Raw genomic sequence first — 72,089 nt, 5'->3', positions numbered from 1 at the left:
CTGATTTCTGACGAGTGAACCCCATCCATCGCCTTTGGTTTAGTTTCTTTGGTTGTTATTTTTGTTGTTGTACCTACCTCCAGTTATATTAAATTACTTAAATTTGTTTTCAAAAGGGGTATCCTCCTATTGTTTGTCATGGCCTTTCAGCCAGGTTATGACAAAGTTAATCTGGGAGATTTTTCTCCATTTTTGTTTGCGCGAGATACATTTTCTTTTTTTCTTTTCATTTTCAAGTACCAATTACTTGTAACATTTGGGTCATTCGGAGCTCGATTAGTTTGATTAGTGCGCATAGCATATGTTAGGAGTTCCCGCTTTTGCTTCGTGTTGTTTTGTTTGTTGTTCATATCCAGTGGCATGGAACATCGGCAGTGGTATTACTGGTGTACCAGGAGGAACAGGTAACATATTAGCCATCATCTTATGCTTTCAATTTATAGCAATGTGGAGTTTTTCCTGGTAGGTTGTGGCAGCGTTCCCTTTTGGGTTTGTTGCGTGGGGCATGATATTGTTGTGACGCGAGCGGTTGAAGCTTTACTTTGGGGCATGTCTGTGGTTTCGGAAGGGTGGCTAGCATGCTAGTCTCTCAACTGGACCAGCGGTCAATAGTGCATAAATACCCTCCGCTAGTTGTTGCATGAAGACTAGGGTGGAGTTACATAGTAGGATTCCTTTTTTTTCCCATGAGAATAGTGGGAGAACTCCATATTGGATCGGGGCGATCCTCCGACACGTTTGGTGGCCAGGTGTTGCCTGACTGCCTGACAAGCCCTGCTCACGGGTAAAATAGTTTTTGCTGTCTTTGGATTGCATAAGGTGTTAATATGACAGAAGTTGAGTCATTTATTGCTGTCCCATCTGAGGAGAACTTGGAAAGGTGTACGAAAGACCAGTTGGTGAGGCTTGCTGGGCATTATAGTATTGGTTTGGGCGATGAACAGTTAAAAGAACATGTTAAAATGATGCTAAAAAAGAATTTGGCGGAGATTGGTGTTTTGGTCGTGGGTCAGGAAGAGTCCCGTCTCGTCTTTTTCTGTGCAGACACAGGTTTTAACGTCTGAGCAACAAAAAGAGCTTCTCCACTTACAGGTACGGCACGACCAGTTAAATCACAAATTACAAATCAAGAAGCGGATTGAAATAGAGCGAATTCGACAGGAGAAAGACACAGAGAGTTATGTTGGAATTCGAGCTGGGTCTCGGAATACAAAAACGAGTGAGCAACACGGTGACGAGCAGAATCAGAGTCATCATTTTGATATAAATGCGTCTATTGCCACAATTGCCACAAAAAAATGCCACAATTTAATGACAGAGACCTGGATTCATTTTTTATCTTGTTTTACCAGGTGGCGAATACAGGAGGTTGGTATGAGTCAGAGTATGCGCTGATGTTGCATGCGTCCTGACAGGCAAGGCTCAGGAAGCATATTCCTCATAGAGTGTTGAGGATAGCTGTAGTTATGAGAAGGTTAAGGCCGCCGTCCTGAAAGCATATGAACCATATGGAGGAGGGAAAAACGGTGGGGGAGACTGTTTTTCAGTTGATGGTTCCAGCTAAGTACCGTCCCATGGTGCTGAAGGTGGCTCATGATGATGGTGGGTACTTCAGTGTCAGGAAAACACATTTGCACCTTTTGAAGCATATTTTTCTGGCCACATATGAACAAAGACGTGTCTGTGAATATAAAAACCTGTCATGTGTGTAATTTAACAGGGAAGCCGAACCAGTCTGTGGAGCCTGCTGCAGCGTTTTTTGGGGTTGGTGGGGTATTATAGTAGTTTTTGTAAGAATTTTTCATCCGTTGTTTTTCCACTGACCGAGCTGCTGAAGGCGAAGGCAACATTTATTTGGTCTTCAGCCTGTCAGCATGCTTTTGAGTATGTGAAGCGCCTGCTGTGTTCATCTCCTGTTTTAGCAGCTCCCTCTTTTGACCGGCCATTTATGCTGCTGGTGGATGCCAGTTAGGTGCGAGCAGGAGCAGTTCACTCTGCAGGGGGATGGCCATGGGGTGGTGAGACCAGTTAGCTTCCTTTCTAAAAAAAAATTCAATCGTTATCAGAGGAGTTATTCTGTGATTGTGAAGGAAGCGCTGGTCTTGATTTGGGCATTAGAGCATTTTGATGTTTACATCAGTTGGGCACCCCTGCTGGTACACACCGATCATAACCCCCTTACATTTTTTAGATATTTTAGGTCGCTCAATCAGAGATTGGTTTGGTGGTCTTTATTTTTGCAGGGCCAAGTCCTTACCATTTTGCACATTAAAGGGAATGTTATGGCTGATGCTTTGTGACATACACCAGTGACCTCGCCTATGCAATGACCTCTGACCGTCACAGTTTCCTTTGTTTTATTGGTGCTTTGTATGGGTGTGTAGTTGATGTTCTCTCTTCTCAATCTGCTTCTCAGGTACCGGGGTTGCAGGGAGTGGGTGGGGATGGCTGCACAGCTCATGGGTGCGCCAGTCTGAATAATGGACCTAATGGGATTTGGATGGGTGGTATTTGATTATTTATTTTTGTTTGTTTGTTTTGATTGTGATTTGGGTAGTTGCTCCTTGGAGCCCTGTCTTTTAGGGATGTGTGTGTGTTGGGGGGTGGAGTACGCCCGAATGGAGAGTAACATCCGGGCTCTGGCTGCTGATAATCAGTTTTTTTCTGAGGTGCTGTGTCATCAGGGACAATCAGGGAAATGCAGAACACCTGGATGATGACTTCACTCCACTCCTATACTGTATATTCCTGCCTTCAGTGACCTGTGGGGGCTCTGCTCCTGGCTTCTTACAAGTGAACCCCATCCGTCGTCTTTTGTTAAGTTTCTTTGGTTGTTATTTTCTGTTGTACCTGTCTTCAGTTATATTATTATATTGTATTATGTTTCAGGATATCTTATTTGGCACATGACCATGAGCAAATAACCTCCAATAAATACCTCCATCTCAATCTGGCACCTCGCCAGATTGAGATGGAGTTAGCGGCCCAACACAATCAATGATTAGATGTTCGAAAGTGTGCTTATTGCCAGGAGCGGACAAAGAGGTGCAGGCTTAATTGACTGATTAGGTTTGAAAGTCAACATGACAAGATTTAATGTACTTTGACACATCACATTTCAGTCTGGGCCCCCAAAAAATATGCAGTACTCGTTTACCTCATTCCTAAATGATCACAGTCATCACAGGCTATTTTCAGCACCGCAACACGGAACTTTTCAGGCACAACGACTTAAAGTTTAGCCTCACCAACAAAGCCACTTTCACACGGCACCCATTGTCTCACCAAAAGCCCGGTTTGGAGAAACTATCCATGTGCTGCACTTTGGGCTTCCTCTCCTGGAAAACATTTGTAAATGGGTTATAAATACAGGGGTCCACTTTTTCGCAGTGAACTCACTCCCCCAAAGATGCTGATATGGGGAGGTAAGGTAACGCAACGGACACACCTTTACTGCCTCAGGAAGAATAGCACACTTCTGCTGAGCATGAGCCATTGTGCACAAAAAGCGTAAATAGGCAGACTGACTGACTGCTTACAAGTTTGAAGATGCCTGTCATGCTAATTAGAGGACACACCTTGGTTGAACATGTCCCTATGGTCAAATTATTTTCAATCTTTTCTAGGAGTACCATCATTTTTGTCCATGCCTGTTCCGAGATTGCTTTTTTAGAATAATTCTGTTGAACTAAAATTCAAAAGCAATGTCTGATTTTCATTGGTTAATTTTCATTAAATTATCAATATTACCGGTATTTTCTTTCATTAACAGGGGTACCAACAATTTTTCCACATGTATTTGCAATGATTGTCAAACAATAATTTATAAAAAAAAAAAAAAAAACTACCTTGGGTCCATTTCACAAAGCAGGTTTTGTGAAAACTCAGAGTCTGCTATCCCTGAAATGAGGGAAACTCTGACTTTTCTGTTTCCAAAAGGGAGATAAGTCAAACCAGAGAAAGAGGGGTAACTCTAGTCGGTTTCAGAGGGAGAGGTAACTTAAGCTCTCGGTCAGTTACCGCAGTAACACATTCTCTGAACCTAACCTGGTCGGGAGCAGCTTTATCTCACTGAAACTTGAGTTTCTCTGAGTCTCCGCCCTCTTTCAGAGCCACATACTCCATTTCATTTTCTCATTCCTTCAGTTCGCGCAGGCGAGTTTTGGCGTAGCTTAGTTCTGCCGTCTGTCATTAAAAAAATCTGAGTCAGTATATGGCAAGTCCATTAGGCACAGTATCAATGAAAAAAGTTTCTGTTGAATTTACTCAATTGTATTTCTTCAAGTGGTTGCGCGAAATATAATCATCTGGATTAAGGTACAATTTTTAAGTAGACTATACATCTACTAAATAAATGCATCTGGAGCCAGATCATTTATTTTGTGCAACCACTTGTTGAAATAAAAGTAAAGTCAACACACCATTTTTTTCAGTGCAGGTGGAGATAAACGTGACATGTCCTTTTGATAATGATCCCGCAGATGAAGGTGCAGCATTATAAGCAGAGGATTAAATATCCATTGGGAGAGCAGACCCAGTGATGTTTTAGCATTTCCAGATAATTATCTTTTTGAGCGGATAGGGGTTAGGGTCAGAACTGAAAAAAGTTTCTGCTGAATTTACTCAATTTAATTTCTTCAATGTATTTGGTTGCACAAAATTTAATCAGCTGGATCCAGATAATTTTTTTAAGTAGACTATACATCTACTTTAAAAATGTATCTGCCTCCAGATTATTTTATTTTGTGCAACCATTTGATGAAATATTAAGTAAATTCAACCATCATTTTTTTCAGTGTACCCCTTAAGATTTTGCAGAGATCTTAACTGTTTGAACAATGTTTTTATATTTCATTAGTGCACTTCTCCCCCGCGAGATTGCACCTAAATGAAATAAATTAATAGGATGAACAAGCAGTTTTACTCTGTTGTATTATTGTGATTGCAAAAGACTTGCATATATTGACCTGTGCAGAAGTGGCATAGCTGGGCTGTATTCCACATGGATTTTGAGGTCAAAGGGGCCCGACATTGCACACGTGAATAGAAGATGGAAAACCCCCAAAAATAAGGAATATGTAAACCAGGAATAGACCATAGTAGTGATTACAATTGCAATTGCAATAGCTGCCTTTCCCCATTTTTCCAAAACAGGAAAAATAAATAAAATACATAAATGACCACCATAACAACACATAAATAACACTTTCCCAACACAATCCCTATACAAATAAATATACAAAATAAAATTATAATAAAATAATTTAAGGTGGCATTACACTCCAATGACGGGCATATCAAAACTTCCCCAATACAATACACACAATAAAACTTGGCTCCAATAAAAAAAACTCAAGGTGCCGTTGCACCAGCACGCATAGAAATCCAAGAATAACTTCAGTAAAAATTGGTTACCATAAAAGTGCAGCTGCATGACAGCAAAAAGGGCAATTGAAAAAATACCAAATAAATGAGTTCAGAACTTTGGAGTTCTGCCACGATTTGATTTAGCCTACAACTTATCATACCGCCACCTCTTTGGGTCTAATGACCCCCTTAACATACTTCAAAAGTCACCAACTTTTGCACGCACATCAGGAATGGGTGAAATTGCGATACCATTAAAAAACGAACCCCCATAACCCAAAAAGCACCCCTAAAAAAAAACGGACAAAACTGCCTATAACGCCCAGTAGGAATGTCATAGACACATGAAATAAATACCTAAACGTAGGTCTAGATAAGACCTGCATTTCATACTTCGCGCTAAATTCAACAGGAAATTTGCAATCCCCCCTTCAAAGTAAAAGTTCAGTCAAAAAAGACATCCTGTTTTCAATCCCCAATATAGATAGATAGATAGATAGATAGATAGATAGATAGATAGATAGATAGATAGATAGATAGATAGATAGATAGATAGATAGATCGATCGTCGGGCGTTTCGGGTGGGACTTGGCGCGGGTCGGAGCGCAGTGAAAAACCTAGCAAAAGATTAAGAAACATGAAGATGTTCACGAGTTGCAGAGAGGCCAAAAAGCAGAGATTGCAAAGAGAGAGCCTTTTTTGTTGTTGTTGAAAAACGCGGTGGAGGAGAGACAGAGATGTTTCAGTTGTGGAGCGGGTGAAGAGAGAGCTCGAAGCGGACAAAAGGCGAGACTTTAATCTACTCAAGGCAGGCAGATGTGCTAAGTATCCGCCCATCAGCTCGAGTTTCAGGTGAGACTCAATTCATGACATTAAAGTTAGATTGAGCCTGTTGAATTGTCCATTTTAAAACCTTTGTGCATTTCACAATTTCTAGCTTGCATCAGTTTTCATGCTTCGGCTGGAAATATCTCATTTTGAAGGTGTCCAAAATTCCGGCGACAAGGATATTAGTTTGAACCATATATTTACTGTTATGTCATAAACATAACCAGGAAAATGATTATTACCATAGAGAAGTGGAATCATCAATGCAAAGTTAGCAGGATAAGCACAGTGAACAATGCACAAACCAACATTCAAATGAAATATGTTTCATATCCAGGTAATTTTGATTGACCTAAATGGATAGAGTTTAAAGTTTAAAGTTGCATTTCCCATGTCGACCTCAAGGGGCCAGTCTTTGTCCAGCACTGCCAAGTTGGTTGAAGTTCGGAATGAGGATTCCTCAGACAGCTGGGAAGACCCCAGCATGTCTGGTCCAAGGCTGTTCGAAGACACTTCTGTAGAAGTCCTCCAGGTGACGAAGAGTGCCTCCTTATCAGGGGTTTGTTTCTTTCTGAATCCTAGCATGTCTTTGTCAAATCAAATTGCAGGGATTCCCTGGTGATTCGCTTGCTTTGAAGTGAGACTGGAGCAGACTTGTGACAGTCCTGGCTGTATCTTGTATCCAAGGCAAGGAGACATGGTCCATATGTGGCATATTTGTTACACATGCAAACAAATCCTGCACATTTTCCAAAGTGAATCAGCAAGGTTTTTTTCTGTGGCATTTTGTAATGTGGCATGTCTGTAAAATGTGTACTGTACGTATTTCGAAATAAAGAGAGCTGAGAACATTGCAGTAGATTGGCACTTGGAGGCAGCATTCTAAAACCCAAACCAAGCATTTAAAAAAAGCTCATCTCTATGCCCATATGAATAAGCCATATATATATATATATATATATATATATATATATATATATATATATATATATATATATATATATGTATAGAGTCTATATATAATCTAGCTGGACACGAAAATAGGACCCCTCAAATTTGGTTTTGGTCAGTGTCTCTTCCTGCTTGTCTCTGCATAGCCTTTGTGGTGCATTGGCACTTCTTGAGTAAAAATTCTACTGAACTGACAGATGCTCCTTTTAGGTGAGTGGCTTGGAAGGCAAGTAAGCAGTTGCAAAAACAGAGGAAACAGTCCTGGGGGCACATCCAGGTTTACTCCACGTTTACATATAATCCTTCTCATAAAATACGTGAGGAAGCAGCAGCAAAAATATTGTGCCTTCCGCTGCTAAAAATTAAAGAAATAGGGTATGTGTTTGTTTACCAGCTTTCATTTTTTCCATTGCTGAGTGACAGAGTTGCTCAGTTCAGCGCAAACCCAGAAGCTTAATAAGAGAATGAAGTACTCGCTTTAAAAAAAGACACAGCAGCACAAAAATCAGAAAGGCTAGTTCTAAGCAAAGGATCAGTTCTTTTATGTGAGGTCTTCTTTTATCCTGAGAGTGACAGATGCATGTGCAAACACCTTGGGTAAGCAAATGATTTTAATGTAAAGCTTGAAAGTGTGAGTGAAACATGAAAGCAGCAGCATTCTTTTCACCTGTTCCAAGTAAGTGATAAAAGTAAATAGTCCCACCTGTAATGGCAAATGTATGCATGATGTAAAGGTGAGCTGCTGCACGGATGCCTCATACAGTATATCAACATTGTCAAACAACTGTAAAATTAAGGTAACATTATCAATGGTGGTGACCACAGCTGGGATGGTTAATTTAAAAATGTATTCTGTTAATTGTCACCAGTTAAAAAAAAAAGTTAGAAACATAATACAGTACCATAATACTAAAGGGACACTTGATTGGGCTGAACATCAACACTTATATAATAGGTCTGTATGAAAAAATTATGTCAGTACTAAAATTCACCCCCCTAAAAGAATCTATAGTGATTTATGGGCTTTTTAGTGATGACTAAAGCAGCAAATTAGCACGCCCACCTTAGGTTTTTTGGTTTTTTTTTTTTTTTGTTCTTCATTTCAGGCTGTGAATGTCATCGCATTGAGGCTTGATCCGTGTTGCTCCTTGTTTTGGTTTGTCACATTCCTTTGTCACCTAGTGTCTGAAAGTGATTAAAAATTAATTTGTCCATTTCAAACTGTGAAAATATAAAAGCGGTACAATATTTAGTTTTTATTTGCATCAAATGTGAGCTCCTATGAGGAAAACCACTATCATCTCCATACATATTGTGCTGATCGTTTTTTTTTCTATCTTCTCAGGATGCACTCACGACAGGGCTCATGTTGGACGTCCAAAGAAGCTGAGTGAACGTGCACAGCGTCACATCCAAATGCTATCTAAGAAAGATAGGCGCAGGAGTGCTGTCAGCATTGCTGCTGAGATTGAAGAGGTTGGGGGTCAGCCTGTAAGTACTCAGACCATACGCCGCACATTTCATCAAATTGGTCTGTATGGCTGTCGCCCTAGAAAGAAGCCTCTTCTGAAGGCTGTCCACAAGAAAGCCCACCAAAAGTTTGCTGAAGATATGTCCAACAAAGGCCATGGCTGACTGGAAAAATATCCTCTGGTCTGATGAGACAAAGATTAATTCATTTGGCTCAGATGGTGTGAAGCATGTGTGGCGGCAACCAGGTGAGGAGTACAAAGATGTGTGTGTCGTGCCTACAGTCAAGCGTGGTGGTGGGAATGGCATGGTTTGGGGCTGCATGAGTGCAGCTGGAGTTTGGGAGGTGCAGTTCATTGTGGGAAACATGAACTTAAGCATGTACTGTGAAATACTGGAGCAGAGAATGATCCCCTCCCTCCAGAAACTGGGTCGGAGGGCAGTGTTCCAGCATGACAATGAGCCCAAACGCACCTCTAAGATGACCACGGCCTTTCTAAAGGGGCTAAAGGTAAAGGTGATGGACTGGCCAAGCATGTCTCCAGATCTAAACCCAATAGAACATCTTTGGGGCATCCTCAAGCGGAAGGTGGAGAAGCACAAGATCTCAAATATCCCCCAGCTCCGTCATGTTATCATGGAGGAGTGGACGAGCATTCCAGTGGCAACCTGTGAGGCTGTGAAACCATGCCTAGGAGGATTAAGGCGGTTCTGCAAAATCATGGTGGCCACACAAAATATTGACACTTCAGGAACTTTCGTTTTAGGGTGTACTCACTTTTGTTACCTGGGGTTTAGCTACTAATGGCTATATTTTGAGTTTTTTGAGGGGAAAAATACATTTATACTGCTCTATGAGCTTTACGCAGACTACCTTTCATTGTGTCAAAGCGATGTTTCTTCAGTGTTGTTCTATTAAACATTCTAATGAAATCTCTGCAGAAATGTGAGGGTTGTACTCACTTTTGTGACATACTGTAAGTTGAGACCCTCTCAACATCTGTTCCCTGGATATTCACTAGTGCAGGTGCAGTAAGTTCTCTGTACTCCCAATCATCTCCGCCTGTGATGAGGTCGACAATCGCAGAGTCGTCAGAGAACTTCTGCAGGTGACAGGTAGGGGTGCTGTAGTTGAAGTCCGAGGTGTAGAGGGTGAACAGGAAGGGAGCCAAGACAGTTCCCTGCGGGGCCCCGTGCTGCAGAGGAGCACGTCAGACACACAGTCCTGTGTCCTCACATACTGTGGCCGGTTTGTGAGGTAGTCCTGGATCCATGTGGTGAGGTGGTGGGCCACCCCCGCCCACTCCAGCTTGTCTCCCAATAGGATGGGCTGAATGCTGTTGAAAGCACTGGAGAAATCAAAAAACATGATCCTCACAGTGCTCCCCGCCTTCTCCAGGTGGGAGAGTGAAGTGTGGAGGAGGTAGATGATGGCATCATCCACTCTGATGCCAGGCTGGTATGCGAACTGGAGTGGGTCCATTGAGGAGCTCAACGGGGGGCGCAGGTGGGCAAGGACCAGTCTCTCCAGGGTCTTCATCAGGTGAGACGTCAGCGCCACTGGTCTGAAGCTGTTGAGCTTCTTCGGGTGGGGGGTCTTTGGCACAGGGACCAGGCAGGATGTTTTCCACAGCTGGGGGACTCTGCCCAGCTTCAGGCTCTGGTTGAACATATGCTGGACAATTCCACACAGCTGGTCTGCGCAGGATTTGAGGAGCTAGGTCCTGATGCCATCTGGACCCGCTGCCTTCCTCGCCTTCATCTTCCTACAGCCGGACTGCCGGGTGTTCAATTACCGTCCCTCCCCCACTCGGCTGGTGGTAGAGAATGCCTTTGGCATCCTTTCTGCCCATTGGAGGATGTACAGGTGTGCAATGGAGGTGCATGTAGATATTGCAGAGAAGTGTGTGAAGGCTACCTGTGTCTCCACAACATCCTGCAGAAAACCCAGGCATCTGCAGGAAGCATCTAGCTTGAAGAGGTGGAACCACTGACAGATCTGGGAAGAGTTGCTTCCAACAACCCAACCAGACAATCTATATCAGGGTATCAGGGTCAGGGAGAGCAAAGTTCTGCAATAATCCTCTTTCAACACCAGAATTATTGTTTAGCTGTTTGTGTACACGTCAATTACTACGCAACATCACAAAGAATTTTTTATATATATATATATATATATATATATATATATATATATATATATATATATATATATATATATATATATATAAAGCTGATTTATTTTCTACCAGGTGTGTTAAATATAAAAAAAGAACACTGTCCCTATGAACATTGTGCAAGAAATTATAAAATAAAATAAAGAGAATATGTTGAATGAACAAGATTAATAAATAAAACATAAAAGAGTATGGAAGCCTGATTCCTGCCCTGAAAAGATTGTCACCCAGACACTAATTATTGAAATACATCTTCTACCTTTGATGTTACAGTTTTTGCAGCCAATAGAATTTTGTGGAATTGAAATTTCACTAAATCTTTCTGGTCGCGTGGCAATCTTTTTAAGGCAGGAACCAGGCTTCTCATGAACAATTCATCCTCATCCTCGCATGGGGGTGGAGGTGGGGCTGGAGGAGAGTTGATGCGGTGCCTTATGTATTGGAGCATGCCGTCTTGTATCTCCTTCTCCTTCCCTCCAGCGCACCGCTTAAACCTCCTTTTTCCTGTATGAAATCTGAACACCATATTTGTCACAAAGCAGATTGTAAAGTTTATATTTATTGCAATATTGATATCACAAAAGGAATCACAAAAGTACTAAATTCAGTAGTAGTCAGGGTGAAAAGCATACCATAATTGCATATAGTGTATGTGTAAAAAGTTCATTATATGTTTTATAGTTTGGCTTCACTTATTGAGATGTATATGTGTTACATGTGATTAAAATTCATCAAACAAACATTTACAACATATTTTGAGGAAAACAGTAGAAAAATATGCCCATTTCACACGTTTGCATCTTTGCGCAATGTAAAATTAACTTCCAAGTGTTCTTTATGTACATACCACCGGGCAGTGTTTCTGGGGCAGCGGCACAGGCAGCAGCTCCAGCCTCCTGTTCCCCCAGAGTGTCACTTCCCCCGGATGTGATTCATCTGTAACACTTTTCTTGGTGTTCCCTTCTTTTTTCCTTCATATATGTGTCCCTCAGTCCCTTCCACTTTCACCGGCAATAATCCTCCGACAGAAAAAATAAAGTTTCAACATAGCAACCAAGTGGCCGACAGTGTGCCAACTTTGGATAATTTAATGCTAGAGTTTGACAGCTGTAAAATAACAGAAAATATGACTGTGATTACAATAAAATACATACCAGGTATGCTAAACTCCTCGCTCACAAATCGCCAAGGCAGCTCACGTTTACTCTTGTCACGGTATTACATAGAATATAGATAGCTGGCCATATTGTAGAGTTTGGGGTGTCCGCAAATCGAAACGGTAAGTTTTTCCTCCATCTTGTCCTCTCAAATCTGGTCAGTGGTCACAAAACCCGCCTACTTTGTGTGTGACGTAGTATGCGCGATGCTGATTGGCTGCCCCAAGACGAAATGGCAAAAAAGTTAATTTGTTTTAGACGCGCCGAATGGGGCGAATGGGTGGATTGTCGATGCTTCGCTCGGTGTCCCACCGCTCCAAACGCAACATTCTCGCCACCACACACGCAACCGCACCCGCCCCAGCGAACTACATTGACTCCAATTCAAACGCGCCACCAGAAATGCTCCCGCGCCTCGACCCCGGATAAGCGGATAATGGATGCATGGTACAGTATTGTTGTGTTAATAATGAAATATTTCAAAATGAGGAGACTTTTTATTGGTGCATAATTCAGGCTCATTGATTATTAATTCTAGTGGCCAGGGACTGACTGCACTCCAAAAGGTTATATTTTTAAAGACTCCTGTAAAAGTAAGCCAGAAAGATGGTGACTATATAAATTGAATAAATCCACAACTTTTTATAGTGGATCTATTTCTTTTAAGTTATGAAGGACAATAACCTGGCTAATTTTTATTGTATAAAAATAGTGATGATTTCTATTCTATTAACTGAGGCAGTAAAAACAACAAACTTGGTTTCACATGAACTGAGAGGCTGCAGAAAAGAGGTTATTCAAACAAACCGACACAAACAGGATGAAACTGTCAAACTAGAGTACAACGCTATTAATCAATGAACAGGTAACAGAAAGAAGACCATAAATGCAGGCAAATACTTCTCTATTTAGAGGAAAAGAGAACAGGGCAAAGCAAAATGATTAACTAGCCACAGGTAAAACAAATAAGAAGGGTGTAAAACAGGATGTCACATGAGAAAAATGCTTCTACTTTGTGAACTAAAGATGTCTACCAGAAGCTAAAGTTCCTCTTGCTATATCATCATTACTTAGATGATGATTATAAATTATCAAAAGGCAGATAACCATTTATTCATATATGCAGCAATTTTGAACTATAACTATAAACTTTGAATATACAGTATGCATTTCTATCATGTGTGTGTTATGTATCTGGTGTCCCAAAAGTTTTCAATTTTGTTTCAGTTATCATTTAGACATAACAGCCTTTGACAACTTTTAGGCTTTGCAGTTTTTGTAAGCATATCATTCCCCATGGATTGGCAAATGACATTGGAGCTGCTTTGAAAATGATACCTGGCAAGAAATTTTCCCTGACTGCAGTTCAGCAGCAGTTTGAGAAGCTTTAATACAATACAATAATTGACAACTTTATTTATATAGTGTATTTCACAACAGCTGCAGCTGTAACAAAGCACTTTATATATAACATAGTATAACAATAATATAACAACAAAGACAGTGAAAACAGTAAATTAAAACACAAATTAATGATACTAACACATACAGTAGACACCAGAAAACAATAGAGCTTTGTCAGTCTCAATGTTGGGTCAAAAGTCCACCCATCCATCCATTATCTATACTGCTTATCCTCACAAGGGTCGCGGGCCTGCTGGAGCCTATCCCAGCAGTCTTTGGGCAGCAGGCGGGGGACACCCTGAATCGGTTGCCAGCGAATCGCAGGGCACACAGAGACAAACATCCGCACTCACAATCACACCTAGGGGCAATTTAGAGTGTCCACTCAACTTACCATGCATGTTTTTGGAATGTGGGAGGAAACCGGAGTACCCGGAGAAAACCCACTCAGGCACGGGGAGAACATGCAAACTCCACACAGGGAGGCCGGAGCCAGGATCGAACCCACGACCTCTGAACTGTGAGGCGGACGTGCTAACCAGTCGACCAGGGTCAAAAGTCAAAGAATAAAAATGTGTCTTCAAACGAGTTTTCAAAATGGACAGAGTGGGGGCTTGCCTAACATTTAACGGAAGGTCTTCCCAGAGGTTAGGACTGGCAAATGAAAAGGCTCGATTTGGTCTGCAGACAGGTGCATCGGGGTGGAGGACCTCAGAGAGGTAATATGGGGTGAGGCCATTTAAAGATTTGAAAACAAATAGAAGTATCTTAAAATGAACTCTAAAATGTACTGGGGGCCAGTGAAGGGAGGCCAGAATTGGGGTTATGTGCTCCCTCTTATGAGCTCCAGTTAGGAGGTGAGCAAGAAGCATTTTGGACCAACAGGAGAAGCTTGAGGAAGGACTGGCTGACTCCAAAATAAAGTGCATTACAGTAATTGAGTCGAGATGTAATGAAGGCAAGGATTGCTGTTTCTAAATCCTGTAGAAAAAGGAAAGGTGTAGTGGCTTTTGGGACACGCTACATTTCATTCTAGTGGATTCACGGAACTGTTCTGTCAAGGCTGGGGGAATCACGGAATACATATTACATATTCAGGATACAAAAAAAATTTAACTGTATTGCGTTACAGTTACAAGAAACCACATAATCAGATTAGAGGTACATTTGTCAAAAATGTGGATTATTTCGCAATATTACATTTTTAATACAGGGAGACAGATGACACATTCCAGTCCTCACCTGCTCTCAAACTTGTTGGCCAAACAAGATTTCCCGGAGTTAAGTGGATAACTGATTACAATATAGCTCAATGAGCAGCCGTTGGTGCTCCCACATATAGGTTTTTGTTGGCCAGCAATTAAATGAGACAGGTCACTGAGTAAGTAATTCAAGTAATTCAAAGTGAATGGATGGTGACTGTTTTGGATCATATTCACGGGAGGATTCATTTTAAATAACATTTACGAAGAAACATGGCTGTCAAATTTATCTGGACTGCTGGTAACCATATGGAGTTAGCAGGCTAGCCCCACAGCCGCAACTTGTTCGAAAATAAGTGACTAATAACCCATTACGAATCACCCACAGCTTTAAGAATGTCATCTGCTAAATTTATCACTGGGAATAACAAAATACAAACATTTTTTTCAAGAGTTAACGACACGTATCATCGTATAAACATTACAAACGTGTGCGTGCACTTGTGTGTATGAGACAGCGGGATTGAAGCTAACCCTTTTTCATCTATCATTTGTCTTACCAAACACTGGTCAAGTAGAAAGGTTTGAAAATTTTTATGGAGCTAGCAAAACTAATTTCCTTAATTTCAAAATGGGATGAAGTTTATCCCTATCTTCCTCCAGCATTCCAAAACCATGCATATTAAACATCCTTAAAGGGGAAGTCAACCCAAACAATTTTTGGGGAATATGCAGGCCCACAAGTTGAAACTTGTGAAATTGATTAATATGAAATCTGAATATGAAATCTGAGGTAAGCAGCAAAATCCACCTGTTTTTAGCCTTCTCAGGGCTATCACTTTTTTCGACTGAAAATGATATCACACACCCTCAGTACTCAGATAACAACCAATCACGGCTCACCTGTTTTCGGAAACTTAGCTATGATGGCCAGAGATGGCTAAAAAGGGGTGGATTTTGTTGGTTAACTCATTAGCGCCTAAACTGCCTGGCTAAACAGCTCCCCAAAACCTAAGGTCGTGTTTGGAATTACCCTTGAAAACCTGAAGTTTTCCCAGAAATTCAACACCTACAAAATAATTAATATCTCAGCCCCTGTAGCAGACAGAAACATAATTCCAAAAGATTTTGAGACCTTAAACACGTGGCTTGCACACAGGCCTGAGTTTATTCATCTTTACTGTTTCAATCGAAGATGTAAAAATTAAGTGTCAGTGTAAGAGAAGCAGTATTTTTAATTTAAAAAATCAAGTGGTAATTACTATCCTCTATTTTGTTACAAAGATGTCGATATTGTCACTGTCTACAAACATATATCTTCACCATATATCACATTCAACTGGTTCTACTGGTTCAAATTCTACAAGCGCATTGTCTATATCACTGCCATTACTCATTTCAGATCTCCTGCGATTGATGGCGTCCGCTATTATGACTTGAAAGAATTCCGGAACATCCTCTGTGGGCTCACGATACCGTCACGTGTATGTTCTGATGCATTTCATTGGTTAAGAGACCAAAAATTGGATACAAAAAAGAAAATGATGTATATGCTCTCCAGGCCTTAAGGGTAAAAAGAGGGTTATGCACTTCCATCCTTAATGGGTTAACTCATATTCCACAAACGCAATATTAATCAGAATGCTGTGTTTCAACTAATGGGCCTGCATAGAACATATTCTTAAAAAATGTTTGTGTTGACTTCCACTTTAAGACAGAAAAGACATAGTGTAGTGGTACACACGCCTGAGTTGTGTGCGGGCAGCGTGGGCAAAACACAAATGTCATCACAACACAGACAACCCAATTCGTTACACCATATTTAAATATTTGAAAGAGTAGACAATTCCGTCAGTAATCCTTTTGTTATTTTTATTCATGTGCAATCGTCCGAATGAAGTAAATCCAAAGGCTGCTGCCGGATTGGAACCCACGGACTCTGCACTTGTGAGGCAGACGTACCAACCAGAATATCACCATTCCGCATACTCGGGTTTAAATAGTTAAAAATGGTTTAACAAAAAAAAAAAAAAGTAAGAAGGCAGTCATGTCGGTCGTCTCGCTGCCAATGAGGTGTCCCTTATTTTTTTTTCAGGGCGTTGGCAACCCTATTGACCCTTATATCCATGGATGGATGGATGGAAGGCAGAATCCCCATTGACTGTTAGAATTCAATACATACCTGCAGAATTGCAAAGCCGATGCCCTGCTCTTAAATTTTTCTCCTTTTATTACGAGACTACTGGACACTACTGGACCAGAACGGGCAGTATGATGAGTTTAACTTTGTGCTTGCTCATCAACATTTTGTAATTTGACACAGATCTGCTCTGGCAAATATTCAAAGTATTTTTCATCATTGTTTAATCCAGTCATTTATTATCAGTGTTGTTTTTCATCAACAAGACAGAAGGAATTTTCCCTCATTGACTTTGAGAACGAGTGTACAACTTGTGCACAACAGTAATCAAATAATTGCAGGGCTCACAAATTACACTTAGGCAACCCATGTTAAAAAAATGCTTGTTTGGTTTAGGTATGTTTAAAAAGGCAAACCAAAAGATACCACAAACCCAGGATGTGAGTTTTTCTTTCAAAACTGCATCAGTTTACTTTTGCATTTTTGTTGCCTTTTCCTCTGTGTTTTGTACTTCTTCAGTTAAGCCTTTTATTGACAATCACCACCTCAACATTTATTATTCATTTAGTGTATTGACTGAAGTTGCTCTATTAATCAGATGAACAACAATTGGCTCGCATATTGTTTACTTCATGTTAGTCCTCAGAGCAAAGTAAATTACCGTTAGGCATTGTGCTCTGGTGTGACAGCACATGGTTTGATGGACTCATCTGGAAGGCAATTCAAAAAGCACAAGTAACACATCATAAAATATTTTCTTTTATAATCCATACATTGTTTATAGTAAATAAGTAAAGGTGGACATTTTATTTTTATGTTTAAAAAAAAAAAGAGAAATTGCCTAAGAATATGTGGTCAGGGGAGGTAGAACTGGTGAACTACAAACAAAAGTGTCGTTGGCTCCATTGTTTTAACACTGTAACCTGTGTTTCAGGTAAACATACACTATATATGTTACTTGGTGCTGCATTCAGTTACTATCTTTATAGTAACTGTAACAAATTAATTGAACTCTCACAACCTGAGAAAACTAGTCTGTAGAACATAGACTGAAAGGATTTCAAACATTTTCTTCATTTAAAAATAACCTGTAGTGCTTTTAAACACTGAACTTCATCTCCTCAATATTCATTTACCCATCAATATATTCCATATCATGGGAGGAGATTGACAAAGTAGCAAGGTAGGCAGACGTACAAATGTTTTGGGGTAATAAGACAATCACTTCTCGATGTCGTCAGGTTATGGATACGTCGAGTAAAGGTGACATCATGTTATTTACGTGTGTCACAAATGTCTGTATGTCAGAGGTTTTGCCACACCACACATGTCCACTTTATGCTTTATGTTTCAAGTGGGGTTGAATTATAGTTGAATATCCACAACGTTACACTTCAAAACTTTGCAGATGCAATGCAACGTAGTAGCCGTAAACTCAGAAATTAATTGTAACACATTCCATTTAACGCACAATAACAATAACGGTTAGTTTATTTAGTTAGATTACTCTTAATGGAAAACAAAAAACAAAAACGGAGGACCGAGGAGGTTCCAAATAAAGAAATGAGATTTGGCCAGATATTATTAAGCTTTGCATTCCTGAAGGATGTCACGCATGTCCTCCTTATCTGAAACAGTTTTAGCTTGAGAGGTTTCAGGGGAACGTGAAATACCCACACAAACAGATTGATGTTGCTAGCACTCCAGCTCAGCGGCCTTTTTATCTATGCTTGAATGCCATCTTCTTTTGTACAGCAGTGTCAAAGGATTGTTTGTTGTTGCATGTGCGGGAGCAGGAGAATGCAAGAGAGATAAAGAGGGGGAGGAAAGGGTGGTTAGCCTCATCGCTAAGAAAATGATTCGTATCCATTTCAAATTGGATTCAAGATGTATTTGTCTCCTCTGACATTTAGAGAAAATCATCAGCAACACCCTTGATAGTGGTTTTGAGCTAACTCGTTATATATCCTTATCCGGAGATAGTTTCTTCAGTCATTTGCAAATAGTGGGTGAAAGTAAAGGGCATAATGAATGTACAGTAGATACAGCATTTTACAGGAGGAGTTATATGATATCCTGTCAGTATGTCTGCCCTCAATTACTGCATATCTCGAATATTTGTTGTCTTTAGCCGTTGCTCTCCTATTCCCCGGCATCATAGCCGTTATCCCAGGAATGACAGTTACACCAAGGGCAGCTGAGATCTTCTTAGAGCTCCTATTCAGCTGTAATATCATGCGTCTGTGTGGCCGCGACACTATTTTTTAATTAAAGTTGGGTTGGGCCAGGGGTGGGCAATTCCGGCTCTCAAGGGCCAGTATCTTTCCTGTTTTCCATCTCTCCCTGCTGGAACCCACCTGATTCAAATGCAGGGTCTGCAGAAGCTAAATAACGATCCTGATCATTTGAATCAGGTGGTTTGCACCAGGGTGACATTGAAAACATGCCCCCGAGGGCCGGAATTGCCCACCCCTGACCAGGGCGGTTTCAGGGGTCATTGTAACACTTATTTATTTATTTATTTTTTGTCATCATTTAGGCTTACTGAGCTATTGTATTTTAATGTTTGTCATCATGGTGGTGTAACGAGTGGTAATGAGCTGAGGAAATACTTAGTCATGGACGGGTGTTGTTGGATAGCCGAAGGAGCAAAGACCTCTTGATATTCCACAAGCCGTTGTTTAATTTTCCAATAAAACAATACTTTCCCAGCATACCACGCGTTACTAACATAGCGGTCGGGTACACCTGACCGAGTCCATGGCAAAAGGTGCACTGAAGTTCAGGGAAAAAGAAGTGACGAACTGACATAATAAACCAAAGAGGCGCCATCGTGTGGCGAGACACCATACCACAAGAAGTGACTGTTACAGTGGTACTGTACTTGGAGTGCTAAATATTTTTTGGGTGGTAGTGGGTGTAAAAAGTTTAGAGAACCGCTATTTTAGCATGTTGCTCCAATGAAAACGGACTCATCTGTACAATTATCTTATTATCTTCCTTGTTAATGCTCTCACTTTCAACTCTTTCACGGTTGTTAAAAAACCCCGGCTACGTGTAGACAAGGCCTCAGAGAGTAGCAGGAGGTGCTGGGCGAGTGAGGGTGGGGGGGAGAAGCGCCGCTTTGAGTGATGTATCGATCTCAGGACTATGGTATCGATCCAAACCACGTACTTGCTTAGTATTGATAATATCGATATGTGTATCGATCCGCCCACCCCTACTGGACAGCAGCAAAAGGCTTGTGAGAGGTACCGAGTAGCTGTCCGTATGCTTATTATCCCCGGCTTGGCACCGGTATGTTGGGGTCCATCCCCAGTGGATGAGAGGGTAACCTCCCTCCACCTTTGGGTGGGGGAAATTTAAAAAAAAATGGCTGGACTAAGCATGGCCGGAAGTGGATTTTAGTCCGGCCCACTAATCGGCCCTCATGCGTTTGACGTGGTCACGAGGCGGCAACGCATTGTGCTGTTGGCGACATGTCTACGACACATGCCACGCACATGCCACGCACACTTTATCTGGCGTCTCCCCTACTTCCGGAAATACGCTGTAGCAAACCGGCTGTGTATAGTGGTTTGCTGTTATGATTTTATTTTGAAGGCCGTCAACGAAGGGAAGTGTGCAAAATAAATAAGTAACTTGTATACAATACGACAAAACCAACTCCGGGGCTCGCAATGGAAGTAAGCACACGCACGTTGGCTAAGTAGTAAAGTACTAGTGGTGCATTTTGAAGCGTGTCCACAGCGGGTTTGAATAGTAAATTAGCCAGCTAATGATCCTTAAAAAGCCTCTGCCGTTAGCATCTCTCCCGTGGCGGCGTCAATGACGGACACTTTTTTTTTTTTGGGCCGGGGGGCGGAACGGGGCGGGGGGTGATAATTTTTATGAATAAGGGCGCGGGGTCGCGGCCGGAAGGGTACCCAGGTCAAGGGTGGAGGGGCGCGACCGGACCGGCAAAAAAGGGTCAAGTGCCCAGCTCTACTTTTTAATGCTAGGATTGCTGTATGGAGTAACGAGAGCCTCGCAAAGAACGAACTCCACTGTTCACTCGACCATTCAGAGTATATTATCTCAGTATTGTGAATCGAAAGTTCACATTTCAAAGTGATTTTTATCACCTGGTGAGGTATCCTGGGCATGTCCCACTTTTATCCATCCATCCATCCATCCATCCATTATCCTCACAAGGGTCGTGGGCGTGCCGGAGCCTATCCCAGCTGTCATTGGGCAGTAGGTGGGTTACACCCTGAACTGGTTGCCAGTCAATCGCAGGGCACACACAGACAAACAAACATACACGCTCACAATCACACCTAGGGGCAATTTAGAGTGTTCAATTAACCTACCATGCATGTTCTTGGTATGTGGGAGGAAACTGGGAGTACCTGGAGAAAACCCACGCAGGCACGGGGAAAACGTGCAAACTCAACACGGGAAGGCTGGGGCTGGAATCGGACCCACCACCTCTGAACTATGAGGCGGACATGCTAACCAGTCGACCACCGTGTGTCCCACTCTTAACTTTGCAATATTCTTAATATTCAATAATATAAAAAACACAACGAAATGCAAATTCCAAAATCATTTAAAAATAATTTACAAAAAATTTTTAAGTATAGATTTTTTCATGAATCTCACTGGGTGGGCAGTCTGTCAATCTGGGCTCCGCCCCTGGTGTGTGTATATATGCATACATGTACATATAGAGTAATATACAGTAATCCCTCGTTTATGGTGGACCAGAACGCCCCCACGAAAGGTGAAAAAAAGCAATGTAGAGGTTGACTTTTTTTTTGCAAATTATTATTTTATATTTTATATTTTGGGGGGATTTCCGCCTCTATAGTTGTTGCGAACCCCCTGCCATGGTTCCCACCCTTGTAAATGCTTGTTCCACAACACATTTCACTTTCAAAATGAAAAATGCAGACTAAACAGCAAGTTGCAGGCTGAGAGGAACATGCTCTACAAGGCCGGCCAGCAGCGGACGATTACATCAGAACGTTTGATAATAGCTACATTAACGTTTTCATTTGGATCCTAAAATTGGCAGAATCTGGCAGCGCAATTTAGCTAAAGGTCCAATCCTGGTGGATGAATGCATTTTGAAACCTTTGTTGTTGTTTTTATTGTGCAAAGCAAAAGCTGCTGTCATGACTTGTGCTCTGATTGCTGGCTTAGTGGCCATCTCTGGAATTAGCGTCCATCAGTCCACCAGGAGGCGAGGCCTATTAGCAAGTTTATGAATATCATGTCAAATACTCCTATGAGTGATGTTATTTATTTATTTGTCCTGACTTTTCATTTTGACTTGGAGGTCTGCACAATAATTGTTCTCAAAATTACGTTACAGTAGATCTTTTTTTTTTCTTTTAATCAATTTTGCTTTGTTTCTAAACATGAAAATACATAATTCAAATTCGTTTGCTACATTGTCTTATTTTTACTGTTTAATAAATCCCTTGTTCAGGACCCTAGGTTTGACCTGCAAAAAAAAAAAAAAAGCTACACAAAATGAGAAATGAGCTCCTTAAATGAAGTCATTGATTTGCAAAACTGCTTCACAAAGATTGAATTGAGCCTTGAGTGAATCCCTATCAATCAATCAAACATTCAGCTTTGGATGGACAAGTGTTTCCATCTGCTTTTGAGACGATGAATCCCGATTGTTTCATGTGAGCAAAAGTATTGGCACACGCCAGGGCCCTCCATGTTGATTGTCCAACACGCAACGGAATTGCTCGTCAGGAAAGTGAGCAAGACAAAAGCAGAGAGTAACATATAATAAATGTATTATCGCCATATATGGCCACATATACACTACAATTTGATGGATAACTAGTAGGGATGTAACGATTCGATCTTCGCTTTTTCAGTTCGCGATTTTGATTAGATTTTTTTTAAAATCTTTTTTTCTAACAAAATGAATGACTCATTTTAAGACCAAAAGATATTTTTATTTTAACCTTTTAACCTCTGAACTTTGTCCTTGTTACAAACAGTAACTTTTAGTGACTAGAAAAAAATGAATAAATAATTTTGACTGTACAACTTCATATGGTCTTATCAGTGTTTTGTTAGTGCCAGAACTAAACATTAAAATAGATAAATTTACAATAGATTTGACTGATATCATTACAAATCCTTTTTCGATACATTCATGCACATTTTAGGCTCTTTAAATCGATTTTAAATCGATTTTCGATGAATCGTTACATCCCTGATAGCTAGTTTTGAAATCAGAAGTCAGTAAATAATTATATTTTTCGCTTAATTTTAAAGCAGGGATTGGTTGAAAAAAATACTTGCAGTGTTGTTAAAAGTGACGGCAATTTGCAAGAGTTATGAAGTCGACGCACGTTATTTGCCTTTATGGGCCACATCAAATGATGTCGCAGGCCGAACCTGGCTGCCAGACCTTGAGTTTGACACCCGTGGTCTCGAAAATCAGGCAGTTTTGTTCCGATTTTTCTCTTCCCAATCACATCAAATGCCCAACTGTGTTGTGAGATTGTCCTTCTGCCAGAGATGTGCTCTGAGCGGATTCGGCCCAACCGTCGGCTCTGAAATGGCTCCAGCAGACCATTTGAAGTATTAAACGTGTTCAATATTTGCAAGCAAAAATCATTCTGCATGTCGGGAAATCCGAGCGCCATCTCTGCAAGGAGCCACGTGAAAGGGAATGCAGTGTGACTTCCTTGTCAAGTTTATTTTCGTCTTTTTTGTATCTGTGCATTTCATGCAGATAGAAGAGTTTTTAGCTCACTTTTCAGAAGTATTTGAGTACTTCAAGGAGTATTAAGGTCACTTTTCAGGAGGGAGCCGTTAATTTGGTCAATCTAATCAATATTTCAGTGTATTTTTTAGTTGCGATAGACCGTTATGTTTTTTCCGGGCCGACCGGTTATTAGTAGTCAAGGCGACCGATAACCGATATTTGGAGCCGATAATAGAGATAGATGATATGGGTTTTTTTCAGGGCCAATACCGATACCGATTATAGTAGTCAAGGTGACCGAGAACTGACGATATTCATTTTCCGTAAAAAAAATAGGCATAAAAAAAAAAAAAATCTTAACTTTGTTGAAACGTCTTTAAGCATTTGTTTATTGAACAATTTTTCAGATTTGCATAATGTTGATTTTTTTTGTATTATTATTATTACAAGACATTTTTTTATAGTATACATTTTTGTTCTCAAACTCTAACAAAAAATTCAGGGAACACCCAGGGCTGTCAGCAATTATCGGCACCGTTAATCGGCGTATCTCTAGTATTTAGTATTTGTATAACTGGTGAGACTTCCTCACTTGATTTATGTAACTTTTAGCAAGAGATTTACAGAGTATATGTTGGTATGGAACTTTTAGTTTTGGCTTAAAACTAAAAGTTTTGGCTAGTTTTGATTTAAAACGTCGTCAGAAAAAGAAAAGTATCCACAAACAGTACAGAAACAAAGTATTTGTACTGTCCATCACTGGTCATGAGGAACTAGACATCATGTCTAATTGTCTTGTTGCCAGCTGCTGATCAAGCGAGGAATGCTTTCTTCCCGCTCGCACGCGCATGCGTGCACACACACACACACACACCCTTACACGCACACACACACACCCACACCCACACACAGCCCTTCCTCCTCCTGCCTCAAAATTCCCAAGAAGAAGAAAGGCCTCCAAAGTCACGGCAGCGAGCAGTGGCCATGAGGTTTGAGGAAATCCTGGACGATGTCGGCGGCTTCTCCTGCTTCCAGTTCTTGGTTCTGAGCATCCTGTGCCTCCCGCGGGCCATCCTGCCGCTCCATTTCTTGCTGCACAACTTTGTGTCGGCGACACCAGCGCACCGCTGTGCCCCCGGGCCGCCGACCCCAGACTTGACCCCGCCGGAGGCTGGCAGTAAGAGCTCATGCAGCATCCACGACGGTCTAACGGGCGGCAACCTGACCCGGGAGAAGAACTGGACCGGCCTTTGTCCTCACGGCTATGTCTACGACCGATCTGAGTTCAGCTCAACCACCGCCACCGAGGTGAGCCAAAGTCCAACTCTGCCGCTTTGAACCTACTTGATCAAATCTTGACCAAGTTTTGATCAGGCTGTAATTAAGGCTTGCCCCAGCATATACAAGGTCTTGAACAAGTAGTGAGTGCAGCTTGACTGGGTCCGGATCAATTCTTCTATTCTGTCTGTGTGCGTGCAGTGGGACCTGGTGTGCGAGGACCGTGGACTAAATCAAGTGCTGGCGACATATTTCTTCCTGGGTGTGACCTTTGGCGCCATCCTGTTTGGACATCTCTCTGACAAGTAAGTTAGCAGATGGGAAAGTCACAACAAAGCGGCAAGTCTTCTCCCTTGTCGTGTGTGACTCTTGTAAATAAGCATGAAAATGAGGAAGCAGGCAAGAAATCCTTTAGCTTCGCCCATTTTCCCATGCACCATCATGCCTGCCTTCTCGGAATCCCTCAAGGTGGGTGCTGGCCACCAGACTAGCGGCCCAGTGGGGAATGGCAGTTGCTTGTGCTCCGTCCTGGGGCAGGACCGCGCTGGATGACTGCCGTCCACGCGTGCGGCCGGCCAAGGGTCACGAACACTGGCAGTTATTTGTCAATTTTACTCAAGTGTTCCCCAAGGGCCTGGAGGCAGAAGCCAAGTCGTCAAGAAAAGGCTGGCTTTGGAAAATTCATGTTGCCATCTGGGGAACCCACTTTGTTTTTTTGTTGTTGTTTTATTTACCAACACTTCCGTCTTTGTTAGTCAGGGCGCTTCTTTGTTTGGCTATGGTTCCATCACATGATAGTCAGGGCTGTAGTCAAGTCCATCTTTATCGAGTCCAAGTCAAGTCCGAGTCACAAAGTCCATATGAGATCAAGAGTAAACCTTAAGACAGAAAAATATTCTTTTCATGACCTGTAAATGAGAGAAATGTCATTGTGCTCAACTCTCTTCTTAGATGGCATGGACGCCATTGCTTGATTATAGGTGTGTGCAGATAAACAGCAACCATTTCAAAAACAATGTTGCTTTATTAAAGCGTAAATCAACACATTTTTTTAAGAATATGTTCTATGCAGGCCCACTAGTTGAAACACAGCATTCTGATTAATATTGAAAATCCACCCGTTTTTAGCCACTTCTGTCGACTGAAAAGGACATAACTCACCCTCAGGGCTCAGATAATGACCACTCATAGGTCAGCTTCAGAAAACAGGTGAGCCGTATATTAATGATAATATAACAGTCCCTCCAGGATTTAGCGGGCATTTTATGTGATTGTTGTAATCTAAAAATGCCTGATTTCGTGGGCAATTTTCCTAAAAGTTTTGTTCTCAAAACCTCTTTGTTTACAATCAAGCAAAGTTTTTATACAAGGGGATTTTAACAAAAAGATGTTTGAAAAAGCAACAGATATTTACAAATGTGTATATTCTTTCTTGAAAAAAGATATTTAGCACACAGCAGCCGGTGTTTAATTAAATATGACGGCAACAGTATTTTTCTCAATGTGGCACCTTGGTGCTTCTTCTTCTTTCTGGTAGATTGCAGCTAAATATTTTTTTTTAAATTGACGATAACCCAGATTGGGTCCTCTATTGATAATTGACGACTTTCTCTCTCAGGGATCGTCTCATAGCTGGGTGCTCACAAACAGACAGTGGGATGGTGATAGCTTCACAGATCTGACAAGTAAGCGGAAACCTTTAGCGCTCTTAAGACTTGTTCCCCAACTGCGTGCCTTGATAAAAAGTAATATCACCTGTACCGTGAAATAACTACAGGTGGGCAAGATATCAAATGTTCAAAACAATTTGTGAATGTTGTTAGGAGCATGTGAAAACATGTAATAGTACATTTACAATCACTTTTAGTGTGATTGTCAGACAGTACCATATTGTAACATTTTGTACACAAGGAAGTTAGTGATGCTTCTTCAGCTGATCATTTTCCACATATTTTAAATTTGTTTGATGAAGACAGATTTAATGATTGATTTACGTCAGCATATTGCCCAACTCTAGCCTTAATCACACTTTATTCGCATACACATTTAAATAACTTTTTCTTAATTCGGTCTGTGCTCTCTTCAATCGCCTCTGTGAGGATTTGTAGAGACTAGCGTGTGATGTTTCTTTCAAAATTTTTCACGTGTAATTGGAACAATACAGTTGTGAAGTGTTTATCGATGGATGACTTTCTTTTATAATTTATCATTACACTGCATTCAGAACAAAATAGTTTACCCTTGCTTTTGTGCAGGAGGTCCGGATATTGGTTTGCATGGTCCTATGCCGTGTTTTTAGTTGGTAAATGCTTAGTGTTTTCTCCGCTCCACGTGCCCCATCGTCTGAAACAGCATGTAGGGATTTTCCTCTTCGTGAATTTAGCTCCCCCTCTATTTCCAGTAGGGCGCCGCGGAGCCATTTCAGACAAAATAACCCCCAACCTTACATGAAATATTCATTTTTAAAACGTAGTTGTTGCAGGAAAGTTGCAGTGTTTAAACAAAGTTGAGGGACGTTAATAGTTGCGATCGCAACTTCGCAAAATCCCGGAGGGACTGATGCAATCATATTATTACAATATTAATCATATTGCCTTGTTTCAACTAGTGAGCCTGCAAAGAACATATTCTTGAAATAAATATGTTTGGGTTGACTTCCCATTTAAGGGCGGTCGACCTCGGAGGGGAGACAAGTAGGAGATTAGGCACCGGGGAACGGCAAACTGCACCGAGCCGTAAAAGGCGGCTACAAAACGGCACCAAACTCAAAGCGTGAATGAAATGAACATGAACGCATCACTGCAGCAGGCTATTGCTTCTCCGATTCCTTCGCCGCCAGGTTAACCAATCAGTTTGCTATTTTGATCATCTGAAAAACATTATTTCACATTTCTTTTGAAGGAGGACATTCATTTTCAGGAATAAAAACATTGTTCGACTTGGTTGAGTCGCTAAAAATATTGTCCAATGGTAAATCCATTGGCCGAGTCCGAGACAAGTCTATGTCAAATACCAAGGAGTCCGAGTCGAGTCTGAGATGACAAAAAAACGTGTTGAGTCCTCAAACTGGAGTCCGGACTCGACACGGTTTTACTACAGTTTTGGTCACTGTTCAGAGTCAAATGACATGAGAGCGGTTGCCTTTCCCCGCACATCAAGATTTTTGCCAGGTAAATATTGAAGCACTAAAGGTGGTCGGCTTGCCCTGTTTTGGACCTAATTATTGGGACAAATCCACTCTTAACACACCTCAGACATATGGATCATCTTATAGGACAATCTTTGAACATAGTCGTCCGTTTGAGAACATCTCGATTGTCTTGATGTGTGTACCTGATCTTAGAGTCGACATGCAATTTAGCGTTCGCTAAATCTTTGGGCTCTCACTAAATCAGACCCATTGTCGTCTGTCCTTTTCAAAATGTCGGCAGATGAAATGGTCATCTTCATGTCTGCAGGTTTGGCCGAAAGATGATGTTGGTAGCGGCGTTGGCGGGCACCGCAATGTTGGGCACCACCTCGGCTTTCTCCAGTTCTTACGCCATGTTCGCCGTATCGCGTGCGCTGAGCGGCATGACATTGAGCGGCATGTCCATCATCGGCACGGTTCTGGGTGAGCAACACTGGCTTTGCACTCCTTGTCCCGAGTGTTCACCGCTCGTGTCTCTCAGGCATCGAGTGGACGGATGTGAAGCATCGCACCTTGACGGGCACACTCATCAGTTTGTCGTGGACTGCGGGCAATATGCTGCTGGCCCTGCTGGCCTACGCCATCCGAGACTGGCGCCATTTGATGCTGGCGGTGACGGCACCGTGCATTCTGGCTTTGCTCAGCTGCTGGTAAGTCAGAAGCGCATCCACGGGGCCCAGATCAAGCCACCCTTAAACACGCTCCGTCGCCCTCTAGGTGGCTACCAGAGTCGGCCCGCTGGCTTCTGGCCAACGGCAGGACCGCCGAGGCCCGTGAGTGCCTGCTTCGCTGCGCCAAGATGAACCAGAAGAATGCCAGCAGACTGAAGCCGGAAGTAGGTGTCACCACGCGTGTACCTTCCTGCGGTAGTTTCACATGAAAAGCCCCCTCTTGTCGCAGATCTTGGAGGAGGCGGCATCCAACGTGGCCATTGAGTCTCATTCCTACCTGGACCTACTCAAAACGCCAGAGCTGAGGAAGATCACGCTGGTCTCCGGAGTCTTCGGGTTTTCCGCGGCCTTGCTGTACTACGGTATCAGCTTCAGGATCTCGGGCTTCGGCGTCAGCATCTACCTCACGCAGTTAATCTACGGTGCTGTCGAAGCGCCAGCCAAAATCCTGGCCTACTTTGTTCTGGACTGGATTGGGCGACGCAACGGTCAGGCGGGATTTCTGATCGTGACGGGAGCGCTCGTAGCCATCAACGCGGCCATTCCGCTTGGTGAGGGCGAGCAGCAGACTAAGCAGAATGAAGCTGGTTCTCGAGCACGGATTTTCCATTTGTTTTTTAGACTTGGCCGTGCTTCGGACCTGCGTGGTCGTGGTGGCGAAGGGCTTCTCTGAGGCGGCGTTTACCACGGTTTTCCTCTACTCGGCCGAGCTTTTCCCCACCGTCCTTCGGTAAGACTGCCGAGCCTAACTCCTTGAGTCGGCTTGGTCGCCTTCACATCAACCTACAGCTAGCTTCTGGGACACAGAAGCTCGGTTGTTGTTATCCTTTCGGCTTTTCCCCCTAGGGGTCGCCACAGCGAATCAAGTGCACGCACGTATTGGGTAAAAAAAACAAAAAACGCTTTCTTTGTTATGTTAGCCTTGACATAGCTTCTCCAATCGAGGTCCAGAAAGTCAAAACCCTAGCCACAGTTTGGCTTTAGCTACAAGTGCGTGTTTGTTTGTTTGTTTGTTTATTGAACATATAAACAGACAACAGAAAGACAATCAAAATACAAGATTAAAAAAAACATAATAAAGTAAGTAAATAATAATAATAATAAGAAGAAGAAGAAGTAGAGATGACATAACTGTTCATCATTAAACACAGTTGTATGTTCAAGAGGGAGTAGGAAGAAGTAAAGAACTTATCAATTCCTACCCCTTGGTCTGTGTATTTTGACTTCCAATTTCAAATGAATATAATAATTGTCCATTTAGATAGTGTGTCACAACAAGAAAAGGGGAAAAAGTCATATATAAACCTACTCATACATGCAACTACACTTACACTGGGGAAAAATGCCTACATACATACAGTATAGAAGCACACACTGACATTTATATATCAATGTACTCTCGTACTCATAATCAATTTATCATTACATTATACTCAATCTAACACGTTTCCAAAAATGACGGCATTTGGGCAATTTACCGATTTATATCTGATTTATATAATTTTTTTTTGTACTTTACTTTTGAACTTGTTTTTGAACACACAAAGTGATTCACACCTTTTCAGGTCAATTTCTAAATTATTCCACAAATTAACATCTCTTACAGAAACACGTTTGCTTGCTTGTTTGTTCTTGTCTTAGATTTTTTTGTAGAGACATGTTTCCTTAAATTATAGCAGCTTTCTCTAATTTCAAACAGCTTCTGAGTATTGTGGCAGAGCAGGTTATTGTGAACTTTGTGCATGATTTGTGCTGTTTTAACCTTGACCAGATCATAAATTTCCGTGTTTAATTTGATAAATAGTGGATTTGTTGGTTCGGTATACTTTGATTGATTTATAATTCTAATTGCTATTTTTGTAGTTTGAAAAGAGGGAGGGTATTTGTTTTTTAGGCATTTTCCCATATTTCCACACAATAGGTCAGGTATAGTAGTAATAATGAGCAATATAATGTGTATAATGACTTCTTATTCAGGACATCCTTGGTTTTGTACAGAATCCTAATGATTTTTTACATTTTACTTTTGACATTATGTATATGTGACTTCCAACATAATTTTGCATCAATTACTACTCCAAGGAATTTATTTGTATCCACTCTTTCTATTTCAATTGAATTTACCTTAATTTTGACTTGATGTTTTGTTGGTCTAGTGCCAAAACCAATTAACTTTGTTTTGTTTAAATTTAGTGATAAATGATTTATGTCAAACCAATGTTTTAATATGTTCAATTCATTTTCCACACTAGTCAGAAGCTGGTTTAAATTTTCTCCAGAGCATTAGAGAGTTGTAATCAGTAAGCAATCGCAATCAGTAGAATTTATTTTTTATGTTCTTACAATATTTAATACCTCTCTATCATTTACAGCTCTAAGGAACAGCGGAGGAGGTTTTTTATGTAATTATCTATTTCAAATGTGTTTCTTGGCTCAGAAATTTCTTTTGCTAGATTTCTACTAATATTGACAAAATATTGATTAAATTCATTAGCTATTGCAGCAATTTTATCAATAACAGTATTTGTATCTTTTATCAAATATTCTGGATAATCTATTTGTCACGTGAGGATCAGGATTTGGACCCATACGCAGGTATGACATGGAAGTTGAAGAGTAAAAAGTCTTTATCAACAAAAATACAAAGTAACAACAGAGATTAAGACTGGAAGAGAGTTTGCATCCTCACTGAGAAACCCACACCCATACCCACATAGTTTTATAACACAGAATGCCTATTGTCATGTACTGTCGGGCAATTGTAAAACTCTGTGATACGATGAGAAATCCTATTTCTTTTGTCAATATTCCAGTAGGTTTGTGCCAAACATTCCCAAGAGACTCAATGATTTTGCCCTAAACAAACAACAAAAATAGTCACTGCCATTTTTGAGTTTAGTTTTTAGTTAGAAAAAAAATGATGAAAATATTTAACATTTTCATTATGGTTTTATTATTTATTTATTTTAAAGTGTTTTATTGGTTAACAAAATAGAATACAAAAATACATATAAAGATAGCTGGAGTATGTAAAAGTGTGGTATAATATATATATATATATATATATATATATATATATATATATATATATATATATATATATATATATATATACATACATATATATTATATAGGTATAGTGCTGTCAAGCCATTAAAATATTTAATCGTAGTTAACTATTAGTTAATCGAATATTTCATTTATTGTAAAAAAAAATTTCTGTGACATTATTTTCTTGAATTTTAATACCCTTGACACGAATAAGAGGATTGATTTTCTTATGCAAATACTTTATTAAAGCGAAGTCAACCCAAACATTATTCTTTAAGAATATGCTCCATGCAAGCCCAATAGTTGAAACACGGCATTCTGTTAAATATTGCGTTTGTGGAATAAGAGTTAATCCACCTGTTTTTAGTCATCACCGGGGGCGGCCATTTTGTCACGTCTTTCGACTGAAAATGATATCACAGTTGCTCAGGACTCACGTAACGACCAATCACAGCTCACCTGTTTTCTGAAACTGAGCAATGATTGGTCATTATTTGAGCCCTCAGCGCATCTGTGATGTAATTCTCAGATGTCAGAAGTGATAAAATGGCCGACCCTGAGATGGTCAAAAATAGATGGATTTTACAACTTAAAACTCAAATTCCACAAACAAAATACGAATCAGAATGCCTTGTTTTAACTAGGGGGCCTGCATAGAACATATTCTGGAAAAAAATATATTTGGGTTAACTTCCACTTCAATTGAAAAAACAAGCATTGGATTCAACTCACGCAAACAGACCCCCAGCCCTTTAAAACGCACACACGTGCACGCGCAGACACAATCGGGCGACTTGTTGCACGAGAGAGAGAGAGAGAGAGCGAGAGAGAGATAGAGATAGGTGAATTAGACGCAACATAACACTGTCCTGCCATGTCGGTTCCCTTTGGCAAGGAAGACGCCAGAAGAAATACATAAAGTCAAATCTATATTGTAACCCGCCATACCACGGCCTCCGAAGATAAGAAAAAACAACATTTGAGCGTTACACTTCCAACAATGTACGTCACGACTATCATCGCGGGGCAGGCCGAGCAATTCATCCTCATTGTCAATATTTTGAAGCAGATGTAATGCCTCCTCTACTCTAAAGCTTTTTTTTTAAATATACATGTATAGATCGTGGTGACCAGCAGCTGCTGGTTAATATGGAAACCTTAATCACGCGCTAAAAAAATTGACGGCGTCAAAAGGGGGTTGGATTAACATAGAGAATAGCACGCTAAATTGACAGCCCTAATATAATATATATATATATATATATATATATATATATATATATATATATATATATATATATATAGAGAGAGAGAGAGAGAGAGAGAGAGAGAGAGAGAGAGAGAGAGAGAGAGAGAGATAGATAGATACACACTGTATGTACTGCACCTCCCAAAGAGCAGAATTCTGTTTCAAAATTACAGTACACATCCATAAACAGATTTTTAAACCTGAATGTATTGGGTATTTTTCTTCTCTATCACTATATTCACAAATACCAGTAAGAAATAAAAAACAAACTGTTTTAACTTCTCTCAGAGAAGGGAGGGGAAAAAACTAATGTTCCCCTGTGATCAGAACAGTGAAAATATAATTACGAATCGTAGCCTGTGGAACACAAAATAGTGTGGTACTTTAGTTTAGACTAGTTCTAAAATGCTGCCTCTTTCTCATTTCACCCATAGCAATATCGGTTCCCATCCCCAGTAGCACAGAGTAATTGCCACATTTACAGAAGAATGGTTTCAACCTCTTGGCTTGCCTTTTGGTCATGGGAATTAGAACATGCAAATTGCTGGGCTGGGCTATTCACACCTGCCAAAGGATGTGAATTCAAAACTAATCCAGCCGCTTGGTTTACCTTCAGACTCAAAAGATAGTAAAGCCAAATGGCTGGGCTTTAGACTTTCTAGTGTTAGGCCTTTGTACTTTCTGGTGACTTTGGTTAATGGAAAATGTTTGTCATACAAGGAGATTATGGCGGACTGTAATGCATCCTATGCCAAATTTGGGTCTTGGTTTGACTAGACCTCGGACCAGTTTTGATTTTTAAGGTCCAACTTAAAAGCTGCAATGGAACATTGAGTTTTTTTGTCTTATTAGCTTGATGATAGCCATGACCTAAACCAAGCTGGTTTGATTGGACAGGCAGTGTGGAATGGGTTACACTTCCTGCCTGTGTCGCATCGGGAGCTCGGTGGCCCCGATGATCATGCTGCTGGAGGACGCTTGGTGGTTCCTGCCGCCGCTCATCTTTTCCACCACGGGAATAATCAGCGGCGCGCTGGTCTTCTTGCTGCCCGAGACCCTCAACGTGCGCCTGCCTGAGAACATTCTGGACATAGAGGAGGGAAGGTAGGGTTTCCCTCGCATTGCTACAGTCCAAAGACAGCAGCACACATTGAAACAAGTCCTTTTCTTGGTCTTCAGACACAGGAATTCAGAGCCTGACCACCAGTCTCTTAGTCTGGAGATGGAGGCGCCGGCGCACGATTAGCCTGCTGGCATTCCGAGACCAATCCAAGTGGCGGAGGATCGACACTTTTGATTGGCTGACACTCATTCCCGTTTGATTTGGAACATGTTTGACTCTTTAAAATAAAAACACAACCTGAAAACAGCAGCAAAATCCCTCTCGCATGAAAATAAATAATCTAATTCCTCTTCCCGTCACGACATGTATGCACGAGATTGAAAGCAACTCCTTCTTCCACGCACACATGCATGTCACGTTTCATCAAATATGCAATTTGAATGAGTACAGGCAACACAGCACTTTGTTACTGTTGTTATTCTGCACACTGACATACTCACTTGACGTTGTTGCAACTTGATTGTGTCATGCTGAGCAGTTAACAGTTGAACCGAGATTATTTTGCACTAAAAGTCAGGGAGTTGTCCATTTTAGTTGACACTTTGGTTTCATTTAGCATAAATGCATCCGAAATCAGAGTGAGTTGTTCGTAGTTTATCCATTATCCAAAGCACTCATCCTCACGAGGGTCACGGGAGTGCTGCCCAGCTGTCTTCGGGCGGTAGGCGGGGGACACCCAGAATTAATTGTTTGCCAGCCAATTGTTTAGGTTCTTTTTAAACTTCAATTCTCCATTGCAGACCCTAACCCAAATAAACAAAAGCTCTTTTATCAAAGTTATACATCATTGGCTCAATGGAAATGTTATGTATCAAAAGTGGCATTGATTGCTTGCTATCGGAGATGCTCGTACTGTTATCAGACTAAAAAAAAGTGGTGTTGAACATCTTTACCGATAATAATATGTAAGACTTTCCATCTGGGAAACACTCTGAGCTTGATGAAGGTGGGTGAAGGTCATGCGCCAACTTGTTAGCTTGTTTGTTACCTTGTTTGGTGGCGCTCGGCCACCGGCGCACTGATAAGCCCCTCGCTCGGCAGCCATCTTTAGAACTTTATCTCCTCACTTAAGTGCCCTTATCACGGCCCCCGACCAGACCCCGTCCCCGTTGCATCCTCGTCGCCGTCCATTCCGAATGGCAGCGCAAACATGTGAGCGTTGTGTTCACTGAGGTTCTTTGCGGTACTTGTCTTTTTGCGCAATTATGAATGCTCTTGTTTTGTTTTCAAGCTTTCCATAATGAGAGGAGATTTTTTGAATTGTGATTCTATCTTCTGGAAGTGACAAACGTGGGCGGGAATTCTCCTTTGGCTCCGCCTAAAGACATCACCCGCGTGTGGGGTCAGTCGGCTGTTTCAGTCTCCGTCAGCTTCTCGTCGACTTCACATCCTCTCTTCTTTATCGACTCTGTTCGTGTTTTTGTGAAAAAAGCATTTTGCCTTTTTCAACATTTTCATCCAAAACCCTGAAAGGTTTGGAAGGTAAGTTTGCCCGAAGTAATCATTACAAAGATCAAATCAACTTTTAATCAAAACTCGGAGATAACTTGTCAGTAAAGGGCAATTAAAGCCAAGAGGCAAAACTTCCTGTTCTATTTGAAATGTGCATCTCTTCTCTATCAGATGCTGTTCACTTCAACCTAAGAAGTATTTCTTTGAAAAAATACATTCCAAAGCAAGCATCTACTGGCTTCTTTTCCCTGTGGCAAGAGTGCGAATTTGCGGTCATGTGATGTATGTTCCGCTTTATATATGAAGAAAAGCGTCCAGTTTGTAAGTATTGAGCAACGACGAGCTATGTATTCCATTTCATGACATGGACGGTACGAATGCGACAAAAAAAAAAGCAAAAAGGAAACGTCATCAAGTCCACTACATGTACTGGATTTCTTTTTGCAGAACTTGAAGTGCGACATTTTTGGTCTTTGCTACATTTTCTCTGATGGCCGCCGCATGCTTTCAGTCTCGGGATCGAATGAGTAAATCCCTCGCTCTTTCTCAAACTCTGTCAGCCGACAATTCGTACAACGGAGTTGCCCTTTGATGCCATTTCCTGTCTGCAGTGGAGGACCATTTCGCCTGACATGGCGCCCTCCCTCCTATTTGATGATACTCGGTTGAATTATCAATTATTCATAATATTATTCACGTTCATATAATTATTCATAAAGTCTAAAGTGTAATCAATATTTTCGTAGTCATAAGTGTGTCTTCGTAGTTGGAACCACATAACTGCTTTATTTTTTTTGGTCATATGCATTAATGTGTCTTTGCATCTGGCAGGCTAGCGGAGGAGCGCTAACATCTCGCAATGCATCAAGCCACGACGTGGTCATTGTCACTTGTTCTGTTGGCCCCGGTCTTGGCTGAAGCGGGGAGCTCCGCCGCCACCGGCCTGAACACCACGCTGCACAATGACACCAAATGCAGCGGTGGCACCAGGTGCAAGGATGGCGTCATCTTGTCGCCGTGGCGACCGGAGGACCCCGGCCTCCCAGACCGCATAGCCAGGGCCACCATTTATTTTGTGGGCTTAGCGTACATGTTCCTGGGCGTGTCCATCATCGCTGACCGCTTTATGGCATCCATCGAGGTCATCACGTCTCAAGAGCGACAGATCACCGTAAAAAAATCCAACGGGGAAAAGTTCACGACCACCGTGCGTATCTGGAACGAGACTGTGTCCAACCTGACTCTCATGGCGCTGGGTTCATCCGCTCCGGAAATCCTGCTCTCCGTTGTGGAGGTTTGCGGTCACAACTTTGACGCCGGCGAGCTGGGGCCCAACACCATCGTGGGAAGCGCCGCCTTCAACATGTTTGTTATCATCGGTCTTTGCGTTTACGTCATCCCCGACGGAGAGACCCGCAGGGTCAAGCACCTACGAGTGTTTTTCGTCACAGCCACCTGGAGCGTCTTCGCCTACACGTGGCTCTACCTCATCCTGGCCTACTTCTCTCCGGGCATCGTGGAGATTTGGGAAGGGCTTCTGACACTCTTCTTCTTTCCTGTTTGCGTCAGCTTTGCATACGTGGCCGACCGCCGCCTCCTGTTTTACAAGTATGTGTACAAGCGCTACCGAGCCGGGAAGCGCAGGGGGGTGATCATCGAGACCGAGGGTGAGCCGGAGCCTCCCTCCAAAGCCCACGTGGAAAACACATCCTGCGATCGGAACCCGTTTCATGCTGAGCTTGGCTTTGAGGTGTCGGTGGAAGACAGCCAAGCAGGGATGCTGAAGCATTTGAAACTGAAACATCCGGTCGAGGAGACGGAGCAGATAATGGATCAAGCCTTCTGCTGTGATTCAACACAGCAGGAGAAGAGTCATATGTTCTACCACTGCAATGCCTCGCAGACAGTGACAGGGACCGGCATTATCCCGAAGAACGAGTTGGCCGCCGACCCACACCAGGTTGTCCCTCATTGCGACTTCACGCCCCAAATGTCCGGAAGTGATGGGTCTGCTAAGGTGTTCTTCCACCCGGCGACGTACCAGTGCTTGGAGAACTGCGGCAGCGTTGCACTGAACGTGCGTCGAGCTGGAGATCTGAGTTCAACTGTCACTGTCGACTTTCAGACGCAAGATGGCACTGCCAAAGCCGGCTCGGATTTCTGCTTCACAAAGGGAACGTTGGTGTTCCGAGCCGGCGAGACACAGAAGGAAATCCGTATTGACATTGTTGACGATGATATCTTTGAGGAAGAGGAGCACTTCCTGGTCCACTTAAGTGGCGTGAGGGTGGTTTCAGCTGGCGGCATAGAGGCGATGGACGGGGATAGCTCGATGGGTCTGGCTTTACCCTGCACAGCCACGGTCACTATCTTTGACGATGACCACGCAGGCGTCTTCACCTTTGAGGAGCCCACAGTGACCGTGAGCGAGAGCGTTGGTGTGATGGAGATTAGGGTGGTCCGGACCTCTGGGGCTCGTGGAGCGGTCGCCGTGCCATACAGAACCATCGAAGGGACCGCCAAAGGCGGCGGGGAAGACTTTGAGGACACTCACGGCGTCCTGGAGTTTGACAACGATGAGATCTGGTGAGTGCAAATTGCGTGAGAATCTGGAATGTGAATCCGGGTAACGAGACCAGACAACATGTTACTGCTAGTGTGTCCCTTTTGAGCCCGAATTGGCCACCCAATCAGCCGGCGAGTTTCTTCTTATAGTGGCAGCTTCATCATCACCATCGTCATGATCGTTCCTCTTCCTCTTTGTGTTTCAGTAAAACGCTTCGTATCAACATCATCGACGATGAAGCATACGAGAAGAACAAAAATTTTTGGGTGGAGATGGACGAGCCACGACTGCTGGAGATGAGCCGCAGGAAAGGTGGGGGTGCGGCCTTTCTTGCCTCTCACCTTACCCCTTATCCACTAAGCGCCTTTGCAAACCGCACAGCTCTGCTCCCGAGCAGGCAAATATCATGCGAACAAACGGCAACTCACTGACACTGGACTTAAGGAGAATAAGTCTATTGAAAAGCCTTGTTGCATGAACCGATGACGCCTGCTCAGATGAGAGGCCAATACGGCTTCCAAAACAAACAGAGCAGTCCAGTTGCCATCCATTCAATGCCCCGAGAATGAAATGACAACATCCGTAAGGATGTCAGTTGGAAAGCTGCTTGTGGCCCTGGTCTGGGCTTTTGTCAAATTTGAAGGATTGATTCCCTCTTCTGTCAATCAGTGATTGGCATGACAGTTCTTTTCAGTGAACCGAATCATTAGAATCATCCATCCATCCATTATCTGTACCGCTTCTCCTCACAAGGGTCGCGGGGCGTGCTGGAGCCTATCCCAGCTGTCTTCGGGCAGTAGGCGGGGGACACCCTGAACTGGTTGCCAGCCAATCGCAGGGCACACAGAGACAAACATCCGCACTCACAATCACACCTAGGGCCAATTTAGAGTATCCACTCAACTTACCATGCATGTTTTTGGAATGTGGGAGGAAACCGGAGTGCCCGGAGAAAACCCACGCAGGCACGGGGAGAACATGCAAACTCCACACAGGGAGGCCGGAGCCGGGATCGAACCCACGACCTCTGAACTGTGAGGCGGACGTGCTAACCAGTCGACCACCGTGCTGCCTCATTAGAATCATTCATTCATTCATTCATTATCCATACCGCTTATCCTCACAAGGGTCGCGGGCGTGCTGGAGCCTATCCCAGCTGTCTTTGGGCAGTAGGCGGGGGACACCCTGAATTGGTTGCCAGCCAATCGCAGGGCACACAGAGACAAACATCCGCACTCACAATCACACCTAGGGGCAATTTAGACAGTCCAATCAACTTACCATGCATGTTTTTGGAATGTGGGAGGAAACCGGAGTACCCGGAGAAAACCCACGCAGGCACGGGGAGAACATGCAAACTCCACACAGGGAGCCCGGAGCCGGGATCGAACCCACGACCTCTGAACTGTGAGGCGGACGTGCTAACCAGTCGACCACCGTGCCGCCCTCATTAGAATCAGTTTATCAAAAATAACCGTTCAAAAGACTCCTTAAACGAATTGTTCACCCCCAGCACACAGACACCCTCCCCACACATACACACACAGCCCACCCACACACGAACACGCCACCTCTCCCCTGGTGCGGACGGAGTGAGTTTAAAGAGACACTTGATTTGGCTGAATATCAACACTTATATAATAGGTCTGCTTGAAAAAAATATGTCAGCACCAAAATTCACCACCTAAAAAAATCTGTAGTGATTTATGGGCTTTTTTGTGATGACGAAAGCAAGCGGGCGTGTGTTTTTTTTTTGTTCTCCACCTCAGGCTGTCAACGTCATCGCAGGGAGGCTTGATCTGTGTTGTTCCTTGTTTTGGTTTGTCATGTTCTGTTGTCACCTAGTGTCTGAGAGTGATTAATTGCCACTAAAATTCATTTGGACATTCCTACTCTTGTCCAATTCAAACTGTGAAAATAAAGCGGGCGGCACAATATTTAGTTTTTATTCACATCAAATGTGAGCTCCTATGAGGAAAAAACACTATCACCTCCACAAAGTCAAACATATTGTGCTGATCTTTTTTTTTTTTAATTACTGTAGGCTATAGAGTGGACAATACCAGTAATGTGTATATGAATTTTAGTGACGATCGTAGTTTTTGGACATTTAGCAAACGCTTTGTTATTTTCCCATAGCAGCCAAGCAGCCATGGCTGTTGGCTCCCGCTAGCTCCCGCGGCTAGGCGAGGCAGGATTAGCTCTCGATTGCTAACCATCCGAGTTAGCAGGAGATCAACTACTTACCGTCCATACATGAGGGCTCTTGTCTCGGACGAGCTGCCCGCTCATGCACTCGAGTAGGAGTTAGATCCACACCGCCACCGGTCAGCCAGTAGCCACTCACTATCACCGGCGCGGCGTGTGATCACTAATAAGTGAACGAGAATAGCAGTACAGTACGTTCACTCGCTGAATCGTTGGCGAACGGGAAATGGCAGCACGTTCACTCACTGACTCGTTCGTGAACGGGAAATGCAGTACGTTCACTCACTAACTCGTTCATGAACGGGAAGTTACGTCTCTGATTCATTCGTAAACGGGAAGTTACCTTACTGATTTCTTTGTGAACGCCAGTAGTGTGGCAGTATGTTCATAAAATCCCTCCATCTGACGCTGGCTGCCGATTGGTTGTTATCCATTACTTTTAAGGTTTGATTATACAGGAAACAAATGGATTTGGTGGCATTGGACATAATTGTTTTTCACAGGACAGTGACTATATGTTTATTGAACAATTTCAGATTTGCTTAATGATGATTATTATTACTATTAATGCTTGCCAATATACATCTTTGTTGTAAAATTCTAACAAAGTTCAGGGCGCTCCCATGGTCATCAGCATGTGTTCAAAAGTTAAATGAAAATGTAAACATTAGCGCCATATCGTTCTCCACAGTAACTAAAGTCCTCCAAAATTTCAAAATGACAGAAACGTTCGAACTTCACTTCTCATTGTTTTGATTTCAAACAAAAACAAAATGTGCAGAGTGTTCCCAGGGTCAGTAGAATCTCTTATAAAATTAACTGAAAGTTTTAATCAATAGTCACAGTTTTAAATTGATTTATTATCGGCCATTAGATTTTTGAAAAAGGCTGATGCAGATATTTATCAAAACACTGGATATCAGAGCCGATCTATCAGTGTATCCCTAGTATGAAGCTAAATATTGGCTCGGAGCATTTAGGTAGCTTTTAATGTAGTTTGGCCAATTAAAATAACATTTTCGTATACAGTATTTCATATATTAATTTTACTTATGAGACCGCATTAGCTAATTCACTGAGTATGTACATGACTTTTAGGTAGAGTAACCAGATCCAAACTCACCAGATATGGGACAGGGAGTATGCTTGTGGGGGACGGTGTGGGACGCAGCTGAAACTAGCAACGGACACCAAAAATGCATTCAACACAGCTTTTCAACTGTTCAGTCCCATATAATATAATAAACTGTAACAAAATAACAATTAGAGATCTACAAATAAAAACATAGAACACAGAATTGCAGTTGAAATTATCTGCAGTTACAAAAATACAACACAAACTGCTAGTAAAAAGGTAAATTTCTGAGACATTAATATCAATAGGACAGGGGCGGAGCCAGAATGTGGCTAATGGGTGGGCCTGGAAAAATCAGGGTGGGCCTGAATATTTCTCTCAGTGAGCGCAATCCTCTTATCCCGACACATCGTATATTCAAATAAAATGACAAACTGAATAATATGAAGTTCAGATCCTCCTTAGACAACCACAATTATGACATTCTTAATATTCAATACAATAAAAAAGAAAAAAACACAACGAAACACAAATTCAAAAATAATTTCATAATAATTTACAAAAAATGTAAAAAGTATAGTTTTTTTCATGAATCTCACTGGGTGGGCCTGTGTTCACCCAGGCCCACCCATAGCCCCACCCTTGCAATAGGAGCTCACAATAAAGACTGCCATTAGTCAGTCTTATCATATCTTGAGGTAGATGCACTTTAACAATAGTCACACACAATAAAACCTTGTCAAATCTCAAGTCAACAGAACATGACGTGTAGTAACAATTTACTGCAGTAACAAGGACAATCTTAACTAAGACACGCTACTACAACTACTGCAATTCAAATTATTTTCAAATGAAACAGCCACAGCATAAAATGAAAATAAAACAAGAAGTATATAAAAAATAATCAGGAGATAACAATACTGCAACTACAATAAATTCAGTTGTAAACAAACGTGTCCACCATAGCAGCATTTCCAGAAGCAAGGAAAGAACTGATGAAACACTTTAGGTTATGTCCATCACAACTCAAGTCTTTCAGTTTTCTCCAGAACAGCAACAGCAGCCACAAAGTTCACATATGAAGCTTTATCTGACTCGTCTTTCACTGGCTTCACCTACGGACATGTTCCCAGACCTTGTTGTAACTGCATTTCATTCTCTTTGTAGTCTTCTTACTTTCCTTAAGAGTCCTCCATTTTCATTAATTCATCACAAATTTCTGGAACGCGTCGCTAAAAAGCTTGTTTTTGGTAGGCGTACCTTTAAAAACAACCGCGGTATTGCCTGCATGTGCGCAGTTTGATTGACAGCATACCCCTGCCTCTCACAGGGGTTCACGCCCACCCGAACACCATACCCCCCTCCCCCCACACACACACACAGGCCAAGACCCGCACCCATAATAGCCTCCACTATGTGTTGTCTGCGCTCCTCACACAGGCGTTTAATAAAAAAACAAGATTTTAGACGCACGTTTGAAAATTGGTGCCTGCCGATCAGACATGCGGGACAGTGAGTCAATTTGCTAGATGCATCAAAAATCATTCAAATGCCGGACAGTCCCGCGCAAATCGGGACATATGGTCACCCTACTTTTAGGGAGTATTTTGGTAGTCAGAGGAGTATTTAGTGTTTGGTTCCTTAAGGAGGCTAAGACATGGGGCCATAGAATTTGGTATTGATATCGATCATTCGTGGGTAAATCAGAGTGGACTCCAAAGTTTTTACGAGAATGATTCGGTCCTAGATGTTATCGAATATTTGGAGAGAAAAACGAAACCCCAAAACACCCACGTTTGGTCTTTTGCCAGCCATCTTTTGCTCGGTTTGTGTGTCCAAATGAAAAGACTCAGCCCTTTACGTTTCCATCTGTTTTCTTTCCTGTTTTGTGGTCCACGTCCTCAGCCGTTCTGCTTCAAGAAGTCGGTAAGACACCTTTCATCTTACGTTCCCTTTTTTAAATATATTTTGGATATTTTTGAGTTTTGTTCTTTTTGTTTTAATGGATTTTTTTTGTCAAGCTCTCTGAGAAAATGAAGCTAAAGTGTGCTTTTTATCTCTTTCTTTTTCTTAGGTGGATTTTTTCTAGCAGGTGGGTCAAAGAATAAATATAGGAAGTATATCCTGTTCGCTAATGAGTAATGGCATGTTTTGTTTTGGTAGACACGCCACTATTGGGTAAGAGCACTTTTCATCACTGACGGGTTGGTCGTGGCCACCGGTCAAGCCAGATCTTGGTGCTTCTGTAGCACCAACTGGTCAGGTGTACCATGTGTCTTTTTCCCTTAACCTTTTCTTACCTCCTTTTTGTCACTACTCTCTCACCTTCTTCTCACTTCCTCATCACCATCTGACAGGCAAAGACCCGGTCTACAGAAAGCTCCAACAACAAGAAAAAACGAATCCCTCTTCCGTTATTACCATCTCAGGTACAGATTGTCCAGCGGTATGAACGTCCATCCGGGGGTCTTTCAGTGCAAGTGTATGTCTCTCAGAGGAAGCCGAGGACTCCGGGACAAAAGAGGAAGACGAGCGGCGTATCGCACAGACGGGTCGACCCATGTTGGGTGAATACGTCAAACTGGAAGTGGTCATTGAGGAGTCGTACGAGTTTAAGGTGTCACCTTCATAAAATCTTCTCGTCTGTATTGTCCAAACACATAAACAACTCGGCCTAGTCTTCCTGTTCGAGATTTCAATCATGCCAGACAATTGTTTGCATGTCTTGACATGACTGTGGCGGCGACGTGTGTGTGTCAGAGCTCAGTGGACAAGATTCTGAAGACCACCAGACTGGCCGTGCTGGTAGGAACGACGTCGTGGAGAGAGCAATTTGTGGAGGCCATCACAATCAGCGCAGGTAAACAATTCGATGAAGACCCTGCTAGAAAAAAAAAAAGCAGCATTGACCGGCATGGTTTTGGTGCTCGTGTCACCGGCAACACCAGCAGCAAAAGCAAAATAGTACAGCCAAGATTCGCACAGCCAAACCTTTGATCACAGGGGCAAGCCGCTCTATCAACTGAGCCACAGCAGGACCAGCGTGTTGCTGGCACACATGCTGGTGATCTCTGGTGTCTATCTGGTGTCGCCAGCTCCCAGCAGGGCAACAACAGCATGTTGCTCTTGCTATGTGGCCGCAGCTCACTTGGTAGAGTGGGTTGCCCCGTGACCCAAGGTTCGGCACTTTGGATCTTGGCTGCTTTTCTTTTGCTTTTGTGCTAGTCTTGCTAGTGACACCAGTAAGACCAGAAGCAAAAGCACAACAAAACTATGCTGGTCTATGCTGTTCTTTTTTTTTTAGCAAGAAATGAAGAAGTCCAGTCCGAAAATCGGACATGTCTTTGTTGTGTCTAGGCGATGATGAAGGTGACAGCAAGAAGCCGCCCTCTGCTCTGGACTACATTCTGCATTTCCTGACCGTCTTCTGGAAGCTTCTATTTGTGCTGGTCCCGCCCACCGACTACTGGAACGGCTGGGCATGCTTCACGGTCTCCATCGCTGTCATCGGCATCCTGACGGCAGTCATCGGGGACCTGGCATCGCACTTCGGCTGCACGGTGGGTCTGAAGGACTCGGTCACGGCCGTGGTGTTCGTAGCGTTGGGCACGTCAGTGCCAGGTAGGTGGTCACCCGCCCGAGGATCCACACTGCGTGAGGCCTTCACCAAATCCTGCGTCTTCCTCAGACACCTTCGCCAGTAAGGTCGCAGCCACCCAAGACCAATACGCCGACGCCTCCATCGGCAACGTGACAGGAAGTAACGCCGTCAACGTGTTCCTGGGTATCGGCGTGGCCTGGTCCATCGCTGCCATTTACCACTACTCCCAAAACCAGGTGTTCAAGGTGGATCCGGGAACGCTGGCTTTCTCCGTCACCCTCTTCACCATCTTCGCCTTCATCTGCATCGCCGTCCTCATCTATCGGCGCCGACCCGAAATCGGCGGAGAACTTGGTGGACCGCCGCTGGCTAAGACGGCCACCACTGGCTTGTTCTTCAGCCTGTGGTTGATGTACATCGTCCTGTCGTCGCTCGAGGCCTACTGCCACATCCAAGGCTTCTGACGCCGCCGCCTTCTCCTTCTCGAACAACTCTGGGAAAATGTGGATGGATGGAAGGAAGGACAGATGGAAGATGGACGGACAGATGATAGATGGATGGTTGGACGGACGACGATAGCATGATTGATGTGGAATTAAAGAAAATTTCCCAAAAACTTGATGATGAAACCCTAATCGTCATTATCATGTGATGCATGTTGAATATCAGTCCACAACAGAAATGAATAAAAACCTAAAGGTCATTCATTGGAGAAATGTTTTAATTTAATTTATTTTTTAAGGCAAGCAACAATCCATGTCAAAGTGATCAACACAATGGGCTACGAATGGCTTGAATGGTCAGTCCATCAGTTAGATGAATGAAGGGCCGGCCGGCACCACTGCCTTAGTCACGATAACGGGGCGGTACGGCTCGGTGCTAGAGTGGTGTTCTCCCAACCCAGAGGTTGTGGGTTCGATCCCCAGCCCTTGCCTCCATTTCCAAGTCTCCTTAAGCAAGATACAGAACCCTCAGTTGCTCCTGATGCTGCACCATCAGTAGGGCAATGTGAACTCAGGCTTAGTGCCTTAATAGGTGGAAAAGTGCTGTCCAAGCGAAAGACCATTTACCAAAACAGCGACCAACAAAGTTGTCGTATGGATGTGCCTTGGAGTCAAAAAAGAAATCGTGTTCCAGCCCAACTCTCTCGTTTGTGTTTGCGTGTTCCATGTTGCGTGTGTGCTGGTGCTTCGCTGAGAATCCCCAACTGCTCTTCCCAGACTGCTGGCCCTGCCCCGAGTGGACCCATCAATTAGGTAAAAGGGCCTGATGGCCCATTGGATCTCCACCAGCAGCACTCGTTATGGCCACCGGCTTTGAAAGGATTCTTTTGCTCTTTGAGCTGGTTGTCACTCAGTCAGTCTGGCTCTTGTCGGTTTTGTAGCGCTGTCAGGGGCTTAGCACCAAATTTGGGACCCCCTTACATCATGCACGTGAAGTTCAACACCATGACCTGACCGCTAAAGGCCTAGATAGACCAAACCAACGTCGGAGGTCGTGAAGCGTCGTGGCGTCTGAATGCGCCACAACGCTTGGTGTAGTGACGCCGTCGTAGTGTCGTAACTTGTCAGTAAGCGTCTTGGGGGCGTTTACGCATGTTGAATCGCCAGTCGTGACATTTGGTCACTCTGATTGGCTGTTAGCTAGCAAAGCAGCGCTCGGATGCGCACCAACAGGAAGTGACAAATGCGGATGAACAGTGAGCACGCCTTCGCTACCTTAATCTTCTTACAAGTACTAGAACGAGGGTTGACAATTTAAGTATTTCACAATACCGTGTCAAGAACGTGATGGTTTACTTCGCGTGGGAGTTCATCGTGAGCGAAGAATATAGCTGAATGCATTGTTTACGTTTTTATAATGCGCCCTCGGCCAGCAGCTTTCCGGCTGGATTTTTCTAACAATGAGAAATAGTGATTACCGCTGTCGTTGTTATGGAAGGGTACTACATTTCACGCATGCACAGAAGGTACTTTCATGGTCAGTGTCGCTGTGATGTATTTTTCCAGCGTGACATGCCGACAGCAGGCTCAACGCCACAGGGGGTAAGCGTCTGTCACTGTTGGCCAACATTGGATTGGTCTATCTAGGCCTTAAGACTTGCTAACTACAATGGAAATGTATTTTTGTAGCACGTGCCACAGATGGGATTTGCATTTGGAGTGTTTGTCCTTGTTTGAGGCCTAATTGCGGTGCTGTGCCCTTGTTCCTAATAGTGTGGCCACTTTCTGGCAATTCTATCTAGGCCCCATTCACATTGATTTTATATTATTTTACTCAATTTTGCCAGTCCCTCATTTTTCATCCATGAGTGACCAGGGTACCTGTCTGTTATTCGTCACTCTGTCATTTTTCAAGCCCAACTGAATTGTAATCGTCAGTTGGTCAGTCAGCTAGTCTGTCAGAAGTCCGTCAGTTCGTCCCCTAGCAGTGGCAGAGCCAGAATGTGACTAATGAGGAGGCCTGGAAAATATCAGGGTGGGCCTGAATGTTTCTCTCACTGAGCACAATCCTCCTGTCCCAACACATTGTATATTCAAATAAATGTAGGTCAGATCTTCCTTAGACAACCACAATTATGCAATTCTTAATATTCAATAAAATAAAATAAAAAAACAAAACAAAATGAAAATTAAAAAATAATTTCATAATTTAAAAATATCGATTTTTTTTTCATGAATGTCACTGGGTGGTCAGTATGTCAAAGATGGGTAGGCCTGGGTGTGCACAGACCTCGGTCCGTCACTGATGGACTCCCATTTCTCTGACAACTGACGGAAACACACACCGCGTCTCACTGTGTTTGGGCTTCAGACAGAAAAAAAAAAAAGTTTGAACATCACCAGTCAATCTGGTGACCTACCATTTGTTTGCTAACTAAATCTTGACAGTTCCCATTATCTAAGACTGCTCTTTTTATAGATTGTCCCGGTGTTACGATTCAACGGGCTTCCAGATGAACTGGCTCCGATTCCAGCTGTGGCCAGTAGGGCAAGGTCAGTCCAGTAATTTGGGGTGTCCTGTCTGCAGATTTGTCTCAAGCTACATTGAAATTGTTCAACTGCATAACTGTTTAATTCTTCAATAAACATGTTAAACAAAATGTCTCATTTACACCTCCGGCTACAAGAAATTATAAACATAGTAAAAATAAAAAAATAACTAAAATGTACAGGGCAGTACTTAAACCCATGATGTAAAGGAATAAAGCAACAACTCCGGTAAGACAGCTCTATCCTCCACGCCAGTGGACCCCAACCTCCCACCCCTCCGATTACCTTCCTAATGGTAATCAATATGAATCGGGCTGGATGATTTTATGATTGAGAATCAGCCAATCAGAGTCCAGCTTTTCCTTTTAACTTTGTTTTGCAGGTTTAGGTAAACAGAATCCACCAATAAATGAAAGAAGAAGCAGTAAACAGAAAGTAATAGGAACAAAATGACTGAACATGCAGCTGATGAGCAGCCATTTGACTTCTGAAGATGAAGCTATTTTGAAAGAGAAGTTCCTACCCATTGCTTTTTTGGCTGGATCTCCGAGTAACATGGAGGAGGAAGCTGTTGTGCAAGGTATGTTGTTAAAAACAAAGCAATACAACAAACCTGGCGAATCATTGGAGCAAATGGCACCCAAGTGTAAAGCATGAAGAATGCAAGCAGAGTTTGCACAGCCTGCCCACGTAAACATAAGTACTTCAGCCGCTAATAACTAGCCGGCAGCCACTGGATGAAAGCCGCAATCAATCGTCTCATCTTTTTATCATGCACATTTGCATGTAACAATGATGCTAATGCTGTATGCAGGATCATAGCTTAAAAATTATGTTTACATTTTAAGGCCTATTAATTATTCCTGAGGGGTCCATTTTTAGTAGTTCATTGAGCTATTTTATATTCTACATTTGTTGCACTGTTAAATAAATACATATGAAATAAAAAAATATGTTCATAAAATGTTTTCATTACTTTATAATTATCTTTGTTGTCAGTACCAATGATTTTAAGATGGAAATTTGAAAGCGATGAAAAAAAAAAAATTTTAAAGCACCGCCCCCATACCCATAAAGGGACATTATGTCCTATTTCTGCACCATACAGACAAATTACATTGCGGCATACGGAGGCAGTTGACTGTGTTGAGAGCTAAAGAGAAGCAAGTTGAATGTGCCACAGAGAGACCCTGAGTAGTTGGGAGACACTGATTTTCAGAAAGAGGATACAGAGCAGAAAAGAGCGATCAAGACCATTTGATGTTGGGAAAAAATGGACTGCATAATTAATAGGTGTGTGTATGTGTGTGTGTGTGCGTGTATGTGTGCTATAGCAATGCCAGTGTAAATGCAGTTTATATCCTGTGTCCATGCAGAATACATTTTATTTTCTTGTATTTGTCTTTACCCACAGACATCCACAAATGTAAAAAATAAAAAAAAATAAAAAGATCAATGCAGCACGACTTAAAGGCCTTTCCAAGGAACTTGATAAGGGACAGGAGGAGCTTCAAGGAAAACCTGGTACCACATCCACCCCTGGCTAGAGAATTTAAAACAGTTGGACTCTGCATATTATTATGTTAGCAGGCATGTTGTGCCCCAGGTTGAATGTGCTCCTCTGACAAACCCCTTGGCTCCAGCCAAGTGAAAGCCAATCCACAGTTAAAATGCTCAAGAACAGCCGCTGAATTTCTGTGTAAAAACTAGGAGTATTGACAGCAGGATATGACAATATTGGAAGTACAAGGACACTTTAGTAAAATGTCATTTACAATTTACTAAAGCACATCCCGGAAATGAAGAATTAATAATCCCAGCACAGAATCAGGTCTCTAACATTCTAACATGGAAGCATCCATCCATCCATTATCTACAGTTTATCCAGAGTCGGGTCGCGGAGGCAGCAGCTTCAGCAGGGAAGCCCAGACTTCCCTCTCCCCAGCAATGTCTTCCATCTCGTCCGGAGGGATCCCACGGCGTTCCCATGCCATCCGGGACTCATTGTCTCTCCAGCGTGTCCTAGGTCGTCTCCTGCCGTTGGAACATGCCCGCAACGCCTCACCAGGCAGGCATCCAGGAGGCATCCTAATCAGATGCCCAAGCCACCTCATCTGTCTCCTCTCAATGCGGAGGAGGAGCGGCTCAACTTTGAGCCCCTCCTGGATAACCAAGCTTCTCACCCTATCTCAAAGGGAGAGCCCAGACACTCTGCAGAGTAAACTCATTTCGGCCACTTGTGTCAGGGCCGCTGCCTCAGCGTCCTGAGGTGTGTGTGAGTGCGCGTGTGCGTGCGCGAACAAACTTGAGAGCAGGTGCATTGGGATTGGGAGCAGCAGATGAGACGCATCTCACCTAATGAAGGCGGCTCCTATATAAGAGGTTCTGGGATGCAGACCACTTGCCAGATCGTCTACGCTCCAAGTCGTGTTTGTACCTTCTAGCTCCGTCCTTGTTGTATTTAACAAATTACAGTGCTGACCGTGTTTCTAGGTCAGTGTTTTTCAAACCTTTTTGAGTCAAGGCACATTTATTTCATTGAAAAAATCCCGCAGCACACCAGCAGTTGAAATCGTGAGAAAAAGCTTATTTTAACAATATAAGTGTTATATTGTTTATATAAACATTTTTTAACAACAACAGAATGATGTTATATTATAACGTCTTGAATAGGAATTAAATAAACACAAAGAAAAAGTATTTTATAATGTTTCATATTGATACTTGCGTCACTAATTCGCTTGTCACTAATTCGCTTGTCTCTAAACAAGACAATTAGTTAGCTGCTGCTGCTGCTACTTGCTGGTATGGAAGAGTACTACAATACAGTAACTACATGATTACGCTGCCAGTCACTAGACTGCACAGGCACACAAATTAAATCATTTCCCACGGCACACCTGACAATATCTCACGGCACACCAGTGTGCCGCGGCACACAGTTTGAAAAACATTACTCTAGGTCACCCTTCGCTGTACCTCAACCCACTCTGCTCGCCCGCCTCCCAGCCTGCATCGCCACCACCAGCCTCTACACTAAGCCCCCACCATCAAGAGCTCTACAATAAGCATTTGCTCACGCCACCGCCTCTCCTCCATTTCTGCACTTGGGTCCTCTCCCCAACTTGCAAAACCGTGACCGTTGTATCCAGGATCTTGTTCTTTTGGTCAGGACGAAGATAGGAACATAGATTGATCGGTAAATCGAGAGCTTCGCCTTTCAGCTCAACTCTCTCTTGACCATGACGGACCGATACAGAGTTTGCATCACTGCAGATGCTGCACCGATCCGCTTGTCGATCTCACACTCCATCCTACCCTCACTCGTGAACAAGACCCCGAGATACTTGAACTCCTCCACTTGGGGCAGGATCTCATCCCCGATCTGGACAGTGCACTCCACCCTTTTCTGACTGAGGACAATGGTCTCAGGTTTAGAGCTGCTGATTTTCATCCCTATCACTTCACTCTTGGCTGAGAACCAATCCAGTGAGAGTTGGAGATCATGACTTGAAGAAGCCAACAGTACCACATCATCTGCAAAAAACAGAGGTGCCATACTAAGGCCGCCAAACCGGACCTCTTCAACGGCTTGGCTGTGCCCAGAAATTCTGTCCATAAAGGTTATGAACAGAATTGATGACAAAGAGCAGCCTTGGCGGAGTCCAACCCTCACTGGAAACGAATCTGACTTACTGCTGGCAATGCGGTCAAAACTCTGACATCAGTGGAACAGGTACCGAACAGCCTGTTTTAGGGGACTCTGTACCCCATACTCCTTAAGCACCCCCTAAGGGACACAATCAAATGCCTTCTCCAAGACCACAAAACACACGAAGACTGGTTGGGCAAAATCCCATGCACCTTCCATGGCCCTGCCGAGGGTGTAGAGCTGCTCCACTGTTTCACAGCCAGGGCGAAAGCCACATTGCTCCTCCTAAATCCGAGATTTGACCTCCCGACGGGCCATCCTCTTCAGCACCCCTGAATAGACTTTTCCAGGGAGGCTGAGGCGTGTGAGTTCTCTGTAATTCGAACACACCCTCCGGTCCCCTTTTTAAAAAGGGGGCCACCACCCCGGTCTGCCAATCCAGAGGGATTGGTCCACATCTGGTAAACACAATGTGGGCCACATAAGGCCCATGTATCAGCCAAATTGTATAACCATAGCTGGCACTACGATGATCCAGAACTTGTTCCTGATATCTGCCTTAGTTCAACCTTAACTAAAACACTCCGTTCATGAGCCATATTTGAGCCAGATTTTTTGAAAAAGCCTCAACAACAACAGTGTTAAAAAAATCTTTATTATCAGAATTTGAGAAGTCATAGGTTTGATTCGCATCTTTGATTTGGCAAAAGTTTTACGCCGGATGCCCTTCCTGACGCAACCCTCTGTATTTATCCGGGCTTGGGACCGGCACAATAAGACACTGGCTTGTGTCCTCTTGTGGCTACATTCTGGAGGTGGCAGAGATGAAGATGCTGAGGTTCTCTCTGGGAGTGACCAGGGAGGATAGGATCAGGAAAGAGTACATCAGAGGGACAGCACATGTTAGAGGTTTTGGAGATAAGGTCAGAGAGGCCAGACTGAGATGGTTTGGACATGTCCAGAGAGAGATAGTGAATATATTGGTAGAAGGATGCTGAGTTTCGAATTGCCAGGCATAAGGCCTAGGGGAAGACCAAGGAGGAGGTTTATGGATGTAATGAGGGAGGACATGAAGGTAGTTGGTGTGAGAAAAGAAGATGCAGAGCACAGGGTTAGATGGAGGCAATTGATTCGCTGTGGCGACCCCTGAAGGGAAAAGCAGAAAGGAAAAGAAGAATCGGAACTTGAGAACCACCGCACATAAACTGGAAAACTGCGGGGGGTTTTTTTAAACACTGAACACGGAATCTAAACTGCGATGCTCTTGAACAGCATTTATCCATCCATCAAATTGTTGTGCTCCCCGTGCCCTCTTTTATTCTCATCCTCTCCTTCCTGCCATCATCCCTATAAGGAGCCAGATGTAGCCATTTTTGGATTGTGGCATCGATTTCCTGGTCTTTCACCCCAGATGTTTGGCCCAGAAACATGCAAACTGAATCTGAATAACACACAAAAGGGAAACGTTATCCTAAACATAAAATACATGCATTTACTCACCATGTCTTTGCTCGATGTCTCACTGGCGTGTGCATGGCAGAGATGGGAAATCTGGGTCCGGAAGGTAAAAACCCTGCCAGTTTGGCTTGAGCCACATGTGCTTCTACTCAACCGGCAGGTAAACTAGCTCAGTTGTTTTGAAGCACATGTGGCTCAAGACAAACTGTGGCAGGGTGTTTACTTTCTGGACCTGAATTTCCCATCTCCGGCGCATGGGCAAAGACCGTCGAGGTTATCCACCGGGGGAATTCTGGAATCTTCTTGCTAGTTCTTCTTTTTCTTTTTTGGTGGATGCCAGCTGACATTTGAGGTGCATTACCGCCACCTACTGTGTTGGAGTAGTACATGACTATTGCACGGTACCAGGAGAAAAACAAACAAACCTAAATTCTCTCTCAACCCCGTTTCGTTTGAAAACTGTAACAGATCCTTAAATTTAATCCCTTCTGTCCTCCGCACATTTTTAAGACTAAACACTAGCATCACACTCTTCTTTAATTCATTCATAAAGATTACGTTTACTAGTACCATTTTTTTTTTTTGGCACAAACACAATCATTCACACTCACATTTGTGGTCTCCCGGGTAGGAAGTGAACCCACGCAGAAGTCAGGTGACTGCACCACCACCTAAACCAGAGCCCTACTTGTACAGAAGAACAACTTTTTTTCATGTTTGAAAATCAAGTAAGCGAATATATTAAAATTATTGTACACTCCACAAATAGGAAAGCACGCAAGAATTTGTATTTATGAGGGCTTTATAATATTTTTGTAGAATAAATTTATTTTCCTGTTTGTCTGTCTCCCCCTGGCTGTTATTTTATGTGTTGATCTGTGTTCTTGAATAAATCATTAAATAAATACCGTAAGTAATGTTTTAAAACATGTACAGTTATCTAGGTAACAGAGTGGGGCCAGCTATGGTTATATGATTTGGCTGAGATATGGGCCTTGTGTGGGGTGTGGCCCACATTGTGGATACCAGATGTGGGCCACTCAAGGACCGTAATTCATTGTCAGCCAAGTGCAAGTGGGTATTGCTATTTTATTTATCTTGCTATCTGGGCTTCTTTCTCTGACGTCACTCGACCTAAAACGGAACCAAACGTGGCACGTCGTAATCACAACGGGATCAAGCAAACTCCAATTAGAAAACAAACCAAAACACCGTACGAGCAAACTAATACAAAATTTCAATATCAAAGTCACTAGAAGTAGGAATTACGTAGGTCAAGTACATACACTTGACACAATGACAGCAAGCAAAGTAGAATAGTCTGACGCTGAGCCTTTGTTGCCGCAGTCTTTTTAAAGCCCTTCATTTGTGATGCACAACAGGTGCGGCACCGAAGGACACGCCCACCAATCAGCCTCCTGACAGTAACACAGAGCTGAATCATGACAGTGCCATATTTTTATTTTTGTTTGGAACATTCAGAACTCTGAGAAAATACTTAGAGACTTACTTTCCAATTAAATAATCAGTGAGTCTATTTGAGTCTTCCCTGTATTCATGAAATGAAAGTCAAACTTAAATAATCGGCCAACAGTGAACCAAAAATGCCGTCTGCCTCTGTGTTGCATCATCATGCATTCTCAGTGGCATGCGAAGGTGTATTGGTGCGATTGTGCGGTGGCAGATAGACTTTTACCCATCAGAAACCAATCGTCAACAGCGAAGAGGAGCTGACAGAGAATGAATGCCCACGTCTCGTTTGGATGGCCCCTCTGAGTTGAGAGTCAAATTCACTGCTGTGGGGTGTACAGTCAGCTATCAATTCCAATTAAAATAGGACTGTATAGTATATATGCAGTATATATTTGCAACATAATAGCCAATTAAAATATAGATTTTACCTGATCAATGTGATTTTCACTCCTGCCTGCACCATGGCACATCACGGCTGTAAAACGTCACCTTAATCTCCACATTCAGAAGATTGTAAAATGTCATCTGTCATCTTGTGTAAGTAATCTTTTTTTAAATATAGTTCACGTCGTGCGTTGCATTAATTGTTCTGTCTTTATAATTGTTTTTTTTCCTTGGATTTATCCATGGTTTCACCTCCCGGCGGGAAAATAGCTCAATAAATCGTGGCGCCGGGTATCACACATCGGCGACTGTCACAAATATTTTGAGCGACGAAATAAATAATCAATGAAAAAACGTTTTGGTTTAATGTTAGAAGAGCACTATAATTGTCAAATAGTTACATTTGAAAAATGAATGAATTAAAATAAAAACTATTTGAAATTAAACACTCATTCGAGAGCCATATAGAGACTAGAGCCACAGCAGAAGGATCAAACAACGCTATGTGACTCTGGAGTTGCAGTTTGCTGACCTCTGTTAAAATTTTGTCTTTTTAATGTTTTTTTTTTTTTTTTACCATGAATGTTATTAACTAACATACCCCATCTTCTATTTTTCTTCTGTATCAGTAGAGTTTGTCGTTTTGAAGTTACAGGAAAAAATGTTTACTCTGACTCATCCAAGGGGGTGAGAACGGACACACTGACACAAATTGCTGTAGTTGACACTTGAGGAATTTCATTCAATTCATTTTAATGGAATCTTCGACATTAGACTTCTTCTGATTCTATTAAATTATATTTTTCTGTCAATTAGCATTATATGTACTTGATGGACATTTGGTTAGGTCAGGAGTGTCAAACACATTTTTGGCACGGGCCACATCGCAGTTGTGGTGTCCCTTGGAGGGCCGTTACAACTGTGAGCCCATATAAATTTATGATCCCTTATATTATCACATATACATAACAAATTGATGCATAACTAGTTTTGAAATCAGAAGGCAAATAAATTAAGTGTTTCTCAATTTATACTAAAGAAGGGGTTGGTAACAAATAATTGCAATGTCTCATATGTTGTGTTAACAGTGAAGACAGTTTCAAAGAAATATGTAAGTCAACACACAAAAACTAACATAAAAACAAAAACATAAAATGATGTCGCGGGCCGGACCTGGTCCCCGGGCCTTGTGTTTGACACCTGTGCGTTAGGTATACCTGCGATGGAATCAATGTTACAAAGATAATAACGCTCAATTTTCATTGACAGTGACAGGAAGGCATTCGTTTAGCAATATGTGTACAGTTGTCACATTTGTTCTCCCTCTCATGAAGCTAAATAAGGTCAAATACATTAGTCACTCAGAATTCATTTAAATAAATCCTTCCGGCATATGGATGTTAACGACTATAATCAAATGCACACTAGTTTCCAAGGTTTTATTAGCAGTTACTACCAAAAACACGTGGCATTATCGCTTTTCTCTGGAAAAACTCAAAATCTTTGCATCTAATTTGGAGAAAATACTTTCATGCTGTACCGTTACATTGATTATACTAATAAACACTGGATAAAACCAAACAAGTAAGAGTAGTTGTTTTTTTTTGTTTTTTTTTATGTAACAATTTCATATTGGGACTGCACCATCAGAGATGAAATGAGGGTTGGTTGCTTCTAGCGTGACGTTCAAATACTTTCTGCAGGCTGTTGCTTTGATTAGAGTCTTTCCGGTGTTGTTTTGCTCTCGTTCACTCGCTCACTCATCTTCCTGTGGAGGCAACAAGGACATCAGCTATAAATGACTGCTGTGATTTCTACAAACCATATTGGTTTGTAGCTGTATTTTGTCTCATTAACATCAGTGAGTTTTATGCACATGTAATCTGCCTACAGTGGAAGTACTGTATGTTCAAATTGTGAGATTGGAGTAGTGGACAAAGGATAACTACTGGACAGTGACACCGGTAATGCGTTACCCTAATATATTCAAATTTTACTGTAATCACAGTACTGTAAAATCTCAGTATTATAATCTGACTTCAGTTACATTGCAAAGTCACATTTCATTACTGCATGGAAGTCAGCAATGATGACAATCAACTCATAGAAAGCCACTTAAAGTGCCACTTAAAATTCAATACCAATAGGTAGTGCCAATAACTACCACTGCAGCAGTGAGTGACATTTGACAACACTTGAATAGGAATCACTTAGTTTTCAATCACGGTTTTCCCTCACGCACGTACGTGAAGCAAAACTAAGGCCTTGTCTACAACCGCCTTGTTTTTTAACAACCGCGTCTGCCCGAGCGACAACTGCTGTTATGGGGATTGTGGTATTGCCCCACCGAGGGCAAGGGTGGAGGGTCGCGGCCGGACCGGCAAAAAATGGTCAAGTGCCCAGCTCTGAGCGCATTGAGAATGGCTATAACCAACGCAGCGCCGCGAGAATCCATGTTGTCTTGCATGAAAACACAAGTTGCGCAATGACATCAAAGCAATGTTGTCGCACGGTGATGACGTAAATCTCCGGGTGTAACCGTCGTCCACAGCAAAACGCTAATCCGGATATATCCGAAGGTATCCGCAAATCTCCACTGCGGCCGGAGTTTTGCGTTTTCACTGAAAAAACTCCGGGGACGTGTGGATGATAGGGCTAACCGCAGGCTTATATCCGGTATTTTCAAAAAAATACGTGTAGACAGGGCCTAATTGCAGCGACTCCAAGCAGCCTTGTCGCTTCTGAGAGAAAGTGAGTGGGTTTGGTACTTGTCTGACGCGTTGCTGTTACGGTGGCTTGACAGTTGAAACACTTGAGTCTTGAATGTGCTTTGATCGGTTTTAATAAAACAGTGGCTTTCACAGATACTCTGGATGGTTTGATGGTAGCACAATATGGCATAATGAAACTGTCGCGTAGAAGCGTAGCGTATGGCGAAGCGTAGCGTATGGCGAAGCAAAGCGTAGTGAAGCAAAGCGTAGTGAAGCTAAGCGTAGTAAAGCTAAGCGTAGTAAAGCTAAGCGTATCGGTCAACAAAAAATACGGCTACCCAGCCCAACTCTCTCTACCGTGCAGCTGGTAAGCATGTCTATTTAAAATGACCCGGCATTACCACATGTGACCCAAGCACCAACACGTTGCCATAGCAACCAAAACACCACGTGACGTAACACTCAATTATGGCGCCTACACTAATAATTAACAAATAAAATACCAGAGGCCAACCCATTCCTAGATAAAGACACATAGCAGACAATTTTCCATCATAGAACATATAAGAAAGCAGAACTACAGTGTTTACAGCTTGAAGTGACACAATCTGGAAAAACACATGAAAATCAACGAAGGATGAAGTAGTGAGATTTTCAAGATGGAAATACAGTCTTTATTTTGCATTTGCGTCAGCTAAAGAAAATATTAATGTATGTTGCACATTTTGTGCTGTTGACAGTGTTGTCTAGCTCCAAAAACACTCCCAGTATGTCAATATAAATTAAAAAAAAAAAAAAAAAAAGATAAAACCTTTGGATCGCAGCACATTCAATATAAGAAAAAGACCCACAAGGCTGTGACTGTACAAGGTCTCCAAATTCAATGATTATATTTAGAAAACAATGTTCAGTTTGCCACAATGTCAGGCCAAAGCAGACAAATACATTTATTTTAAGTGAAGTGTAGAAAGATATATACACATAAAAAAATTAGCAGCCTTTTATGTTAAGTGAAATCCATGAAAATGGAATTAAAGAAAATTGCTTATGTTGAGTCAAAAACAGTTGTCTTTTTATTTATCTGTTTAATAAAAAAACATTATTATTAAATGTCACTGTTAAAAATGTTCTTCCAATTAAATATTGACAAAAACTCGTCAATTAGGCGGGGTTTGTTGGCATCTGTTGAATGTAACTAGTAAAGTAAATTGTAATCCAATTTGCTTTTAAAATAAAGTAATCAGTAACTTAACTAAGCTCCTTTTAAAATCAAGTAATCAGAAAAGTAACTTTTCAAAGTAACTGCGGCAACACTGCTACTGTATGTGTGATGCCCATTATTCGAGAGAAGGTGCAAACCTGATTTATAAAGTACAATATAGCCTCATTTACAATGTGGTTGAATGCATGGCATATACCCGGTACTTATTTCCGATCCGAACATCATCAAAGATTTCACTCTCCCACTCAATGTTTTAGCTATTGAAATTGGACTGTAAGTGTTATCGTACCAGCACCAATGAAGTAGTTGAAGTGAAAGTTGAGTCGGACTCACCAGCGGACCAACGGCCATTTAAAATAGAGGCGGACTGGCCTATAGGCGAGAACTATTTATTTCCCCCCAGAAAAAAGGCGACTAGCGGACGACGGAAGGGTACCCACGCTGCAGACGGATGACGACTAACGGACGCTCAATTTTTAGTAAAATGCCCAGCTCTGGGCATTTATCTGATTCGTGCTATTATTTTATTGCTCAAGTCATTTTACTTCACATTTGTGTTTCTCTTGTAATGAAACGATGTGTTACGCTGCTATCTGAGAATGAAAAGGAACTGGTGCTTACTTATACGCAGCTATTCAAGCACATGATCAACTGTGAGAGCACTCCTTTACGTTGCATCTCATTTAACAGTGTCGATGAGCAATTCTGGCCCTTTTTCAAGAGGGGATATGATTGGTACTTAAACAGTGCATGTGGCATTGCTCCACATCAAAGCCTGGATCGCCTTCAGAAGCCTTTGAAAGTAATAATGCCTGCCAGATATGCAAGTGGCAACAGTATTTTTGCTCAAAGTACAGAACTACATAAAAGAAACACCGTAATGAATTATATGCATTTTATAGTTCAAAGATTTCTGCAAATTGGGTTATACTGCAAACAACTCCATGATGTACTTTTCTACCACATTATTTCTTACTGCATACAGTACATGCCTAATGTTTTATCATTTAGAGTGCTTACTTTCATCAGGACTCATCATCACATCACATTTTATGGCACTTCAACAATAGAATTCAACGGTAACATGTGTTTTTTCTTTTTCAATTCAGAAAGCTGGGATAATTATAACGATTATAATTAGATTTCTTTTTGGATGCACAGAAAGTGAACAGGAGGAGGAATAGAGACGCCTGTTGCAAGATTTAAAATTGGGGCATCCAAACTCCAGCCAAGAGACCATTGACAGGCCACCGTCCATTTTGTACTGAAAAAAATATGACACGGCCCGCACCGAAAGAAAAAAAAAAACAGCCACCAAGTGAGATAGTTTTGTGTTGAGATTAGATACACAAAGATGTAAAGATAGTATTTACAATTACTACATAATAGAATCAAAATTCCTCTTTGTAACGGTCCTTTCATCCAACTATCCATTTTCTTCCGCTTATCTGAGGTAGGGTGATAGGGGCAGTATCTTGACTAAGCAGGGATTCAGACTTGTATATTGCACATCCGTAATTGACAAGATCAAAGTCCACTTAAAACTCCTAAATCACATAAACTAATCTAAATATTTACACTTACTTAGCATACCGGCGTTTGCAAAGAAAAGGCAACACTGACTGACAATATGGTCAGCCTCATGGGATTGTGGGATATTTTGCCATTTATAGCACGAAGGGCGGAACACTTTATAAGCAAAAGCAACTGATCACTTGGATCACACTTGCCTTGCAACAGGCAGATGCTTAAATATGTGTACTATCGTTTGTAATACACTCAGCCTTTGTAGTTCAAACGGATAGGATCATAACGGGAACATTACTTTATACATTGACATCCTTCGCCTTTGTCGAGACACGAGGTGCATTCAAATACAGTCGGACATTGCAAACTCAAATAGAAAAAAAGCCCATTGATGCATTAAAGTTAATAACTACAAGCAGCTAAACACTGCGAGCTTTCTATCAATCTATAAAATCTGATTTACGCCTATTTCAAGAAGAATGATGGGTGATGAATCACTTTGCTACTTTTACTTAATTTCAATGAATGCTTGCATCCTTCATTCTAAGTTTGGGATGTCATTAAATATTCAACTATATTTTATTCTCCCCAGAGGCTTAAATAATAAACAATATATTTTTTGGGTGCCCTAAGACTTTGTAAAGTCGTCTTCATTTTGGGGCCTTTCACACACTCATATTCCACAAATGCAATATTAATCAGAATGCCGTGTTTAGACTAGTGGGACTGCATAGAACACATTGTAAAGACAATTTTTGAGTTGACTTGCCTTATGTTTTTGATACGAGAAATGCGAAATTTAAATCTATATTTGTTTGGAACTGCCCCACTGAAAATGCTTCGACACAATAAAATGCAGTTTGCTGCTATGCACAGTGTGGATTTAAGAAATAAAATCTGTTGATTCTATAAAAAATAAAACCAAATTGAAATGTTCATATTCTTCACCCGAATCCACAATTATTCTATATACCGTATTGGCCCAAATATGGACCTGATTATAAGACAACCCCCTCTTTTTCAAGACTCAAGTTTGAAAAAAGTTTTTTTGAACACCAAATTAATTTTTGTACAGAAAATAATTACAGTACATCTGAAGCAAATGATTATAACAGTATATTTGAGAGAAAAGGCATGTTATTTTGCCTCATTCAAATCCTAATATCCGAACATTTAAATATGTAAACTAAAGTGCAATCACATTCGTAAATGAATGGCTTCTGGTTTTTGAAATGTAAATAAACCAATATATTGTGATCAAACAACAAAATTGCAATAACTGCATTAACGATCAAAATGAAGTCTAACTGTAACTGTAGTCTTGAAACTAATCTGAATAAAGAAAACATTGCAATAAAATAATGCAAACTGGTTTAACTTGAGAGTAGCTGAGATCTATCATGACAGAACATTACTCCTCACAAACAATTATCTGCCTCGCTGTGCTCAGTGTCGCTGTCCTTAATCCCATCATCTGGCTCCTCCCATAGCACGCCATCCTCACGTGACAGGGGTTGCTTTGGCCTGCGGAGTCAAGTTCAGCATTCGCTTCGATGATATCTGGCGCCATCAAGCGTCGTGAATGGGTATAATGTCTAGACCTCGAATATAAGACGACCCCCACTTTTTCAGTCTTATTTCAATGCAAAAAACACCGTCTTATATTCGGGCCAATACGGCAATTTTCGCAGGAAACTCAAATACTGAAATATTCGATAGCAGCAGCCCTACATTCAACCATCTCATTTTGTTGTCATATTTTTATTGTTTAATAAAATTCTTCAGGTCCCTGGGATTAACCGGGGTAAAAAAAAATGCTCCTCAAAATTAGTCATTTGGCCCACAAATGAAGTCATTAATTGGAAAAATTTCATGGAAAAAAAAGTGATTTTGTGCACGTCTAGGTACTAACTGCCTTAATATTACGAGGTCTTCCTCGTCTTCCTTCGCCCACGCGCTCTTATTGAGTGACACTTTAGACTTAAGGCGAATGATCCGACCACTTTCGTTTTTAATGCAGCTCTACCTCATAAGAATCGTTTGCACTTTGAATTCATTTATGGCATATACCGTTATTATGGGTGCAGTTATTCATTAAAAAGGTCGAATGGTTGAAATAAAAGAAAATAATAAGGTGACAAAGATTATTTGATCATTTAAAGTAAATTTTAATAAAGGTATAAATAAATAATACAATAATCATGAGTCAATGTTGAAAACGCCAGATGCGTACTACAATCAATAATTGTGAAATAAAATGGTTACAATATCCGTCCATTATCGATACCGCTTATCCTCACAAGGGTCGCGGGGCGTGCTGGAGCCTATCCCAACTGTCTTCGGGCAGTAGGTGGGGGACACCCTGAATTGGTTGCCAGCCAGTCACTGGGCACACATAGACAAACATCCTCACTCACAATCACACCTAGGGGCAATTTAGAGAGTCCAATCAACTGTGCCGCCCATGGTTACAATAGTCAAATAATAATTGGAAACAATTAACACGAATAGTGATAAAAGATAATAATCAAATTGGAAAAGGACATCGTTTTATCATAATACTATGAAAATGATATCACTCATTGGTCTTATAAGCAAAGCCATCCAAAATCTGAACTTCCAATAATTGAGATAATTCAACAAAATCCAGTTGTTAATTATTATTGAAAGGATAAACCTTAATAATAAAAGAGCATGAATTTAAGAAAATGATTAAAATAAATAAATTGGCTTAATGCAATTAAAAACATAAATGTGATGTAAAGAAAAAATTAAGCATCAGTCTAATTTGGTTGGAATTAAGATTGATCAGTCCTTAATCAACACAAAGTCTAATTCATCGACAAGGTATTTGGAATTCGGAAAAGTAAGCTGTCTAACCGGCTCTCTTAAACGCAATACTGTTGAGTGTTTTTCCGAATGTTACCTTATCGTTGCTGTCATTTGGTTAAGTCCAAAAGAAGATAAATAAGTCCTTTTGTCGCAGCGTCTTACACGAGAGAATCAAAAGGCAAAAATCTAACTTCATCCACGCAGCTCCTCGCTATGCGCCCCTCTTGGCTGGCAGCAAGAAAAGAGAGCAATGATCTCTGAAGGCCGAGGCCTTTTATAGGTCCTCATTCTTCTGGAAGCTTCGAGATGATGTCATGGAAAATTCCACTGTAAAAGACGAGGTTTTTCTTCTGGCATTACCTCATCGTTCACCCTTGTCCGAATTACCTTTACTCCATATTTGGAAATCTGCTTGTGTTCAACAGAGCATATCGGTGTGTGACCATAAATCATACGTCCTGTTCAGTGGCATACAGTCAGCATCACCCCATCATCTTCCTACAAATGTACAATCAAACATTGCTTTTATAAAATTCCACCATTCAGGCTAATACTTCCTTTTTATCCTAAGGCTTCACCAGTTCCTATATCACAATAAGTAATAATAAAATCAACCTTATGTTTCTCAATCACATTACTACATTTTTTCTGCACGTGTAGTAATGGGTCTAGCATAGTTACAACTCTCATCACATGTAACATATTGTGTGAATATGTACATGGCACAAACATAGCATCTAAGTAAGCAATTACTGAGTATGTATGTGGCAATAGCTAAGCATGCAAAGCAATCTCAATAACAAGGTTGTAGATAAACAACAACACATCAAAACATAGCAAATACAAGAATGAAACATAGAAAATGATCACAACATATCATAGCAAATAAGTACAGAAGGTGCACAGCAAACATGTAGTGCAACTAGTACATAATACATCAATATAAAATGATATTATATATCATCTGTTGCATTGAATATTGAAAGAATGTTGCATTGAACCTGTCTCTCTGCATGAATTGTGGCCTTGTGTTAAAGCACTGGCGACCTCTAGTGTCTAAATTTGAAGCCGAGAATTTAGAATTGAGGTCAATTTCCCCAATTCAAGCCAATGTTGCTCCTAGGAACATAGTCCATTCAATATATTTACCAAATGATCCATCACTTCACCTGACCATGGCGCTCTTGGTAAATCTTTTACACTCCACGTAACACGACACACTCCGAAAGGAGGGGCAGACAAGAGAAAGAAAGCCCAAGACATAAAACAACCACACCACCTAAGATATTGGAAATAACTCCAAGCGTCGGAAAACATGAGCAAGCAGGTTGTCGTCAGAAATGGATATTTCGTGTTCTCCCTTTGCTCACTGTGCAGTAGATGGTGGCCATTGACCTCCCAGTTGAATCCAAGCCCATCCATCATCCCATGGAGACATACTAACATGACAGTGTATTCTCATCCATCACAACATGAAACGCCCCACACTGGTAATGCAAGTATACTAGTCACGCCACCATCTAATCAACCTGTATGTGTCAGAAGGTGATTTGTATTAGGGGGATTAAAGGGTATTGACTGGTGATTTTTATGCAAATTTGACAAAGATTTCCCAGCTCACAAAAAGCACACGCTGAACCATTCACAATCACCGTCAATCACACGGTGATTGTGAGGGTAGTGACCAAGAGGCAAGCCTGCGCTAGCTGCGTGAGTCTGCTCAGGACGGGTACACACATAAAGACCGTTGGGCTCTTTTTGTCCGGATTTTGTAAGAAGTCACAGCCACTGAAGACATCACCATTTTACAACACTCCTGCTTCAAAGGCCAAAATTCAGAGACACTTGTCAACCATTAGCGCATAGGCAGAAGTGTGTCTGTTCACCTTTGTTTTTGTGAGATCAAGTGTGATCACGCGAGATCCCTGCCTCAGAGGACTTGCTTTGAAATCAGTGGTGGAACAGAATCTTTATTTGTGTGGAGTTCTGTTTTGAAATTATCAGAGCAGACCACACGCAATAGACCCAAAAAAAAAACGGTTAAATGTCAGATTTTTTTTTTGTGTGTGGTGTCTGTCACAGATCTTTTAACATTTGAAAATGTGTTTTATGTGTGAACTAGGCCTTGGGGAAGCACTTTACAACTATAAGGCCATTTTAGCTTATCAAAGGCATTTTCTGAAAAAGAAAAAAAAAACACCTCTACAGGATTCAAAACAGTTCCCAATTAAATATAAGGGGACTGATGAAAAGTTACAGTGTGTACCCTAGGCCACGAATAGGGATTTTTCAAATCTTCATTTTTTTTTTGATTTTATGTTTATCTGTGATGGAGCCCACTCATAATTAGAAAATAAGTTTAATTTAATTTAACAGTGTTGGTCGTAGTATGTGTGGTACGCTCAGAAAGACCTTGCTTTTACCGGTTTGTATTATGAGTGTGTTGAGCAAGGTTTTAGATGCGTGTATTTTATATTATGAAACCCTAATTGTGGATTGTATGAAAAACAATGAATTCTCAGTTACAGAGAGAGTAACAAGTATAAGTGTGCGTGCCTACATGTGCATGCATGCTGATGCCAACATGTGTTTGCATACTGGTACCATGCACATTTTTTAAGTTCTTGAGAGTTCTTAGTGCTCTCCCCCTAACTTGCCGGTTGTTGCATCCCACCTGACAGCCTCCCTACCAACTCCAACCTCCACATACAAATCCCGGGCCTTGCAGACTTCTTTGTAACACTCATGAACCTTTGATCCTAGAATCAATCCTTGCTCCTCGCCAATACACACAAATTATGTGCAGTAGGAGGAAAAGGTATGTGAACCCTTTGGATTTTTTTTTTTAATGTCTGCATAAATTGGTGATAAAATGTGGTCTGATCTTCATTTAAAAAACAAGTCTGCTTAAACCAATACCACACAAACAAATATATGTTTTCCTATTTATTTTTCAAAAAAGCATGTAAACATTCACAGGGCAGTGACGAATAATGTAAGAATAAGAACTGGTCGACCCTCCTTTGGCAGCAATAACCTCAACTAAATATTTCCTGTAGTTGCAGATCAGATGCGCACAATTATCAAGATGAAATTTTTATAAAACGATTGCAATTCAGCAACATTTCTGGGATGTCTGGTGTGAATAGCCCTGTCATGCCACAGCATCTTAGTAAAATTACGCCCAGTCGGAGCACCGGGCCTCTCCTGGCAAATTTTGTGCCCGCGTGAGAGGCTCGTTACGCGGCCGCCAGACCCCCCGGGCCAGGCATCCTCCTTGGTGTTCACCCATGAAGCCAATTCTTGTTGAATGTTTTACGGATAGTGGATTTGTCAACAGAGATGTTGGATGTGTCAGCGTTTTGTTGTTTGTTGTTGTTTTATTTCATGGAGCATTCTGCACTGTACTCTCTCAATCACCTTGTAAGTAATGTATTTAGTTCTTAAAGACTCTTTTCTTGATCATATTTTATGACCAATTTATACAGATCTTTAAGATATTCCCAAGGGTACATACTTTTTTTCCAACTGTACATTTGGATAAATCTTGGCTTCCATTTTCAATAACAAACACTGATTTCACTCATTTTAATTAAATGATTTTTGTACACTACCTGTCAACACTGCTGACCACTGTACTCGATTTATTCTCTGTGTGAAAAACAGCCAAAAACAGACAGCTACCAGCCCTTTTATGCTACATCTTTTTACGGCTTTCAGAACCAATTATGAGCTTCAACATGAGTTTAATGATGAGGTTCAGTTTTCCATTAGATTAAAAAATGTAAGATAATGTACCATAGTGACAATCTTTGATGTGATATGGTTTTAGTTTGAGTGCATGCAGAGAAAAAAAAATATTTCCTGTAGAGTGCTGCAGGATTTTTCTCTTGCTGTCAAACAATTCATGAGGTATTGGGAAAAAGATTACGTCTATTGGCAACATGAGATCTACAGTTCTTTTGGGCTTTTGTTCATGTTGGTCATTTAATGCTGCTCACTGGTATTGTATGTGCCTTCTCCCACTTTTTTTCCCCCCATCTCCCTTGAAAAAATATTTGCATTCACTTCTCGGGAGATGGTAAAAAATCCATAGCAGCATGAGGTCAGTCTGCATTCAAGTCAAATCAAAATGTCTGTCTTTACACCACTGAATCAAATCAATTGGGATTTCGTAAGAGACTCTAACTGTTCTTTACTCATTAAACCTTCCAATCGTGAATGCATCTTTTTGAGATGCAAAATCAAACAAATATATTTTTGCAATGCAATTTTTGCATTCGTACAAAAAGTAATCCCCAATCCCAAATCGTCAATCTCTTGGTGGTAGAATAAGAAATCTCCGACGTTGTGGCTTTTAGAGCAGTACAGTACATCAAAAGCTTGATGAACTGTGTCCAAAGAGTGCCCTCCAGTGGTTGTACATGGAAGAAACCATCCCTGTATGTGACAAATGATTTATTTTAGCCTTTCAACAATAGGGGGGAAATAGTGTTATTTCAATTGAAAGTATTATGGCTTGTGTTAAAATGGGACTCGGGAGACTATTAATCCAAAGTGAGTGTGATAAAATGGAGACAGAAGCAACACAGGGCAGCTGTAGCAGGATAATATAGTGCAATAAGAAAGACATGGAAGGATTGTAGAGGACAGTCATAATCATGAATCATTTAATAAATATGGGGTTATTTTGTGGCCATACATGATTTACAGCTACAATAATATATATGGAAACCGTAAAAGCATCAAACATTCAAAAACCATCTTGTACTCGGGTTACTTTGCAAGGAGTTGTTGCCATCAGCCTAAGGAAGCCTTTTGATCGAGGTGTGTTGGGATTTTCTCCCAAGAGGAAAAACAGTAGAAGCCTCTTCATTTTTCTGTAAAGGTCAACTATCATTCAGTTTCTGTCTAGCTGAGGGCTGAAGAAGCGGCGGCACCTAAATCTGCAATGTGCTCACTGGAGGTTTTTTTTTCCTCTGCCAGAACTCCTTTTTCAGCTACACACACTTGTGAGATGAGAGAATAGTATGTTTCTTTCATCTGCCATATGAACCGAGTATCAGATCTGTTATTCCTACTCATCTGAATCTCCCAGCCGCAAGAATACACACATATTGCAGGCATACAGTATTATAGAAAACATGTACATGGATGCACATGCACATGGTGAATATCAGATCCCAGGGTAGACCTAAGGTCTTATTTTTCTCTGGCTGGGTGGGCAGCAAAGAGTTTACCTTCAGCTCATTCCCCGACGACTGCTCATTGTGGATCCAACCCATGTCAACGGTCCAGCAATTGCTGAATTGAAAGAAATAAAAGCTGTTAAAAGTCTTATTGATTGATTGATTGATTGATTGAACATATAAATACAACAAGATATGAAGAAAATCAAAAAAAAATATTTAAGTAAAAAATCAATATCTATCTTAATTCAGTAAAGTTTATATGTTCAAGGGGAGTAGGAAGACGTAAAAAACTTGTCGAGTCCTACCTATAGTAATACTATATTTTCAAACCTCTTTTTAAATACCGAAAATGATTCACAACTCTTCAGTTGTATTTCGTAATTGTTCCGTAAATTCACACCTTTTGCAGAAACACACATTTTTGTTCTTATCCTTGATTTTTTAGAGACACTTGTACCCCTAAGACTATAACAACCTTGTCTGACTTTGAACAGCTTCTGGATACTGTGGCAAAGTTGATTATTGTAGGCTTTGTACATTATTTGTGCTGTTTTAAATTCAACTAAGTCATAGATTTTGAGAGTGTTTAATTTGATAAATAATGGATTTGTTGATTCTATATAAGATGAGTGGTTAATAATTCGTATGGCTCTTTTTTGTAGCTTAAAGAGGGACTGAGAGTATGTTTTGTATGACCCCATATCTCCATACAGTATGTCAGCTATGGCAGTAATAATGAGCAATATAATATATATATATATATATATAGATATTGATATTGGACATGTTGCTGCTGTCTTGGCGTACTAGTATGAGGGTGAATTATGAGTTTATCATAACGTAGATAGGCAATCTCTCCTCAATCAATTATTTTCTTTTTTTCTTTTTTGTCGGATGGCTTCTGTAAAGGGCGGCACGGTGGACGACTGGTTAGCACGTCCGCCTCACAGTTCAGAGGTCGTGGGTTCGATCCCGGCTCCGGCCTCCCTGTGTGGAGTTTGCATGTTCTCCCCGTGCCTGCGTGGGTTTCCTCCGGGTACTCCGGTTTCCTCCCACATTCCAAAAACATGCATGGTAAGTTGATTGGACTCTCTAAATTGCCCCTAGGTGTGATTGCGAGTGCGGATGTTTGTCTCTGTGTGCCCTGCGATTGGCTGGCGACCAATTCAGGGTGTCCCCTGCCTACTGCCCAAAGACAGCTGGGATAGGCTCCAGCACGCCCCGCGACCCTTGTGAGGAGAAGCGGTACAGATAATGGATGGATGGATGGGCTTCTGTAAAGTCCTCATTTATTATTTTATATATATTATATACATCTATATATATATAAATATATATATATATATATATATATATATAGAGAGAGAGAGAGAGAGAGAGGTTCTTTGCTATTTGTAAAACCCTTGTTTTATGGTTGTGTTTATCAAATTTAACAACAATAGGCCTGGGCCTCATCCTCCCAGGTTCGGGTTTCCCTGTCTGGTGTGCTCACTCCACCTCAACCTTTTCCTGCAGCTGAAGTTTGTCTTAAAGATTTTCCTTATTTTTTCCTCTGTGTCTGACCATGTCTCTCCTGGTGTTTCCTCCACTCCATATATGACCAAGTTGTTTCTCTTTCATTGTCCTTCTAGATTTTATCAGTTAAAACCAGTAGACACATACCTTATATATTTCTGTTTGCATATTTTTGCAGTGTTCCATTTGTTTAGTATGACTTACTTTAATGTCCTCAACTTCCTTCTCTGTAAACTGTTAAGGCCTTTATTGATCCCACAGTGGGGAAATTTTCAGCGTTACAGCAGCAAAGATATAGGTCACACAGAGACGGCAGCATAATGTAGTTGTTAATGTATAACATTAACAGCAAACATTCAGAATCAAACCTATGTAAATATACGCAGTAACCATGTGTATATACACATGTTTATACACGGCAACATACATCTACAAATAAAGTATGAAGAAACACTCATTTTAGCTTGTACATAGAACAGAGGAAAAATACTGTAAATAAGTGCTGCAGTGAAATATAAGGAATAGCATTGGATAAAAATAAAAATAAAAATACAGTAGTGGGGAATGTTGAGTATTGCACGATATGAGCTCAGGTGCAGGACTGCACAATTGCACTAATGTCCGCCAGTTTGTAGAGACTACCCAATGTTCTTGTTAAACAGTCTGACAGCAGCAGGCAAGAAGGAGTGGCAGTATCTCTCCTTTGCACAGCGAGGGTGTAATAGTCTGTCGCTGAAGGAGGTGTGGAGTGCTGTTAGAGTGCCCTGGAAGGGGTGGGCCAGGTTGTCCAGGATTGATGACAGTTTAGCCATCATCCTCCTGTCCCCCACTGAGTCCAGGGAGCAGCCCAAGACAGAGCTGGCCTTCTTGACCAGTTTGTCCAGCCTCTTCTTGTCCCGGGCCGAGACGCCGCCTGCCCAGGAGACCACTCCCTGGAAAATGACCGATGCAACCACCGAGTCATAAAAGTTCCTGAGGAGTGTCCCCTGAACCCCAAAGGACCTCAGCCTCCTGAGTAGGAAGAGTCTGCTCTGACCCTTCCTATAGAGAGCGTCTGTGTTGTCGCTCCAGTCCAGTTTATTGTTCAGATGAACACCCAGGTACTTGTAAGTTGAGACTCTCTCAACATCTGTTCCCCGGATATTCACTGGTGCAGGTGCAGAGTGTTGGCGCCTGCAAAAATCCACCACAGGCTCTTTGGATTTCCCCGCATTGATCAGGGGGCGGTTCTGCTGGCACCAGTCCACAAAACCCTGAGTAAGTTCTCTGTACTCCCGGTCGTCTCCGTCTGTGATGAGGCCGATAATCGCAGAGTCGTCAGTGAACTTCTGCAGGTGACAGGTAGGGGTGTTGTGGTTGAAGTCCGAGGTGTAGAGGGTGAACAGGAAGGGAGCCAAGACAGTTCCCTGCGGCGCCCCCGTGCTGCAGAGGAACACGTCAGACACACAGTCCTGTGTCCTCACATACTGTGGCCGGTTTGTGAGGTAGTCCTGGATCCATGTGGTGAGGTAGTGGGCCACCCTCGCTCGCTCCAGCTTGTCTCATGGGCTGGATGGTGTTGAAAGCACCGGCGAAATCAAAGAACATGATCCTCACAGTGCTCCCCGCCTTCTCCAGGTGGGAGAGTGAAGTGTGGAGGAGGTAGATGATGACATCATCCACACCGGCGCAGGTGGATGAGGACCAGTCTCTCCAGGGTCTTCATCAGGTGAGACGTCAGCGCCACTGGTCTGAAGCTGTTGAGCTCCTTCGGATGGGGGGGTCTTTGGCACCGGGACCAGGCAGGATGTTTTCCACAGCTGGGGGACTCTGCCCAGCTTCAGGCACAGGTTGAACATGTGCTGGACTATTCCACACAGCTGGTCTGCGCGGGATTTGAGGAGCTGGGGGCTGATGCCATCTGGACCCGCTGCCTTCATCTTCTTCAGCTGGTTCTTCACCTGCGATGTTGTGAAGGCCAAGGCTGGGCAGGAGGGAGTGGTGGCTGTCTGGTGTAGCTGGGAGCTGGAGACTGTGGGGAAAGGAGAGGAGGGGGTGACGCACACAGCAGGGGGACTAGGTGGGGGCTGCAGCAGGAGAGAATGAGCGGGGGCAGGCATTTGATCAAACCTATTGAAAAAGAGGTTCAGCTCTTTTGCCCAGTGCAGGTCCCCCCAGTACGGGTCTTGGGTTGTCCGTGGCGTGAGATGGTCTTCAGGCCCCTCCAGACTCCCCTGGCATTATTCTGCAGCAGCTGCTCCTCCATC

General features: G+C 42.0%; 2 protein-coding genes across 16 annotated transcripts; both read left to right on the top strand.

The window, feature by feature from the left end:
- The first annotated feature begins 24,392 nt into the window (after positions 1-24,392).
- Positions 24,393-34,228, top strand: slc22a7a (solute carrier family 22 member 7a). Of its 2 annotated transcripts, XM_086033865.1 has the most exons (9): positions 24,393-24,728; positions 24,900-25,003; positions 28,157-28,311; positions 28,370-28,538; positions 28,606-28,723; positions 28,789-29,110; positions 29,181-29,289; positions 33,757-33,963; positions 34,039-34,228. In XM_086033865.1, the coding sequence occupies exons 1-9, from the start codon at positions 24,405-24,407 to the stop codon at positions 34,103-34,105; spliced, it is 1,575 nt and encodes a 524-aa protein (XP_085889991.1). In that variant the 5' UTR covers positions 24,393-24,404; the 3' UTR covers positions 34,106-34,228. The 2 variants fall into 2 exon arrangements, with proteins under 2 accessions (XP_085889991.1, XP_085889992.1); XM_086033866.1 differs by lacking the exons at positions 33,757-33,963; positions 34,039-34,228 and having other exon boundaries at positions 29,181-29,293.
- A 1,124-nt stretch (positions 34,229-35,352) lies between these two features.
- On the top strand, positions 35,353-45,348 carry LOC147145552 (sodium/calcium exchanger 1-like). 14 transcript variants are annotated; one of them, XM_086033187.1, is made up of 11 exons: positions 35,353-35,464; positions 36,266-38,020; positions 38,206-38,312; positions 43,189-43,209; positions 43,358-43,375; positions 43,447-43,461; positions 43,641-43,712; positions 43,779-43,900; positions 44,044-44,143; positions 44,641-44,904; positions 44,972-45,348. In XM_086033187.1, the coding sequence occupies exons 2-11, from the start codon at positions 36,294-36,296 to the stop codon at positions 45,346-45,348; spliced, it is 2,823 nt and encodes a 940-aa protein (XP_085889313.1). In that variant the 5' UTR covers positions 35,353-35,464; positions 36,266-36,293. The 14 variants fall into 14 exon arrangements, with proteins under 14 accessions (XP_085889313.1, XP_085889314.1, XP_085889326.1 ...); XM_086033188.1 differs by lacking the exons at positions 35,353-35,464; positions 43,189-43,209; positions 43,447-43,461 and having other exon boundaries at positions 36,546-38,020; XM_086033200.1 differs by lacking the exons at positions 35,353-35,464; positions 43,189-43,209; positions 43,358-43,375; positions 43,447-43,461; positions 43,641-43,712 and adding exons at positions 43,314-43,327; positions 43,511-43,528 and having other exon boundaries at positions 36,546-38,020; positions 38,206-38,318; positions 43,808-43,900.
- Positions 45,349-72,089: the final 26,741 nt, after the last annotated feature.

Source organism: Filicampus tigris, chromosome 6 (genome assembly GCF_054856515.1).
Source record: "Filicampus tigris isolate MCC_2025a chromosome 6, RoL_Ftig_1.0, whole genome shotgun sequence".
NCBI classification, from domain to species: Eukaryota; Metazoa; Chordata; class Actinopteri; order Syngnathiformes; family Syngnathidae; genus Filicampus; species Filicampus tigris.
Note: the sequence above shows the minus strand (reverse complement) of the source record. Positions and strands in the feature narration are given on the sequence as shown.

Bases quoted from the DNA above. Each gene is read 5' to 3' on its own strand.
- slc22a7a (XM_086033865.1), top strand. From the start codon at position 24,405: ATGAGGTTTGAGGAAATCCTGGACGATGTCGGCGGCTTCTCCTGCTTC. The intron at 28,539-28,605 runs GTAAGTCAGAAG...GTCGCCCTCTAG, and splicing joins CTGGCTTTGCTCAGCTGCTG to GTGGCTACCAGAGTCGGCCC. The intron at 29,290-33,756 runs GTAAGACTGCCG...TTGATTGGACAG, and splicing joins CTTTTCCCCACCGTCCTTCG to GCAGTGTGGAATGGGTTACA.
- LOC147145552 (XM_086033187.1), top strand. From the start codon at position 36,294: ATGCATCAAGCCACGACGTGGTCATTGTCACTTGTTCTGTTGGCCCCG. The intron at 38,313-43,188 runs GTGGGGGTGCGG...CCACGTCCTCAG, and splicing joins GGAGATGAGCCGCAGGAAAG to CCGTTCTGCTTCAAGAAGTC. The intron at 44,905-44,971 runs GTAGGTGGTCAC...CGTCTTCCTCAG, and splicing joins GTTGGGCACGTCAGTGCCAG to ACACCTTCGCCAGTAAGGTC.